Genomic DNA, 72,089 nt, shown 5'->3' with positions numbered 1-72,089 from the left:
TTTCTTTTTGTCGTCTTCTTCTGGGACTCCTGTGATTGAAATGTTGGGGCATTTAACATTGTCCCAGACGTTTCTGAGGTTGTCCTTATTTCTTTTAATTCTTTTCTTCTTTTTTTCTCTGTTTCACTTATTTCTACCATTCTATCTGCCTTCTCACTTATCCTATCTTCTGCCTCAGTTATTCTACTGTTGGTTCCCTCTAGAGTGCTTTTGATCTCAGTTATAGCATTATTCATTTTTTATTGACTCTTTTTTATTTCTTCTATGTCCTTGTTAAACATTTCTTGCATCTTCTCAATCCTTGTCTCTAGTCTATTTATCTGTAACTCCATTTTGTTTTCAAGATTTTGGATCATCTTTACTATCATTATTCTGAATTCTTTTTCAGGTAGACTTCCTATCTCTTTCTCTTTTGTTTGGTTTGGTGGGCATTTATCATGTTCCTTTACCAGCTGAATATTTCTCTGCCTTTTAATTTTGTTTAGATTGCTGTGTTTGGGGTGGGCTTTCTGTAGGCTGGAAGTTTGTGGTTCCTCTTTATTGTGGAGGTTGTGTCCCTATGGGTGGGGTTGGACTAGTAGCTTGTCAAAGTTTTCTGGTTAGAGAAGCTGTGTCTGTGTTCTGGTGAGTGGAGCTGGATCTCTTCTCTCTTGAGTGCAGTGAAGTGTCCAGTAGTGAGTTTTGGGGTACTATGGGTTTGGTGTGAATTTGTGCAGCCTGTATTTTAAGGCTCAGGGCTGTATTCCTGAATTGCTGGAAAATTAGCATGGTATGTCTTGCTCTGGAACTTGTTGGCTCTTGAGTAGAGCTTGGTTTTAGTGTAGGTATGGAGGCTTTTGGATGAGCCCTTGTTGATTAATATTCCCTGGAGTCAGGAGTTTTCTGGTGTTCTCAAGTTTTGGATTTAAGCCTCCTGCCTCTGGATTTCAGTCTTATTCTTACAGTAGCCTCAAGACTTTTCCATCCATACAGCACAGATGATAAAACATCTAGGTTAATGGTGAAAAGATTCTCCATAGTGAGGGACACCCAGAGAGGTTCAGAGAGTTACATAGAGAAGAGAAGGAGGGAAATAAAAGTGACCAGGAGGATAAGTTCAGTTCAGTTCACTTCAGTTACTCAGTCATGTCCGACTCTTTGCGACCCCATGAATTGCAGCACGCCAGGCCTTCCTGTCCATCACCAACTCCTGGAGTCCACTCAAACTCATGTCCATCGAGTCGGTGATGCCATCCAGCCATCTCCTCCTCTGTCATCCCCTTCTCCTCCTGCCCCCAACCCCTCCCAGCATCAGGGTCTTTTCCAATGAGTCAACTCTTCACATGAGGTGGCCGAAGTATTGGAGTTTCAGCTTCAGCATCAGTCCTTCCAGAGAACACCCAGGACTGATCTCCTTTAGGATGAACTGGTTGGATCTCCTTGCAGTCCAAGGGATTCTCAAGAGTCTTCTCCAACACCACAGTTCAAAAGCATCAATTTTTCAGTGCTCAGCATTCTTCACAGTCCAACTCTTACATCCATACATGACCACTGGGAAAAGGAGGAGAAGAGGGCAAGTCAAAAGGGAAGAGACCAATCTAGCCAGTAATCAGTTCCCTAAGTGTTCTCCACAGCTGAGAACACCCAGAGGGATTCATAGATTTAAGTAGAGAAGAGAAGGGGGAGGGAGGAGATAGAGGTGACCTGGGGCGAGAAAAGGGAGAGTCAAAAGGGGAGAGAGCAATCAAGCCAGTAATCACACCCCTAAGTAAAAATGGGTACTGAAGATTAGATTCTTAAAGGTACAAAATTGATAACAAATACCAAAAAGCAAAGATTAAAAATCTAGAGTAGAGTTTAGACTCTCAAAAATACAATAGTAAAAATACAAAACAAAATCAATTACAAATATTATAAAGTGTATATAGATGAAATTTGCTTTAAAAATAGTGGGTTTTTTTGCAAGGTGATAGTAGGTTATAAAAATGAAAATTAATGGTATAATAAAGAAAGTAATAAAGTAAAATTAAAAAATGATAGTAGGAAAAATCTATATGTAAAAAATATATACAGTAACTTAAAAATGTATACAGTCAGCAAAAACAAGACCAGGAGCTGACTGTGGCTCAGATCATGAACTCCTTTTTGCCAAATTCAGATTTAACTTGAAGAAAGTAGAGAAAACTACTAGACCATTCAGGTATGACCTAAATCAAATCCTTTACAATTATACAGTGGAAGTGTGAAATAGATTTAAGGGACTAGATCTGATAGACAGCTCCTGATGAATTATGGACAGAGATTCATGACATTGTACAGGAGACAGGGATCAAGACCATGCCCAAGAAAGAGAAATGCAAAAAGGCAAAATGGTTGTCTGAGGAGGTCTTACAAATAGCTGTGAAAAGAAGAGAAGTGAAAAGCAAAGGAGAAAAGGAAAGATATACCCTTTTGAATGTAGAGTTCCAAAGAATAGCAAGGAGAGATTAAAAAAAGCCTTCCTCAATGATCAGTGCAAAAAAATAGAGGAAAACAATAGAATGGGAAAGACTAGAGATCTCTTCAGGAAATTAGAGATACCAAGGGAACATCTCATGCAAAAATGGGAACAATAAAGGACAGAAATGGTAGGACCTAACAGAAGCAGAAGATATTAAGAAGAGGTGGCAAGAATACACAGAAAAACTGTACAAAAAAGATCTTCATCACCCAGATAATCTAGATTGTGTGAGCAGTCACCTAGATCCAGACATCCTGAAATGTGAAGTCAAGTGGGCCTTAGGAAGCATCGCTATGAACAAAGCTAGTGGAGGTGATGGAATTCCAGTTGAGCTATTTCAAATCCTAAAAGATGATGCTGTGAAAGTGCTTCACTCAATATGCCAGCAAATTTGGAAAACTCAGCAGTGGCCACAGGACTGGAAAAGGCCAGTTTTCATTCCAATCCCAAAGAAAGCCAATGCCAAAGAATGCTCAAACTACTGCACAATTGCACTCATCTCACACACTAACAAAACAATTTTCAAAATCCTCTAAGCCAAGCTTCAACAGTACGTGATCTGTGGGTTTCCAGATGTTCAAGCTGGATTTAGAAAAGGCAGAGGAACTAAAGGTCCAGTTGCCAACATTCATTGAATCATCAAAAAAGCAAGAGAGTTCCAGAAAATCATCCATATATTTCTGCTTTATTGACTATACCAAAGCCTTTTACTGTGTGGATCACAGTAAACTGTGGAAAATTCTGAAGGAGATGGGAATACCAGACCACCTGACCTGCCTCTTGAGAAATCTGTATGCAGGTCAGGCAGCAACAGTTAGAACTGGATATGGAACAGACTGGTCCCAAATCGGAAAAGGAGAACATCAAGGCTGTATATTGTCAACTTGCTTATTTAACTTATATGCAGAGTACAACATGAGAAATGCTGGGCTGGTTGAAGCACAAGCTGGAATTAAGATTCCTGGGAGAAATATCAATAACCTCAGATATGCAGATGGCACCACACTTATGGCAGAAAGTGAAGAACTAAAGAGCCTCTTGATGAAAGTGAAACAGGAGAATGAAAAAGTTGGCTTAAACTCAACATTCAGAAAACTAAGATCATGGCATCTGGTCCCATCACTTCATGGCAAATAGATGGGGAGACAGGGGAAACAGTGACAGACTTTATTTTGGGGGGCTCCAAAATAACTGCAGATGGTGACTGGAGCCATGAAATTAAAAGATGCTTACTCTTTGGATGGAAAGTTATGACCAATGTAGACAGCATATTAAAAAGCAGAGACATTACTTTGCCAACAAAGATCCATCTAGTCAAGGCTATGGTTTTCCCCGTAGTCATGTATGGATGTGAGAGTTGGACTATAAAGAAAACTGAGCACTGAAGATTTGATGCTTTTGAACTGTGGTGTTGGAGAAGGCTCTTGAGAGTCCCTTGGACTGCAAGGAGATCCAACCAGTCCATCCTAAAGGAAATCAGTCCTGAATATTAACGGTCAGGACCGGTGCTGAAGCTGAAACTTCAACACTTTTGCCACCTGATTAAAAAAACTGACTCATTTGAAAAGACCCTGATGTTGAGAAAGACAGAGTAGGTAGGGAAGGGGATGACAGAGGATGAGATGGTTGGATGGCATTAGTGACTCAATGGACATGAGTTTGGGCAAGCTCTGGGAGCTTGGAGGATGGTGATGGACAGAGAGGCCTGGTGTGCTGCAGTCCATGAGGTCACAAAGAGTGAGACATGACTGAGTGACTGAAGTGAACTGAACTGAAAATTATATCTAGGAATTTCTTGGAGTTGTTGGAGGGCAGTTCAAATAGTTCCTTGTTCCAGCTTGTACTTTTTCTCCAGGTCTATAGGTCCCTTCCAATGCTTAGTTATTGTTAACTAAAGGGTTTTAATCTGTTGTCCCTGTCACTTCCAGAGCGGTTCCCTCGTCTTTGTTTATTTTGGCTTACTCTGCAAGTCTCTTCAGTGTCTAATTTCTACCCTAACACGGGGCGAAGATGGTCAGTTTTTAAGGCTCACTTGTTCTGTTATGTTGTGTGGAGGGAGAAACACTGCAAACAAATATCCCTGGCATGTGTGGAGAGTGCGTGCAGTTTATGGGCCACACTGGGTGTGCCCCAGCTCACTGCGGGTGTGTTCTTTCCTGGTCTGCACTGCTCAGGCTCCAGGTTGCTCTGCAGGGGAACTCTCCAAAGCAGGCCCTGCATTTCGTGCACTTCCCAGGTCTAAGCTGATCAGGTTCAGGTTCTCGGGTGGCTCCCCAAAGGCACAGACTCAGCTCGGTGTGCGTTTTATCCCCTTCCCAGGTCCGAGCGGCTCAGGTGTCCAGGTGCTTGGCAAGGCACTGTCCCAGGTGGGCCGTGTGTCTTAATCACCTCCCTGGTCCCGGCCGCTCGGTTTCCCGTGTGCGCCCCAAGAGCGCTGTCTCAGACATTCTCTGTGTCTCCTCTGGGGAGCTGATCTCAGGCTGTGACCCTCCTGGCAGATGTCAACCATCCAGGATCCCAGGAAGACTTGGTTAGCAACTGGGAGCCTACTCACAGTTTGGTGAAGGATGCCATCTCTGGGACTGAGATGGCCCATTGCCTTCCCGCTCTGGCTGTTGCCTGCCTGTCTCTCTGCCTCCGCTGGGGGAGCGGCCGTTCCGCAGCTTGCTAGCTCTCCTTTGGTGTTTGCTCAATCCTTTGTTCTGTGAATGGGCCAGGCTGCACCTTAGGTTAGAGGTTTTCATGGAAAAGTTCTCTTTCTCTTTTTCTTTTTTCCTCTCTGGTCATTCCACAGTTTGGGTTGCTATCTCATGTGAACTCACTCAGATTGTTCTCAGGGCATTCAGGCCTGGTCCTTACCCTAAGCATGCAACTCATGCCTCCCTGTCCAGCCCCTGCTTGCTGGTGGTGGATGTGAGCGTCTGGGCTACTTCTCCACTGGGAGTTGTGGTTAGGCACGTATTCTGTGGGATTTTTTTTTTTCCTCCTGGTTATGTTGCCCTCTGAGATTCCAAAACTCCCCACAGAGTTTCCTGATGTGAGAGGGTTTCCTGCTGTTTGGAAGCTTCTCCTTCACGACTCCCTCCCCAGAATGGTTCTCCATCCCTAACTCTTCTGTCTCTCTTTTTGTCTTTTATTTTGTCTTACCTCCTTTCAAAGAGAACGGGCTGCCTTTCTGGGTGCCTGGTGTCCTCTGCCAGCGTTCAGAAGTTGTTTTGTGGAAGTTTCTCAGCATTCAAATGATCTTTTGATGAATTTGTGGGGGAGAAAGTGGTCTCCCTGTCCTAATCCTCTGCCATCTTAGGACCGCCCACCTCCACTACCTTTATTAACAGCAGTGCTTCCAAAGGCCCATTTGGTTTCAGACTCCAGAATGTCTGGCTGTGGGTGGCTGACTGCACTTTCTCAGTAGTCTAGTTCATTAAGATCTTTTTTATACAGTTCTTCCATGTATTGTTTCCATCCCTTCTTGATCTCTTCAGTGTTTACTAGGTCTCTAGCATTTCTGTCCTTTATTGTGCCCATCTTTGGGTGAAATGTTCATTTGATATTTCCAATTTTCCTGAAAAATCTATAGTCTTTCCCCTTCTGTTGCTTCTTCTTCTAGCTTTATGCACTGTTCATTGAAAGAGGCCTTCTTTTCTCTCCTTGTTCATTGGAACTCTGTGTTTAGTTGGTTTTGCAATTCTCTTTCTCCTTTGCTTTTCACTTTTCTTCTTTCCTCAGCTATTTGTAAAGCCTCCTCAGATAACCACTTTGCCTTCTTGCTTTTCTTTTTCTTTGGGGTGTTTTGTTCACTGCCTCCTGTGCAATATTACGAACCTCCGTCCATAGTTCTTCAGGTACCCTGTTTACTAAGTCTAATCCCTTGAATATATTCTTGGCTAAATGGTCACAACCTAGATATGTGCAAATGTGAAGTGTTCTTATTCAAAGCTCTCCCCAAACTTTACTTAACCTTGAAACACCTAAGCTTCCTTAAGAAGACAGTTCACATTTCAATTTAAATGTCAGCCCAATCTTGTGATTTTTTTTCTTTTTGATAGCCAAATTTTAGCCACTTCCTAATTTATGAGGTCAATCTCAGTTTCAGCAGTGTCAATGGATGTAAGGGTGAGTTTCTGGAAGGTGTAACTTGGCAAGGTTCAAGCTTACTTTCCCACACTCTCCTTTCCTCCTGGGCCTGCTCTCCCATCCTTGCCCTGGACTGAGGATGTGTGATAGATGACTGGCCTGTGACTGCTCACTGTTGGGGTGGTGACTGGATATATCTGCACACATGTGGACACACATCGGTAGGAGGAGAGTTTACTCTCCAGCCCCTCTTGGTCCCTGCTGCACTTGTATGAAACTGGCTATTGATTCTCTGAGTGACCAGAGTCTGTGCTCTGATTCTGCAGTGTAGGTATTGATCCCCTGGGGTCTCTGCTCAGCTCTGTGTTCACATCTTCAGTTGTCTGACTACCAAATACTAGAAAGATGAGTCCTTTGGCTTCTAGGGTCCTCATGCACGGTTGAGCACCCACACTACTTCCTCTCGATTGAAGAGACTCTCATCAGTCTTAGCCATGCCTGCTCTCAGCTTTGCTTGCTTTCACTTGTGTGGTTCCCCACTCCTGGCTGCTTTAGTGACTTAGCAAATCAGGAAGAGTGCCACCATTTCCTTCATAGTGGATAGTAGGGAACCATGCAAGGGCCTCCACTCTGCCTCTTACTGAGGGAGTGAATCGAATGACTCCCTCCTCCTCCATAACAGTAGACAATGCTTTAAACTCTGCTACACCAAAATGCAGTGTCTTTTATGCCATCTAGATGCTCTCTATAAAAATATATACAGCATATATACACACATATATAAAAGTGTATACACCATACTATATAAAAGCATCATGGTGCATAGACTGATCTTTAGAATTTTATGGAACACAATTTTTTTTTTTTTTCTTTTTAGCAAGACAAGACAGTTTGCTACATAGTGGGCTTTTGATGGCTTCCCTCCCCACCATTTTTTTCAATTGAAACTCTTCTGTAGCAATCCTAGTGCATTCCATTTAACTCTGGATCTGAACTGAGAGGCCTGTGTTTATAGTTCTAGGTCCTGGCTGGACCTGAGTCTCATCTGGAAGCATTTAGAAACTGTAACTCATCCGTGTCCACCCCAAACTAATATGCCAGTATTTTGGGGTATAGGTATTTTCCCAGCATAGCATTTTTAAACCAGTGGGCTAGAGGAAAGCCTAGTGAAGATGAATGAAAATGATAAGTGTAAGAGTTAGTTTCTCAGTCGTATCCAACTCTTTATGCCCACATGTACTGAAGCCTACCAGGCTCCTCTGTCCATGGAATTCTCCAGGTAAGAATACTGGAGTGGGTTGCAATTTCCTTCTCTAGGGAATCTTCCCAACCCAGGGATCAAACCCACATTGCAGGCAAATTCTTTACCATCTGAGCCAAGTGAAGATGGATGAATATTCTATTAGCTCATTCAGTTCAGTTCAGTTGCTCAGTCATGTCCAGCTCTTTGCGACTCCATGAATCACAGCACGCCAGGCCTCCCTGTCCATCACCAACTCCTGGAGTTTACTCAAACTCATGTCCATTGAGTCGGTGATGCCATCCAGCCATCTCATCCTGTCATCCCCTTCTCCTCCTGTCCCCAATCCATCATTATGATCTCACAATCTCAGAATAAAATAATATACTAGAAAACCTAAACTGAAGAAGGTAAGATGGTTGAATTAAGGATCTTGAGTTTTTAGCTTTCAGGCAGTCAAGCAAAAAGGGAAATAGATTGTACAACACAGCTTTCAGTATCTAATAAAGGACACATTAATAGTTCAGGGTTAAAACTTCTCCGTATAGAAGGCATTGATTGTATCAGTCTTAATCTAAGAGACATTCAAAGACATAATGGTTCATATCATTGATAACACCTTTATGATATAAAAATGTTTACATATATTGTTATTGCTTTTATTTATTGTGAAAAAGAAACATTACTCTCTGTTCATGGGCTTTTCAATCTACCAGCCCTACTACAAACATCACAATATTGTAACTTCATAAATATTGTTCCTTTATAGCACAATTCATGCTTCTGCACATTATGCAGACTGTACCCTTTATGTATTATACTGCTGAGACAGCAAATATGTGGTTAAACATCCCATAGTTCCACAAAACTAATACAAATTCTGCTCACGTATTGGCTGGGTTTTGTGTTCCAGGGATTCAGAAACTGCGGGGTAGGGTGCCTTGTTTCTTTAAAAAAATAGCAGAAGTATAACAAATGTGGGTATTTGTTTCTGTAAAAATGTCTATATAAACCTAGCTCAACTAGGCCCACAGCTGTCAATCAGCAGTGCAGGAATCAGCCTTAGTCTGTCTCTTTAAGAGTACACATTTCTATCACCGTCAATTTCTCTTAGTAAAAATGGAAAAACCAGCCCGCATTTCTTCTCAGGAACTGGCAAATTAGTGGGAAGGAGTTCTATGTCTGGTGAAGCATCGTATTAAATATAAAAAATTTAGCAAGTCATGTGAAGGCGAGAAGTGTCTTTAAAATCTGTACATTGAAATAGCTTATAGCTAAACACTCTTATTATGAGACTATATATGTTTTATAACTTCAACCAACATGTGATACCTAGTTATGGGGATAAATCCAATTACCTAGGAAAAGATAAACTTCCAAAGGAAATATCAGTTTCAAGTCTTGGTTTCTAAAACATCACTGTATATAAAGTCATTTATAATTGTCACTGGTGAAGTCATCATAATTTGTTTTCCTGGTACCTGTGGGCTGGCTAAACCCCTTCTGTTTTTCGATTTTATATTCACCTTTTCCTGTTTTTTTTTCTGGAGAGTAAGCAAAAGGAACTTGTAAAAGACATAATATGAGTCATCCTTCAACAAAAGATTTCTCTTGAGATGGTGCTTCTGAGAGTAAATTGCCTTCTTTCTCTTCTGCACAAAATAAGGACTGAGGGTTGTTCATTCTCTCTATTTCTTTGGCTATTGTGCCTATAATCTCTCTTAGTTTAGTGGATGGCAATTATGTGCTGTTTTTCTAGGTGCCAATTGTAACTGCTGTGTGATATCACAATGGTGGGAGGCAATTTTGTATCTCTTTCTTTTGAGAAGCATGTATATAATCAGTGATTCTATCCATTATGATGGCAAGTGGGTGGTGTCTAGAGCACTCTCATTTTTCAAAATAAAATGATATTTGTGCTGGATGTCCAGCTGTTAATTGAACTATGAAAGTTCGACTCTTTGTGAACCCATGAACTATACAGTCTATGGAATTCTCCAGGCCAGAATACTGGAGTGGGTTGACATTCCCTTCTCCAGGGGATCTTTCCAACCCAGGAATCAAACCCAGGTCTCCCACATTGCGCCTGAGCCACCAGGGAAACCCAAGTTTCTGGTTAATTGAACTAGAAACTTATAAAAAGAAAGTTAGAAAATAAAATGATATATTCCTTACTTCAAGTTTCTTTTTGTTGTTGACCATAAAGAGCAATTCATGGAATTTATGATGAGACTATTTAGAAAGATGGATACACATTGAAAGTATGATGAAAAAATTACAAGGATTTCTCTTTAGGCAAACCTAGTATTTATTCTTATCACTTCCTAGTAATGACTTTCCCCACCTAATTTGTATTCCCTTTTAAAATGTGTTGACTTGGTTTAGGTGTCTGTAATTTTGAGAGCAAAGTACTACACTAGGAGTGTTTCAGACTTGTTCTATGCTTGATGACTACAAAGAAGCAATCTAAAGTAGGAAATCAAAGATATTTCAGCTGATGTGCTGAGAAAATCACTTAACCTCTCAGAGTCTGTTTTCTAATTTTTAGAATGGGAAATGAATACTTGCTTCATAGGGCTATTGGGATAATTAAATGAGACCTAGTACATAAAGAACTTATCAAAACATGCCATCTTTCCTATATCTGTGATGATGATAACGGTGATGAAATGTGAGAAGTGAAAAGGACTGCGAGGATCATCTGTCCCAATTCCTTTATTTTATTGGAAGATCAGAGATGGGATGGCCAGGGTCACACACCTTTATGGCTGAACATTGCTAACTCTTTTAGATCACTCCTTATGATGTTTTGCTATCTTATTCTGCAGAATTTCTGCAGGCAATTCAGAATCCCATGGTTTGTCATCATAGACAGTGTTGGTATTTCATGATTACCTTATGAATGGCAATAGCCACGGCTACAACATTTTTCATCATAACCAGCAAGAACAAGTGAGAATTTCAAAAAGCAACTCTCTTTGCTTCTCCATTTTTTCAGTGAATCTCTGGAATTTAATCCCTGTTGGTCTGAAAGTTCTCCTCTCCAACAATCAATAGCAACTTTAGGGACTGGGGAATGAGTCCAGAATCCTCAGCCTGACTCTGATATGGGGCTAGTGAAACATGTTTTACTCTTTACTTGTTATCTGTAAATTTGTATGCACAATATTAACAAAGAAACATCTGTCTTCATTTTAAAAAGAAAATAATTTTATTGGCTCTAGAAATCATTAATTTATTACAACCTTGCATCATTATTTGTCTCTATAGTCACAAAATTTGAAAGATTTCAGTATAGTAATATTAGTATTTTGAAGACAAGTTTATACCTCTGTCTTATGATTTTGGTTTATCTGTATTGTTTCATGATAACTGCTAAGCTAATTTAGTTATAGAGATCTTATAATTCCATAGTGCTCAGGTCATTCTATTAAATAAATACTGAGCAATTTGATGTATAAACCACTCTGTCCAAATTATGTCCTACAAGATTTGACAATAAAGAATTGTACTTAGCATGGATTATTTGGTTGGAAAACTTTGTGCTATGTGTAACAGAAAAGCCCCAACCCTCAAAAGTCTGCACATAAGAAATTTATTTTGTCATGTACAATGGGTCTGCTCCAAGGCTGATTAATTAGGAGATATAATGAAGTCATCAAGGCCTCAGGTTCTTTCTATCTTGTCTCTCTGCTATTTTTGTTATTGTGGCTTCTTTTCCACATGACTCCAAGACTGTTGCTACAGTCCCAAGAATCACATGGAGACACAATGACATCCAGCAGAACTGTGACCATGTTTCCTTGTCTCTTTTTATGACAATAGAAACTTCTCACAGAAGCCTTCTAGTAGATTTGCTCTTCTATTTCACTGGACAAAGTCACAACACAGGTTGTTATGGGGACTCAAACTATGCTGATTGGCTAGATTAATAAGGTTCCACTTCTGGGCTGGGACTGGGACTAATGTTCATGAGGAAGGAAGAAAGAGGCCATTGCCATCGGATAAGAAACCAAGAGTGTCTTATGTATACACAAGGAGTTTGATGGTAAATGATGGTAAAACTAGGCACAAAGGGAAAATAAGAAATTACTCTGAAATAAACTCATAAATAGCATTAATGTTTATCTTCTTGATTTATCTGGAGGAAAAGGAGAAGAAATATAACTTAATTGTGCCATTTAAATGGTTTCTCTTTCTGGTAAATTGTCCTCCTGCTGTTGATGAAGATAATTATTCCATTTGTGTATTAGAGTCCTACTAGCTTAATAGATCCCTAATGAAATTAGCAGAAAGTATGTGTCTCATTATGTAACTTTACGGACCAAAAAATTATATATTATTAGAGACACCTGTAAGTATTTTTATGCCATGTATTTATGTGGTTTTATTCATTTATGTTATCAAAAGCCATTTGGCTAAAATCCTTATATGAATCCTTCATTTAAAGAGTAACAATATGAATTGTATCCTGTGGGCTTTTTTTTTTTTAAAGCATTTTCTGATATTAATTTTGCATTCATTTCTAGCAATTTTTATTTTCTTTTTGGTGGGGTCATCAAATTTGAAGCCAGACTATTAGTGCTTTCAAGGCATAGTAATTTGGACTGTCTTTGAAAGTGAAAGCGTTAGTTGCTCAGTTCTGTCTGACTCTTTGTGACCCCATGACCTGTAGCTCACCAGGTTCTGTCCAAGGAATCCTCAGGCAAGAATACTGGGGTGAGTTGCCACGCACTTTTCAGGGGATCATCGCCACCCAGGGATCAAACCCAGGTCACCTGCCTTGCAGGCAGATTCTTTACTGCTGAGCCACCAGGGACGCCCCTTTAGGTACATCTCCAAAGGCATAATCCATGAAAGGAATAATTGAAAATCTGGACTTTGTTAAAATTAAAAACTATGAGAAGACAATATCAAGAGAAGGAGGGAACAAGCCACAGACTGTATGAAAATACTTGCAAAAGACAAAACTGATAAAGGACCATTACCCGAAATACACAAAGAACTCTTAAAACTTAACAGTAAGAAAGCAGCCCAATTAAAAATGGGTATAACTTAACAGACACTTCACCAAAGAAGATACATGTCATCAGGGAAATGCAAATGAAAATAACAATGAAATATACCTACACACCTATTAAAATGGCCAAATCTAGAATGCTGACAACACTAAATGCTAGCAAAGGTGCAGAACATCATTTGTTACTGGTGGGACTGCAAGATGGTATAGGTAATTTGGAAGACAGTTTGGTAGCTTCTTACGAAAACTGAACATATTCTCATACCATTCAGCAGTCATGCACCTTCATATTTACCCAAAGGGGTTGAAAACTTAATTACACACACAAAAAAATCCACACATAGATGTTTATAGCAGCTTTATTCATAATTGCCAAAACATGGAAGCAGCAGGATGTCCTTCATTAGATGAATGGATAAACACACCGTGGTACATCCAGACAATGGAAAATTAATAGTGGTAAAAGAAATGAGTTAGCAAGCCATGAAAAGACATGGAAGAACCTTAGATGTTTATTACCAAGCAAAAGAAGCAATCTGAAAAGACTTCATAATGTATGATTCCAACTAAATGATATTCTGAGAAGGTAACACTATAAAGGTAGTAAAAATGTCAGTGGCTTCCAGGAAGGTCAGGGGAGATGAATAGCCGGAACACAGAGGAGTTTTAGGGAAATGAAATGCTGTATGATAGTGCAGTAGTGCATACATGTCATTACACATCTAGTTCAAACCTGTAGAATGTGTAATACAAGTGTGAATGGTAAAAGTTGGTAATGGGGAGGCTGTGCATGTGTAGTGGTGGGAATGTGTAGGAAATCTCTGTTCCTTTCTTAATTTTTCTGTGGACCTAAAACTGCTCCCCTGCAAATATTCTCAATGAAGAAATAGCATGCAGAAGAGAATTCAGTTTCTTTCATCTGAGGCCATTCTGGATTAGTCCTAGCTGGTCAAACCCAAAACAGAACTGTTTGTGCTACATTTACAATTCTTGATAAATCTACAGTATTATTTTGGCCTTGTAGATCATTGCACCTAGAATTTGTCTTCCTTGACAAAATGTTCCTGTATGACCAATTTTGGAGGTGTGTTTCCTTCTAATTATCTTTGTAATCCTGCCTCATTCATGTGGTGGTTTACTGGATTTGATCATCAGCAATCTAGTTTAGTCTACATGTACCTTTTTCCTGAGGATAATGTTGCTACCTTCATGATTTGAATTAGGTTCAGCAGGCAGATAACTCTGGAATTTATAGGTATACATTTATAACCACTCTTATCTGCATATACAATGTCTGCTCAACAACTACTATCTTGCATATCCTCTAAGTAAATCAAATTCAACATGGAGAACACTTCCTATCTTATTTCTTGTTTAGGTAATCCTGTCATTGAAGCTAATTATCCTACAATTATTTTTCACTTTATGTTCTCTTTTCACTGAGACAGCTTCTATCTTAACCTTAAGTTTTGTCCCTTTATTTGCAACAAGTCTTAATAAAAAACTTTTATGTACTTACATTGTAGTCTTTCTGAAGACAATTTTTGCATTTTTATACTCATTTTTGTTTCTCACACCTCTAATAGATTCTGTGTATCACTGCAGTGATTTTACTAAATATCAGGGAGAAGAGAGAAAACCAAGGATTTAATATTCGTTGCAGTCCCAATTCTGGAGGAAACTCTGGGCTATGTGTTTTATTCAGTCTTTCATTCAGAATTTTTTTTTTTTTTGGTAATTACCAGAGGCAGTCATTATTCCAGGTACTAAAGTCACTAGGATGTGTTGTGTGTAACATTCATAATTTCTGCCTTCACAGAGCTAATAATTTAGTAGATGAGAGACAGTGTGCAAGTAAACAAAAAAGCCCTTCCCCCCAACAAGGCCAGTTATGAGATTGATGTGAGTGTATGCTTAAAACTTTTTCTTATAGTAACAATATTCTTGAAAAGTTAATTAATACAAAGCTATTCTCCAAAATGAGAAAGTGGATTTTCCTTGCACTGAATATGTGAAGTAGCCCATGTGGAATAAGGCAGGCAGGTGACTTCAACAGTAATCTAAGGAAAACACCTCAGAAATCTTCTCCATGAAGAGCCAAGCCTGCCAAGCTCCGTGGTGAGATACTGATGTTTAGAACATACTCAGGAAAATTGTGTTGTAGAAAATGAGTTCACAATCCCAAATCATCAAATAAATGTATAAGACTGATGCCAAAAAGTATATTACAGAATCTAAAAATAGAAAATCCTGGGCCTAAGAAAACAAAAGAAAGTTTAGAATCTATTTTTGAAATTCAATTAAAAAAGTGAACAAGGGCTAGGCATACAGAAGAAAGGAAATTCCATAGAGCTAACAAATGTGGAAAGAGGTGCTCAAACACACATGTTAATTGGAAAAATGCAAATTAAAAAACACAATGAAATATCACTTTACACTTATCAGCCCCCCAAATAGAAAATAGGACAAGTACCAAAATAGATGGGACATGAGACTATAAGAACCCTGATGGGAATGCAGATTGGAGCAGGCATTCTGGAGGGCAATTTTGCAACACTTAGTCAAATTAAATACTGACATTTCCTATAGCCTGTAAATGCCAGGATTTTTTCCTCCCAGAGCAACAGTTCCATAAAGAATGTGTGCAAAGATATTTGTTGTAGGCTTGTTACTGGTAGTGGGGAGCTTAAGGCAACAAACAGATAAATACAGTGGAAAAGTATGTAGTGCTTGGGAACTACGGCTAAACAAACATAGAACAACATACATTTCTAAAATATGTAGCTGAGTAAAAACAGCAAGAAATAGAATGAAATTTACAAATCAATAGTATTTATGTAAATTACATACCCATGCCCAGGAAATTAGCATGACATATTTTAAATGGCATATACAATGAAAGAGATAATTACCAAAAACTTTAGAATGGTTGGTGGTGGAGCAGTGAATGGAGATGAACTTTGAAAGGAGGAAAGGGAGTTTAAAAAATGAGAAAGCTTCACACAGACTAAAAAATAAAATATAAATTGTGAGCTTCCTTTGAGAGATAAAAGGAAATAATCACTTCCAAGAAAAAAAGAATAAAGCGATTAGGAAAATGAACTGGTTAAAGGTTCTGAATGTAAGGAAGCATTTGGAACTACAAAGTGCTATGAAGGAAACCTGGAGAAGGGAATGGCAACCCACTCCAGCATTCTTGCCTAGAGAATCCCATGGAGTAAGAAGCCAGGTGGGCTACAGTTTATGGGGTCACAAGAGTTGGACATAACTTAGTGACTAATCCACTCTCACCATGAAGGAAACCAGTCATATACTATCATAGAAAATAATGGTAATGTGAGAAAAGAATCCTACTCAGAGAGCTAGTGTAGTTTAAGCCAAAACCAGTAGGATTGAAAGCAGCCAGCCTGTAAATACTCTTGAGAAGAGCCCCTGAAACAGAAGTTGGCCTGTTTGAGGAATTGAAAGAAGGCCAGTGCAGCTGGTGTGTGGTGAACAGGGGGAGAGAGGTCTAAGAGAAGGTATAATCAGAGGCTAAGCCATGTAAATCCTTTGGATTTCATTCCAATTAAAATGAGAAATTCTGCAGGGTATTAAGCAGATGTTAACAAGATTTGGTTTACATTTTTAATTTTTAGGAATTTATTCTGCTGCTCTGGGTAGAATGAATTAGAAGACAGAAAGAGGAGGAGGAGAAGACTAAGGCATTCTATGAGAAAGCGCTCTCTTGGACTAGTGTGGTGATCTTGGAATTGGAGAAAAAGAGACAACATGTAATTTTCAGAAAGAATCAATAGGAATTGAATGGATTGGTTTGGGAGGTGAAGGAGAAGGAAATATAAGGACATTCCCTCAAGTTCCTAGCTTACCTTTTGCTGAGAAAAGACTTGTTAAAGAATATATTTTGAGGTAAAATCAAGAATTCAGTATCAGACAAGCTAACTTTGGCCTCTTGTGAGACATCCAAGTAAAGACGTCAAATCAAATGCTGAATAGAAAAGACTGGAATACAAAGGATAGGTGTAAGCTGGAGATGTTCATGGAAGAGACAGTTTCATATGGACTGTATTTAAGGCATGGGAAAGATGAAATTAGCCAGACAGAATGTGTAGAGGGAGAAAATAAGGATGTTATGGAGCATCCAGAGGATGTCTGGTAAGGGCAGAGTTAGAAAGGAAGACTGCATAGGGGTGACCAAAGAGCAGTGTTTCATGAGAGAAGGAGCTGCAGGAATTGCCAGGAAGTGCACTGTGGACAGGAAGATGGGATCATTCAAATGGCAACATGGAAGCCATCAGTGACCTTAGTAAAAATAATTCCATGTCTGTGAGGGACAAAGGCCAGAGTGGAACAGATTGAGGAGTGAACATAAGAAGGTAAGGTTGAGATTGTATTAAGTGTTGAGTATTGTCAACACTCTTGACAATACTTTGGAGGTCTGTTTCTGAGTAGTTGGGATAATAGGTAGTCAGTTACTTAATAACCTTCACAAACTGACTCTAAACTCTGAGTACTTGCTTTATTCCAGCTATATTCCATTCACTCATTCTCCCAGGTCAGGTCGAATGGACGTGTTTAATTTTTTTAATATAAGCTGATTACTGAACCTCCCAGGGCTCAGTTGTGTCCTACTCTTTGCAACCACATGGACTGTAGCCTACAGGCTACTCTCTCCATGGAATTTTCCAGGCAAGGATACTGGAGTGGGGTTGCTATGCCCTCCTCCAGAGGATCTTCTGACCCAGGGATCAAACCCATGTCTCTTGCATTGACAGGCAAATTTTTCTTACCATTAGCCCCACCTGGGAAGCTCACTGAACCTCCCAATACAGACTAGTAATTTAGCAACCCATGAAACCAATATTCTTGAAGTATTTGTTAAACTTTATTGGGAGTGGCACCTGTAACAACAAAGATTTTTGTTTATTTTAGCTTCGTTTCAGTTATTTTCTTCTTCCATGGGAGTAGAATTGGTCTATATGTTGTAAAAGAGATGGGAATATCAGACCACCCGACCTAACGCCTGAGAAATCTATAGGCAGGTCAAAAAGGAACAGTTAGAACTGGACATGGAACAACAGACTGGTTCCAAATTGGTAAAGGGGTACCTCAAGGCTGTATATTGTCACCTTGCTTATTTAACTTATATGCAGAGTACATCATGCAAAATGCTGGGCTGGATGAAGCAGAAGCTGGAATCAAGATTGCTGGGAGAAAAATAAATAACTTCAGATACACAGATGACACCACCCTTATGGCAGAAAGTGAAGAAAAACCAAAGAGCCTCTTGATGAAAGTGGAAGAGGAGAGTAAAAAAGTTGGCTTAAAACTCAACATTCAGAAAACTAAGATCATGGCATTCAGTCCCATCACTTCATGGCAAATAGATGGGGAAACAATGGAAACAGTGACAGACTTTATTTTTCTGGCTCCAAAATTGCTGCAGATGGTGACTGCAGCCATGAAATTAAAAGATGCTTGCTCCTTGGAAGAAAAGCTATGATTAACCTAGACAGCATGTTAAAAAGCAGAGACATTACTTTGCCAACAAAGGTTTGTCTAGTCAAAGCTATGGTTTTCCCAGTAGTCATGTATGGATGTGAGAGCTGGACTAAAAAGAAAGCTGAGTGCCGATGCTTTTCAACTGTGGTGTTGGAGAAGACTCTTGAGAGTCCCTTGGACTGCAAGGAGATCCAACCAGTCCATCCTAAAGGAAACCAGTCCTGAATATTCATTGGAAGGACTGATGTTGAAGCTGAAGCTCCGATACTTTGGCCACCTGAGCGAAGAAGTGACTCATTGGAAAAGACCCTGATGCTGGGAAAGATTGAAGGCAGGAGGAGAACGGGATGACAGAGGGTGAGATGATTGGATGGCGTCACCGACTTGATAGACATGAGTTTGAGTAAGCTCTGGGAGTTGGTGATGGAGAGGGAGGCCTGGCATGTTGCAGTCCATGGCGTTTCAATGAGTCAGACATGACTGAGTGACTGAACTGACCTGATTCATAAAGTTGTGAACTAAGCTATTGGCATGTTATTTATGTTCTAGTCTGTTGATAATACTGCCTTTTGTAGACAGACACCAGGACAGTTTCCTAGCTGGCTTATCATTTTAATATAGCTTTCCTATTCTAGTTCCTTTGCTTGTGGTAATATTCTCATCTTTAAGTGCTCAACTTACATGTTCTAACATGTCCTTTTACTTACATAATTTTTTTCTAGGTCTAAATTTCCTTCTCTGACCCTGTTGTTTCTACCCCTTTCCTTTGGACCTCTGCTTTACTCTATTTTATCTATAATATTTATTTAGCAATTAAGTTTGTTCTTTACTTGCAATTTTAATGTTATTTTTATTTAATTAATGAGTACTCGTTTGTAATACCCAATAATGATTTTGAGTGGCTCCCGAAGACCTTGTAGGCTTGGAAGCTTGGTTTACATTTTGGCTCTCTCTGTGACATCTATCTTACACATGTATTTTCTCAGGAAGTATAAATGGTATGTGACATCAGACATTCGACTAGAAAGGAGTTTTTGTATATTGTCTCTTTCCTTATGTCCTTGATAAACATTAAAAAACTTTAAAGTCAATTTACCTATGTTCTCACATCCAAAATGTATCACATTAGTAAAAAACAACAACAAAATTTGATAAATGTTTGAAAATCTGAAGTCATGCAAACCAGATTTAGAACCAACTTCTGTCTTTTACAATTGAGACCATGTTTCTTCTTCTCTCTAATCCCTGCTTCCTTCTATCAGATGGAAACAAAACCTACTTGTGATATTTTAATCAGGTAATTGTGAAAAGCGCATAATAGAATGATAACCATTGAGCTGTTAATTACTATAAAATAGTAGAAGTAAACAATTTTGGCTGCCCAAGTTGAAATCAGGCCCCTAGACTCTTCAGCTTTATGTCTTTGATATGATCTGGATGATATATATCAAAGGATTTATTTGACCTATTTTTCAACCTGGTAGGAATTTTCTCTCATTTACAAACACAGTGCTTGTTACCACTTGAAGAAATTCAATGTGTTTCTGCTGAGCTGAATTTCAAGTGACCACTTAGCCTGCAAATGTGTGTGTGTGACCCTGATTTTAGCATTTCTATCTCTTATGCCAGCTTTTCAAAAATAGCTTCTCACACAGGTATTCAGGGAAAAAACGTGCTTATATCACATCCAGTTTTAAGTCAGTTCTGTGGTACCTACCTTTCTGTGTTGTGCTTTAATCTGATCCAGGCTAAAAATGGGGATTAGTGCTGGAAAATTCTTAGAATTCATTTTCTTCCATGTTTCCTTTCATAGAGCTGTTACCACATTAGATTAAGATGACTGAAATGTAGGAAAGCCTTTATTCTATGTTATTTTTGCTAATTCTAATTTACCATTTACAAATTCTAGATAGTTATAACAGATTTTACTGGGGCATTGAATTATCTAAAAGAAATTACCATGTGTGAGACATAAAATATATTTTAAATCAAACTGAAATGTCATGTCACTTACAAACCATGGCAAGAAAACAAAAAGATTATGTATATTTCAGATCTTATGGGGGTACCTCAGAGCCTTCCTCTTCTGCTTTTAGGACCACTTCAAAGTGTTTCATTCTTCAACATGTTTGCATGTAAGTCTCCATACCCCTTTAGGAAATCCCACTCCTGTCCTTGCTCCTATTGTGGGACATGAAAACTTCCCAGCAGGCTGTGGGGCTGGGTTCTCCCCACCAAATCTAGTTTTCTTGGAGGAGTTCCTCCAGTGAGGCAAACCTATGCCTCTCCATTATTTTTCAGTGTCCAATGGGTTACACACACACATGCACAAATACAAAGGATAAAAGCAAAATCCAAACAGAAACATTTTCCTCAATATAATTATAATCCTTTTTTGTGATTCCTCACCAAAAAAAAAAAAAAAAGTACATATAGAAACATTTTCCTCCCTGTGGTTATAATCCTGAAGAATCTCCCTTCAACAAATGGAAGAACATGCCTCTGTATGTCTTTATGCTGAGCAGTGTTTGACTTTCCTTTTTTCTCCTACTGTGTTTAGCCTCAGTCTTTCCAGTACATAAATATAAGGAATCATTATAGCATCGAAAATGGTAACACTTCTTTATGATGGTCATCATTTCTTAACTAGACAAAACTTATACTGTAACTTGGAGCTTTTAGGAATTCTTAAAATTTTATGTCAGGTCAGGTCTTGGATTATTGTAGATGAAAGCAGACTGTGAAGAATCATTATCTTTCATCCAAGCAACTTCCAGGAAATGGGAAGGATGTTTTAAAAGGAAATAATCAACTGAAACTTACCTGACAATAACCAGAAGACATATCAACAAAAAAGATCAGAACTGACACCAAAATGTTTCTGTAAGCAAGAAGAAAATATTGGAAGAAAAATGCCACTCATTTAAAAAAAATTATGTTCCTAGACACATAGAAAATAAAAACGAGTCTTACCAAGAAGATATAAAACCACTATCAATATTTTGGTGACCATTTGGGTCTACTAACATACCTATAATTTTCTATTTACTTATCTGAACAAAATTTTGGTCAAGTTACATTAACAGGGGAACTCCCTGGTGGTCTAGTGGTTAGGACTTTGTGCTTTCACTGTGGTGGCCCAGATCAAGCCCTGGATGGGGAACTAAGGTTCTACAAGTTATACAAGGCAGGACCATTGAAAAAAAAAGTTGTATTAATCATTTCATAACTCAATTATTTAAATATATAAGTAACTGATTCTGCCATGTTATTAAATATTTGAGGACTTGACTTTTGGCTGTGTGATATTCTATAATGATATGGTCTATGGCTTACTTTGTGTAATCAGTTATCTACTGTTGCACAATTAGAAAGTTTTCAAAGATGACTTTATAAAAGCACCTTCTGTAATTACTTCTAATAGTAACAGTTGACTTATCTTTGAGTCATTTTCTTGTGAAATAGAAAATTGAGATCTAATAGCTTTTTTAAAAATTTCTTTTGTTAGTAACTAGGCCCCTATATGATTAAAAAATCTACCTTTTATGGCTAAATTCACAGATATATAACAAACTTTTGAAAGCAAGAACAAGTTTAATTCTTGGTAATGTGTCTCTACTGGTAATCTTCCCCTTCAAGGTACTGAAAAAAATGGGACCTACAGTAATTATAAACTCTTTTAAGTAACACTGCTGTGTGTGTGTCTGTGTGTGTTGTGGGTGTGAGGGGTGTCTGAAGTTCCTTTAAAAGTAAATATAGTAAGAAAATGTCAAGATTTTGACCTATTTTTCTGTACGATAGGAATAGTGGAGCAACAACTGTAGTGTCTGTTTGTTAACAAGATCCATTTTTCTTTGTTGGTCATCCTGTTGGCATTTCCAGCAGATGGCATTATTACACTAAAGAATCAAGCAGTACAGTCAAGCATGACTTCAGTAAATGCACTTTTTGGAAAGGAAGGGAAGAAGGAAAGGATATATAACTTATTGGAGTCTATTAGGTGTTGGTTCTTTTATACATGTAACTATGCTTAATACTCACAGTGATTCTTGTAGGTGGGTGTTATTTTAAGAATAAATTGAGGCTTAAAGAATTTAAGAAACTTGGTATTCACAAAACAAGTAAGTGACTGGTTTAGGATTATAATCTAGATTTGGCTGATTCAAAGAGCCTGTGTGACAATTGTGTTCAGAATCTGTGGTATTACAATAAAAATATTCATTCCATAGGAAAAATTTCAAATGAGTGAGATTGATAACTTCCAAAATATTCTCTAGGGGAAAAACATTTAGAGGGTTTTTTTTTTTGTTGTTGTTTGTTTGTTTTTAATATTCTCAACTTAAAAGAATTCAGACAAGCATTTCTGGAATAGTGGAGACAAGGACCTCTGAAAATCTACTCCTCTATAAAAGCAATGAATATACTAGCAAAAAAATAAATAAAAATGTAAAAGTCAATGTTTTTAGAGTTCTAGGAAGAACTCTAAAGATTGCAATGATCTGCGAAGTGTTTGTATCAGAAAAAATTACCAAATGTTGGTAATGACAGTAATATCTGTTGCGTTATAATTTGTTATAGTCGTGTTCCCTTCTCCTGAGCACCATGGTAGTTTTGAAATATAGCAACACTGCAGCCCCAATTGCTGTGAATTTAAGCAGCTAAGAGATCATTGGAGAAGAATGCGTTTGACTATCTCCAGCCCAGGAAAGTCACAAGGAAACAGTAACTATAACTTCAACGACAAAAACAGTCATGAAAGCCAACCCTGGGAAGGGAAATCTCGCCTTGAGTTGCCACTAATTTTTGACAAAAAAACAAGGTCAGCAGAGAAACAGGGAAATATGGTCCATATAAAGGGGGAGAAATCAATCAATGAAATCTGTCTGAGAAAGCTCAGACATTGAACTGTTTAATAGAGTTTGAACTTTAAAAAATCTGTAATAAATAAGTTTAAAGAACTAAAGGAAACAATGTCTTAAAAAGTTAAAGATGGATTTCCCTGGTGGCACAGTGGGTAAGAATCTACCCGCCAATGCAGATGACACGGGTTTGATCCCTGCGTTGGGAAGATCCCACATGTCGTGGGGCAGCTGAGTCCACGTGCCACTACTGAAGCCTATGCACCTAGAGCCTGGGCTTCACAAGAGAAGCCACCGCAATGAGAACCACAATGCATCACAACTGGGGAGTAGCCCCTACTTGCCACAACTAGAGAAAGCCCACACAAAGCAATGAGGAGCCAGTGCCACCAAAAAGGTAAATAATTTAAAAAATTGAAGGGAAGTATGATAGTGATATAATGCAAATAGAGACTATCAATAATGCAATAAATTTGTTAAAATACCCAAATAGAAATTTTAGTGTTAAGAAATAAATTACTTGAGATGAATATTTACTAGAAGTCTTTAACAGCAGGTCTGAATTGACAGAAGAAAGCGTTAATGAATTTAAAGACAGGTCAATTGAAACTATTCAACATGTGCAACTGAAAAAAAAAAAAAAATCAAGAGAAAAAGAACCTCGGTGACCCGTGGAATATTATTAAGAATATCGACAAGTGCATAATGGGAGTTCCAGAAGAAAAGGAAAGAAAGAGAGGGGCATGAAGAATATTTGAAGACATAAATGATGAAAACTTGCCAAATTTGATGAAAAACAAGAGCCTACACATTAAAAGGGGTTTCCCTGATAGCTCAGAGGTAAAGAATCTGCCTGCCAATGCAGGAGACCTGGGTTTGATTCCTGGGTTGGGAAGATCCCCTTGAGAAGGAAATGGCAACCCACTCTAGTATTCTTGCCTAGGAAATGCCTTGGACAGAGGAGCCTGGCAGGCTACAATCCATGGGGTTGCAAAGAGTTGGACATGACTTAGCAACTAAACAACAATAACAACACATTAAAGGAAATCAGAAATGCCAAAAGAAAAAAAATAACAGAAAAATATTCACACCTAGGCAAGTTAATAGTGAAACTGTAGAAAGCTAAAGACAAAGAATAATCTTGAAAGTTGGAAGAAAAAAATGATTCATCATCATCAAACTATCCTCCATAAGATTGACATCTAACAGCTAGGAAATAAGACTTTAATGACAGTAAACTGTCTAGATTGAAGAGTTATATATATGGAAATATATATGTATACACACACATTAAGCCCTAGTAAAAAGAAGGAAATAAGAAAGTAATACAGATTAGAGAAGAAATAAGTGAAACGGTAATTTAAAACAGAAGAACCCAGAAAACTAAGTCTTAAAAAGATCAACAAAATTGGCAGATTGTTAGCTAGAGTGACCAAGAAATAAAAGAGTTAGTTATTGTTCAGTCGCTAAGTCATGCCCTGACTCTTTGTGACCCCATGGACTGCAACAGGCCAGGCCTCCCTGTCCCTTATAGTCTCCTGGAGTTTGGCCAAGTTCATGTCCATTGAATCAGTAATGTTAGACTTGTTACAAAAATCAGGAGTGAGAGAGGGTACATCATCATATCACTACCAACATTACACATATAAAAAATTTTATAAGGAAATTCTATGAACAACTATGGCAACAAAATGCATAAGCTGGGTGAAAGAAACAAGTTTCTAGCCAAGTACAAATTACCCAAACTGCTTCAAGGTGAGACTCACATTCACAGATCAGAAAACTCATTATTGTTAAGATGGTGGTACATCTAAAATGGATCAGCAGAGTAAAATCAAGTACTATCAGAATCCCACCTCTCTTTTTTGGAAACCAACACTGAAAGTCATATGGAAATACAAGGGACCAAGACTCACCAAAACAATCTTGGAAAAGAACAACGCTGAAAGATTTACATTTCTCAATTTCAAAAGCTTTCTTTACAAAACTACAAAATTAAAACTATGTGCTGACACAAGATAAATGGAACAGAATATTCCTGAAATAAAACCTGACTTTTGTCAGTTGACTTATGAAATGGGTGTCAAAACAATTCAATGTGTAAATGATTCTGTTTTCAACAAATGACACTAGGACAAGTGAATATTCATTTATGAAAAGATTAAGTTGAACCCCGTATCACATCATATAAAAACTAAATCAAAATAGATCAAAGTCATAAACGCAGCAGCTAAAACTATTGATATATAGCTGTTAGAATAAAGAGTAATTTTTTCAAGACCTTGGTTTAGGCAATAGTTTGTTAGATATATCATAAGTACAAAAGACAAAAGAAAAAATCAATTCATTAGACTTCATCAAAAGTAAAATTTGTGTTTCAGACACCATCCAGAAAGTAGAAAGACAGTGTACAGAATAGGAGTAAATATTTGCATATCATATATCTGACTTACAAATTTATGTCCAGCAAATAAAATTCACAGCTCAATAATAAAAGAACAAATAACCCAGTTAAAGATTGGCTAGGGATTTGAATAGATATTTCCTCATGGACATAGAGATGACCTATAAGCACATGAAAAAATGCTAGCATCATTGGTTATTAGAATAATACAAATCAGAAAGACAGTGATATATAACACCTGCTGATAGCTAAGATTAAAAAACAAAAACAAAAAATCAGGCAATAACAGGTGCTAGGGGATGGAGAAATTAGTACCTTCATACTTTGCTGCTGGAATTTATGGTACAACAGCTTTTGCAAACTGTTTGACAGTTCTTCCAAACAGTATATATAGAGTTGTTATTAGATTCAGAAGTTTCACTCATTGGTATATAGCAAAATGTCAATCCTTGAGTCACCTAAAGTGGATCCTGCAATTACACTCCTAAATATATAACCAAAAATGAAAATATATGTCAATATAAAACCATGTACACTGATGTTTCAGCAGCATTATTCATAATACCCCAAGTTTCAATAACCTAAACATCCATCAACTAATGAATGGATAATTAAAATGTGGTATATCAATGCAGTGAAATATTAATCAACAATAAAAGGAATTAAGTACTGATACATGGTACAACATGGATGAAATTTGAAAACATCATGCTAAGTGAAAGAAGCCAACAGAAGACAACATAGTGTATAATTCCATTAATATATTATGTCCAGAATAGGCAAATCTATAGATCCAGGAAGATTAATTGATGCCTAGACCTTGTGGGTGGGGACAGAGAAAGAGAGTGACTGCTAATGGGGATGGGATTTCTTTATGGGGTGATGAAAATGTTTTAAAAGTAGATTGCAGTGATGATTCACAATTCTGTGAACATACTGAAACCTACTTTAAAAGAGTGAACCTCATGACATGTAAATTATATCCCAATAAAACATAAAAATATATAACATTAATGTAGTTTGTCTTTTCAAACTGGGGCAAATGTCCTTATCACTTGGAATGTGTAGGCAGGATATGTATCAAATATTGAGTAACTTTTGGGGGTCAAGGACTTTAGAATAAAATTCACATTTAGAATGATCCTCTTTGTCATATTATTATTATCTTTGTTATTTTATAGAAAAGGAAATATTATGTTTGAGGTTAACTTCTTTCCTTAGGGTCATACATTTAGTAAGTGCTAGGACCCAAGTCTGTCTTTCATGCAAAGCCTATGTGCTTTTTATCCTCCACCTACAGTTCAATTTAAAGATGTTTAAGAACATCCCTGGCAATCCAGGGGTTAAGATTTTGCCATCCAATGCCTGGAGTGTGGATTTGACCCCAGGTCAGGGAGCTAAGATCTCACATGCCTTGCAGCCAAAAAATCAAAACATTAAACAAACAAACAAACAAAAAAACCCAGAAACAATATTGTAAGAAATTCAACAAAGATTTCAAAGAAATGGTCAACATCAAAAAAGAATCTTAAAAACAAAGATGCTTCTCTGGAATCATGTTCTAACTTGTTAGGCTGCACCCAGGTTTTTTGCTCTATAAAGGGTGGTATGGAAATACTTACCCACCCCCATTTTAGCATTTACTATTAGTAAAAACAAGATGAGAAAAATGTCAGTTTTCTCTTCTCACACCACTTTATTAATTACTACTTTCAATGCTGATCTATCTGTGACATTCTTATTTGGTCCACTACCTAGAAATGAGCACTGTGTGGACGGATGGTTCTTGTCTGTCTGCAATCTAAAATTTGACTCCAAAATAAAGAAGGTGAACGTTTGGGAGGAGGGGATTTTCCTTGGTATAAAAATGAGTTGGCTCTCATATCGACTGATGACTTCACTGCCGCAAAGCAGTTCTGAAATAGTCTTAGTTTTCAAATATATGCATTGGTTTTGGAGTTGGTATTGTTATGTTAAAGTTGAGTTGGCTTTGAGAAAATTATATACGCATCTGTGTGAGATTTGTTAACACTTTCCAATTATAAAGGAATTATATATGGAATTCTTTGAAGAGGCAAGCAACCTTAATGCACTGATAATGATTCTTTGTACAGAATCTTTGAAAAACAAGGTACTTATCTCCCTGGATCTCATGCAAAATGAAGCGCCGTATTAGCTACTCCCGAAGGTTCTTCAGCCCTTTGATTATATGACGCTCTGAATAGCATGCCAAGGCACACGTGCAATCCTGCTGAGAGTTCCATGGAATCGTTAATGATTATTCATGGCAAGGGAACCAGAGGTAACACTGACTCTGAAAGCCGATCCTTCTCACTGTAGAAGTGCACTCTTGTGTTACAGTGTTTTTGTGTATGAGAAATGCCACCTGCCAATACTTGAAAGTCTTTGAGCACAAGGGACCGACTCAGTGGCCTTTAGGTTAAAGCATCTCCTGCAAGCCCAGCCGTGTCCCTGTGGTGAGGGCAATAGCATGGATGCTCACACTGATGTCTTTCAGAGCTTGTGCTACACGTATCCTGCTTGATCTTTGCTTCTTACTATCAGAGTCATGTCAAATCTAGGATGTCTTCTTATTCTTTTTTTTATTTTTATTTTTTGTTTATGGCTGCTTTGCTTTTAAGCAGAATCTTTGTTGAACTCCACTAAAATGAATGTTCTTCTAGTGCCTTACATATATCTTTAGTGAGGTTCTATAGTAAAATAATAGTAGATTATTTGAATAGAGAAAAATGTTCTAATATTATCTCAATTAGCAAGAAAAATTATAGATGATTCACAGTCACAAAATAGTTTTTGTTCTTGATCCTTTTTTTGCCATTGAGAGCAAATTCATTTTTAGCAATATAAACTAAAAATTATTCATAAGTTCTCTGTGAGCATAATAATTAGCAGTCTAAAATTGGGACAATATTTTAAGTTTAACTTTATTTTTAATTAGCAAGATGAGATTAAGTAGGGATAGATCAGTGCATTATTTCAAAACCAAATTTGCTTTAAACCCAGTTCTTTTTATTTCAACTTCCAGGGTACTTGGAAGGAGTTAAGTTTGCCATAAAGGGAAATGATATACTGAGAAGCATTGAATGGGGTTTCGAAGGGCTAGTCATTTTTTTTTTCTGAAGAACTTGGGCTAGCTGTAGTCTAAATCATTGCTACATATAACTTCAAGAGCTTAAAGAATCTAAAAGCCAATAACAGTAAACAAAAGAAATACCATTTTGAATCTTTAGAACTCTAGAATTCAGCCTTTTCTCTCTATAATCACACCTCACAGTTGAATTTTTTCCCCTAGTATAAAGGATACTCAAAGCTGGTGCACTGGGATAACCCAGAGGGAGGTGGGAGGGGCGTTCAGGATGGGGGACACATGTACACCCGTGGCTGATTGATGTCAATGTATGGCAAAAATCACCACAATATTGTAAAGTAATTAGCCTCCAATTGAAATAAATAAATTAAAAAATTTTGGAAAATACAAAACACAGAGGATATAAAAAAATTATTTCAGCTAATATTTCTGTATATATCATCCTAACTATCACAGTCTTAAGAAATTTGTGTACTATGTGAATCTAGCTAGTATTTGTGAGGAATTTAGCTAAAAAACAAATACGAGATAATTCTGGGGGCCTTGTTATCAAATGGATCTGTATCCTGAGAGAAACATGTTTATAATTGAAGAAATGTATATATTACTTAGTTTTCCTATGCCCTGGGTCTTGTATAGTGAGGGCTTTTGAGTTGCTTACTAGGGAAAATTAGATGCAGGTGATGGTCAGTATTTTATAAGGTAGGAAATACCTTATATTTATTCTATAGAAATATTATATTGTAAAAAATAGAATATTTTATTGCAACAATGAGCAAAGAACAAATATAGGTAAGGATGTCTGGAAGGAAAAAAGGTTGGCTAATCTTGAATTGTCCAATGAGTAACTTAGAAAAAACAAAGAACACGTGTGTGGTTATAGGAATTGTACTTTCCCCAATGGTTTTGAGTGGAAAACACTCTTCAGTTGTTTCTCCCTTATATGGATTCTGTATTTTAAATCCCTGAAGAGCCACATAACTCTTTTGATACAACTCTCTGTGCTGCTCTACCTGTATACTTTGCACGTTATAAAATATAGTCATTTTAAGTTAACGCCTTTAAATTCTGACATATATATTGTATTATTATTGGCCAAGGCCTTTGTAAGAGGCTGTTATGAATGAAAATTTTCTTAGTAAAGAGGCACGTTTGGAGAACTGCATAAATATTGATTGAAATACAAACTGGTACAAGAAAATTACAATTTCCATGGTTTGAGCAAATATTACAGTTCTGCAACAGTGATGATTTTGTCAAATTTAAATTCTCCTAAACAGATATTCTATAATGTTCTTTTGTTTATGTTAGAGATGGGCATCATATTTAATTGTCCAATTATCTTTTAATGCATCTTTACTAAAGGAGGATATTGTTGAGCAAAACTAGATAGAGGTGATAAGCAAAACTTTACAAAATAGTCTCTTTATTTTATTTTACTAAAATAAAAGAAATACTGTAACAATCCTCTTTTGGCTAACAGGGTAAATCATTCTATAACCAAATGAACAAATGTACACATGAATAAACATAAATGCATTCATGTGTGTACACACACATGCACACACACACACAAGCCCATAATATTTAGCCATATTGTCAGCTAGTGGAATCAAGCTTGATACAGCTATTACTTTTGCAGTTATTGCATAATATAGTTTAGTTGAGTAATGATGATTATAATGAACGAAATTGGTTTCCTGTAGTTAACCTCTAGCTTAAGTCCCACATTTAACCTGAATACTGATATGGGTATCTGTGTTTGATTAAGGTCATGACAAATATACCATTTTTTGAGGTTAAAAAGAGTAGAAATCTAAAGATGTTAAATGCATAAGCAGGTCACATTTCTGTGCTTTATAATATTATTGTGCTTTATAATATTATTGCAAGTGAATAGATAATAGATAGATAATTTCAGATGTTGCTTGCATTATACTCCTGAGACAGACACTGCAACAGTATAGTTGTCAAGGTATTACAAAACTTTCAGTTAACTTTTTGTTACTATAAGCATTTTCTTTGGATGACAAGACCTTTTCAGAGAGAGTAAAAAACAAAGCTATTTTAAAAACAAAACTGAAGGTCACTGCTCTGCCCTAAGGGAGTGGCATGATTTCTATCTTACAGTAGTACTTGGACGTTTTTTAACAAGACACCTTGAAAGACCTCTTTATGTTGGAAAGCAGGAAGCCTCCAGGGTATGGTTTTGAACGAGAATGATGGCTGGACTGCTCAGCATCAGAAATAAACAGTTACTTGTAGGTGGGAGTGAACTCAGGAGAGAAAAAGAACAGGTCAGAAACATGATAGCAAGTGGGGGACAGTAGAGGAATATCAAGAGTGAGAAATTCCTAGGCGAGAGGGATGATTAAAAGTCTACACTAAGTTTTTGCTGTTTCTTATCAGGAGCTATAATCATCCGTGTCTTGCTCCATCATACACATCTTCAGTAGTGTCTGTTATATACACAATTTTTTAATGTTATAAATAATTGTATTTTATTTTTTAAATTTAATATTTATTTTATGTTGGAGTATCTTTTTGTTTGTTTGTTTTGCCACCCTGGTGGTAAACAATCCATTTACCAGTGCAGGAAATGCAAGGGACATGGGTGCAATCCCTGGGTCAGGAAGACCCCCTGGAAAAGGAAATGGCAACCAACCCCGGTATACTTGCTTGGAAGATTCCATAGACTGAGGAGCCTTGAAGGGTACGGCCCGTGGGGTCACAAAGAGTCAGACATGACTGAACACGCACACACAGTTAATTTACAATGTTGTGTTAGTTTCAGATACACAGCAAAGTGATTCAGTTATACAAATACATTATCCATTCTTTTCCAAATTCTTTTCCCATATAGATTATTACAGAATACACAAATTTCTTGACTGAATAGTCTTTTGATAAGTCAAAGAAAAAGACTGTTCAAGAGGGAGGGCACATATGTATACCTATGGCTGATTCATGTTGATGTTTGACAGATAACAACAAAATTCTGTAAAGCAACTATCCTTTGATTAAAAAATAAATGAATTAAAAAAAAAAAGAGTATGTCTGAGATGGTGCTGAGCAGAGAAGAGTAGAATATGTTGGGTCAAACAATTAATGGTGAACACTGAGCAGGAGAAGAGACAATTTTTAGAGGTAATAAAATGCAAGCTTTCAACTTGTGGCAAAAACTCTCTCTAAGGGATTGGCTTTTCCCTGGACCTGAGATAGGGGTGAGAGGAAATCATAAAGTGAAGAATGACCTTGGCTGACATCTAGATAATCTTGCCTTGGTTGTTTCTGAATTTCCATGCGCAAGTCACTTCTTTTATATTCAAAAAACTTGAACAGCAATTTTAAATGGTGAGAAATTTGTTCTCTCTTGGTGGAGGCAGTGTGACATTTTTGGGCTCATTGGAGTTTCAGAGTATAATAGGGAATCTTGGAAACATTTCAAAAATTTTAAGCCTAACTAACAAAAATTAAATCGCTTTTCATGAGAAAGTGGCATGAGCTAACTAATCTGTCAAATATCTCCTCTGTAATAGAATTATATCCATTCAGTTGATAATTCTGTAATGTTATCACATGCTGATAAGAAGCTCTGATTAGCAGTTAGATGTCTTTGATGGAAAAAGAATGAGAAAACAACTATTAAAAATGTCAGTTGCTATTTCTGCTCCTTCCTCCTGGACTGATGTGAGCTCTCTCATTTGGAATCATCTCTGTTCCTTGAGCAGACAGGCTGCAGATCAGCAGCAAAGACAGAGACCTTTGACCCCTAAAGGCTACTTCCTCGCAGAAGTCTACTTATTATGAGATGAGTGGAAATGGCTCACCTGTCTTGTAACTATAGGCAGATTCTTAAGGAAATCAGTAGAACTCTCAATAGAGGCATCTATAAATTTATGGTGATGACTGCAGACACAAGAGTCCATAGAGATTTCTTATATCTCCATGGTTTGAAGAGAAGAGCATGTGTCAAATAGGACCTGAAGTGGTCATTGTTCAGTCATCAGCAAAGCAAATTCTCAGCTGAAATTCAAGATTCAATCCTTCAGACCCTAGTGAAGTGAAAGTGAAGTCGCTAAGTCATGTCCGACTCTGCAACCCCATGGACTGTAGCCTACTAGGCTTCTCCATACATGGAATTTTCCAGGCAAGAGTACCGGAGTGGGTTGCCATTTCCTTCTCCAGGGGATCTTCCCAACCCAGGGAACTTCCTGCATTGCAGGCAGATGCTTTACCCTCTGAGCCACCAGAGAAGCCCTCAGAAGAAGCAGATATTTTTAACCAAACCTCCTACTGATTCTCCTCCCCACCCTCAACACCCTCCAGGAGAATCGTGCAATATATATGGTCTTTCTGTTGGCCTGTGGGCCTTTCAATTCATATTCATTATTAGAAAAAGATATAGTCTAGAATCTGATTCCTTGATTTTTTTTTAAAATAAAAATTTCACCCAATATTTTAAATACCAAGAAAGAGCTAGAAGGAGTGTGATGGTCTGGGAACAATATCTAGTCCCACTTTCATCAATAAACTGTTACAGAACACCTTTCACATACAGAAATGCTAGAAGATGCATAATGATACTTTTTGGACTCTTCCCCCTTCTGAAATATTCACCTTGAGAATAAACATCATCAACTTTATGTACTCTTGCTCGACAGAAAAAGTGTTATATGCATATGAAATGAATGAAGAAGTTTCTTTTTTATCTCTAGAGACTTGGGAAACTAGACCTTGAAGGAAGAGGAGGACATGCATGGTGTTGGAAAGAAGGATATGGGGAGAGCCATAGCCCTAGGCTGGGGCCAACAACTGAGACCTTGAATCTGAGGAAATATCTTCTCTTTGTGGGCAGATAGGACTGGAAAAAGATCAGTTTTCATCCCAATCCCAAAGAAAGACAATGCCAAAGAATGCTTAAACTATCGCACAATTGTGGTCATTTCACATGCTGGCAAGGTTATACTCAAAATCCTTCAAGGTTGGCTTCAGCAATATGTGAACTGAGAACTACCAGATGTACAAGCTGGATTTAGAAAAGGCAGAGGAACCAGAGACCAAATCGCCAACATCTGTTGGATCATAGAAAAAACCAGGGAATTCCAGAAAAAATACACTTCTGCTTCACTGACTACATTAAAGCCTTTGTGTGGATCACAACAAGCTGTGGAAAATTCTTAAAGAGATGGGAATACCAGACCACCTTAACTGTTTCCTGAGAAACCTGTAAGGCAGGCCAAGAAGCAGCAGTTAGAACTGAACATAGAAAAATGGACTGGTTCCAAATTGGGAAAGAAGTACGTCAATGCTGTGTATAGCCACCCTGCTTATTTAACTTATATGCAGAGTAAAGTAAAGTTAGTTGCTCAGTCATGTCTGACTCTTTGCGATCCCATGGACTGTAGCCCACCAGGCTCCTCTGTTCATGGAATTTTTCAGGCAAGAATACTGGAGTGAGTTGCCATTTCCTTCTCCAGGGGATCTTCCCGACCCAGGGATTGAACCCAGGTCTCCAGCACTGCAGCAGACTCTTTACCGTCGGAGCCACCAGGGAAGCAGAGTACATCATGTGAAATGCTGGACTGGATGAAGCTCAAGCTGGCATCAACATTGCTAGGAGAAATATCTACAACCTCAGACAAGCAGATGATACCACTCTAATGGCAGAAAGCAAAGAGGAACTAGAGAACTTCTTGATGAGGATAAAAGAGGAGAGTGAAAAAACTGGCTTAAAACTCAACATTCAAAAAACTAAGATCATGGCATCTGGTCCCATCACTTCATGGCAAATAGATAGGAAAAAAGTGGAAACAGTGGCACATTTTGCTTTCTTGGGCTCCAAAATCACTATGGATGGTGACTGCAGCTACAAAATTAAAAGACGCTTGCTCCCTGGAAGGAAAATTATGACAAACCTGGACACTATATTAAAAAATAGAGACATCGCTTTGCCGACCAAGGTCTGTATAGTCAAAGCTATGGTTTTTCCAGTAGTCATATATAGATGTGAGAAAGAACGCTGGGCATCAAAGAACTGATGATTTCGAATCATGGTGCTGGAGAAGACTCTTGAGAGTCCCTTGGACTGCAAGGAGATCAAACCAGTCAATCCTAAACGAAGTCATCCTGAATGTTCTTTGGAAGGACTGATGTTGAAGCTGAAGCCCCAATACTTTGGCCACCTGACACGAAGAACTGACTCCTTAGAGAAGACCTATATGCTGGGAAAGATTGAAGGCAGAAGGAGAAGGGTACAGTAGAAGATGAGATGGTTGGATGGCATCACTGACTTGGACATGAGTTTGAGCAAGCTCCAGGAGTTGGTGATGGACAGGGAAGCTGAATTGGACATGACTGAGTGAACTGAACTGAACTGATTCTTTGGAGTTACTGACGCAGATGAGCTCAGTACTTTGGCCACCTGATGCGAAGAGTCGACTCATTGGAAAAGACCCTTATGCTAGGAAAGACTGAGGGCAAGAGGGACAACAGAGAATGAGATGGTTGGTTGGCATCATCAACTCAATGCACATGAGTTTGAGCAAACTCCAGGAGACAGTGAAGGACAGGCAAGCCTGTGTGCTACAGTCCATGGGGTCACAAAGAGTTGGACCTGACTTAGCGATTGAATAACAACAATTTATCACCTCAGTTTGGACCTTTGCCCCAGTTCTGAGAGCTCTTAACAATGAATCTTGCAAATATATATGTATATGTGTGTGTGTGTGTGTATATATATATTTTTTTTTTTTTTACCAGAATTACAGTGCTAAATGAGTCATATATTATTGTGAGTACCCTAATAAAGAATTATATATATTTTACTTCTAATTTTTAAAAATTTCCATGATAATGACTTTCAAACACATCCATGGAAAAACATCACAGACATTGTTCTCAAAAGTAGCAAATATGACTTCACCACTAATTAATTAGCAATGTCTGCCTTGATATACCACTGGTGTTGTTTTAAGGACCCTAAATGTTCAAAGTTTGTTCTGTACAAAGCTCCATTGTGAACTATGTTCTGTAAGTTCAGATCTTACATGTTATAAAGCAGTAGTTAAGATCCTAGTCCTTGAAGTAAAATTCTGGACTTAATACAAGGCAGAAATAAGACTTAAATGAATCTTTGGGCATGTCATTTAAATTCTTTGAAGCCCAGTTATTTCATCATTTGCCACCTACCAAATACTTAACAGATACTACTTATATAGTGTTATTTTTATTGCATTATGCTTCCATTGATTTTAAGACAAATCTATTCCATAAATTAATAAACATTACCCTGTGCTGTTAGTCCTTCTTGGGCAAATATTTAGGGTAATTTGTCTTAGGAATGCATTATCAAATGATGAATACCCTGATTCATATACTTTAAAATTTTTAAATTGATCTTGTAAAGAAGAGCAGAGAGTCTTCTGTATTGGAAAAAGAGTTTCATTCAATGCTTCAAATTTCTCCAAAATTCTACTGTGGTATATACAATGTTCAAAAAAACATGAATTAATATCTCTTTGGTACATGAATTAATATCTCTTAGAGACCTTAGGAAAGAAAGCATTTAGATTAATAGCCAAGTTATTTGCTATTCCCTCACAGATAAAATATTGAGAACAGGCAAATGAATACAAGCAAAGAAAACCTGGCCTGTACTGGCTGAAATGTACAGATTAACCCTATTTCATGTATTGCCAGTTGTGGCAAGTAATGCCTGTGGTAAAGGCAGGGATCTGTGCGCAGGTTAATATTTCAACTGTCCAGATTTATGACATTGGTGGAGAGCAGGAAAGCAGCTGTGCTTGGAGAAATGTCTTAGATGTGAGGAAGGTTGGAGTCAGGTGTTATTTGACTAAGAGGACGATATTTGAAGACGATTATTTGTGTTGCCCTGAGAAGCTACAGGAATGCGTACTGAGGAATAAAGTCATGGTGGAGAGTTCTGACAAAACGTGGTCTCCTGGAAAAGGGAATGCCAAACCACTTCAGTATTCTTGCCTTGAGAATCCCATGAACAGTATGAAAAGACAATAAGATAGGACACTGAAAGATGAACTCCCCAGGTCAGTAGGTGCCCAATATGCTACTGGGGATCAGTGGAGAAATAACTCCAGAAAGAATGAAGAGATGGAGCCAAAGCAAAAACAACACACAGTTGTGGATGTGACCAGTGATAGAAGCGAGGTCTGATGCTGTAAAGAACAATATTGCATAGGAACCTGGAATGTTAGGTTCATGAATCAAGGCAAATTGGAAGTGGTTAAAGCAAGAGTGAACATTGACATTTTAGGAATCAGCAAACTTAAATGGACTGGAATGGGTGAATTTAAGTCAGATGACCATTATATCTACTACTGTGGGCAAAAATGCCTTAGAAGCAATGGAGTAGCCATCATAGTGAACAAAAGAGTCCAAAATGCAGTATTTGGATGCAATCTCAAAAACAACAGAATGATCTCTGCTCATTTCCAAGGCAAAGCATTCAATATCACGGTAATCTAAGTCTATGCCCTGACCAGTAATGCTGAAGAAACTGAAGTTGAATGGTTCCATGAAGACTGACAAGACCTTCTAGAACTAACACCCAAAAAAGATGTCCATTACATTAAAGGGGCTGCTACTGCTAAGTCACTTCAGTCGTGTCCGACTCTGTGCGATCCCATAGACGGCAGCCCACTAGGCTCCTCTGTCCCTGGGATTCTCCAGGCAAGAATACTGGAGTGGGTTGCCATTTCCTTCTCCAATGCATGAAAGTGAAAAGTGAAAGGGAAGTCTCTCAGTCGTGTCCGACTCTTAGCGACCCCATGGACTGCAGCCTACCAGGCTCCTCCATCCATGGGATTTTCCAGGCAAGAGTACTGGAGTGGGGTGTCATTGCCTTCTCCGTCATTAAAGGGGACTGGAATGCAAAAGGAGGACATCAAGAAATACCTGGTGTAACAGGCAAATTTGGCCTTGGAGTACAAAATGAAGCAGGGCAAAGGCTAATAGAGTTTTGCCAACTCTATTAGCCAAGAGAATGTACTGGTCATAGCAAACATCCTCTTGCAACAACACAAGACACATGGACATCACCAGAGTGCCTAATGTACTATGGACAGATGTTCATGACATTATACAGGAGACAGGGAGCAAGAGCATCCTTAAGAAAAAAAATGCAAAAAGGCAAAATGGTTGTCTGAGGAGGCCTTACAAATAGCTATGAAAGGAAGAGAAGCAAAAGGCAAAGAAGGAAAGGAAAGATATACCCATTTGAATGCAGAGTTCCAAAGAATGTCAAGGAGAGATGAGAAAACCTTCCTCAGTGATCAGTGCAAAGAAATAGGGGAAAACAATAGAATGGGAAAGACTAGAGATCTCTTCAAGAAAATCAGAGATACCAAGGGAATTTTCATGCATACTACACTTGATCTTAGCCAAAAGGCCGAGAAGCGATGGGAATTTGCATGCATAGATGGGCACAAAAAAGGAGAGAAATGGTATGGACCTAACAGAAGCAGAAGATATTAAGAAGAGGTGGCAAGAACACACAGAAGAACTGTACAGGAAAGATGTTCATGACCCAGATAATCATGATGGTGTGATCACTCACCTAGAGCCAGACACCTTGGAATGTGAAGTCAAGTGGGCCTTAGGAAGCATCACTATAACAAAGCTAGTGGAGGTGATGTATTCCTGTTGAGTTATATCAAATCCTAAAAGAAAGTGCTGCACTCAATGTGCCAGGAAATTTGAAAAACTCAGCAGTGGCCACAGGACTGGAAAAGGACAGTTTTCATTCCAATCCCAAAGAAAGGCAATGCCAAAGAATGCTCAAACTACTGCATAATTGCATTCATCTCACATGCTAGCAAAGTAATGCTCAAAATTCTCCAAGCCAGGCTTCAGCAATACGTGAACCGTGAACTTCCAGATGTTCAATCTGGTTTTAGAAAAGGCAGAGGAACCAGAGATCCAATTGCCAACATCAGTTGGATCATTGAAAAAGCAAGAGAGTTCCAGAAAAACATCTCCTTCTGCTTTATTGACTATGCCAAAGCCTTTGACTGTGTGGATCACAACAAACTATGGAAAATTCTTCAAGAGATGGGAATACCAGATCACCTGACCTCCTCTTGAGAAATCTGTATGCAAGTCAAGAAGAAACAGTTAGAAATGGACATGGAACAACAGGCTAGTTCCAAATAGGGAAAGGAGTATGTCAAGTCTATATATTGTCACCCTGCTTATTTAACTTACAGCAGAGTACATCATGAGAAACGCTGGGCTGGATGAAGCACAAGTTGGAATCAAGATTACCAGGAGAAACATCAATAACCTCAGATATGCAGATTACAGCACACTTATGGCAGAAAGCGAAGAAGAATTAAAGAGCCTCTTGATGAGTGTGAAAGAGGAGAGTGGAAAAACTGGCTTAAAACTTGACATTCAGAGAACTAAGATCATGGCATCTGGTTCCATCACTTCATGATAATAGATTGGAAAAGAGTGGAAACAGTGACAGACTTTTTTTGGGGGGGGGCCTCCAAAATTGCTGCAGATGGTGACTGCAGCCATGAAATTAAAAGACGCTTGCTCCTTGGAAGGAATGTTATGACCCACCTAGACAGCATATTAAAATGCAGAGACATTACTTTGCCAACAATGGTCCATCTAGTCAAAGCTGTGGTTTTTCCATTAGTCATATATGGATGTGAGAGTTGGACTATGAAGAAAGTTGAGGGCCGAAGAATTGATGCTTTTGAACTGCAATGTTGGAGAAGACTCTTGAGAGTTCCTTGGACTGCAAGGAGATACAACCAGTCCGTCCTAAGGGAAATCAGTCCTGAATCTTCATTAGAAGGACTAATGCTGAAGCCGAAGCTCCAATACTTTGGGCACCTGATGCAAAGAACTGACTCATTTGAAAAGACCTTGATGCTGGGAAAGATTGAAGTTGGGAGAAGAAGGGGACGGCAGCGGATGAGATGGAATGATAGCATCACTGACTCAGTGAACAGGAGTTGAGTAGTCTCTTGGAGTTGGTGATGGACAGGGAGGCCTGGCATGCTGCAGTCCATCGGGTTGCAAAGAGTCGGACAGGACTGCGCGACTGAGATGAACTGAACTGAAGGTGTAAATACCTTGAGGCTGACTGGCAGGCAAAGAATTTATCATTTTACTTCCCACATTGGTGAATAATGATTTATGCATTACAGGTCTTTATTAACTATTTAGTGAACTGAATTGAAAAACAATAACCCAGTTTGCAACTCAAATTTATGCTAATATTCAGTTACTAATGTCCACTGATTAAAATCACTGAAGTCCTTTGAAATTTTTATGTAATTAAAAATGAGGAAAACAATGAAAAGATACTGAGAGGTTCAGCTTATTCAGTGTGGAGTTTGCCAAATGATCCCCTCTAACTTTATTTGCTGAATGTGATTACAGAGTGCTGGGGAGGAAAGGAGGGAGAGGATGGTGTGGTAGAAATTGCCCCATGAATCACTTTTTTGGAATTTCACTTGACAAAAATATATACTGAAAATTTCCAGGTGATTTCTAATTTTTAAGGTATTTTAGGCTTCTTAATTTTATATAACTAGATGTTTCTTTAAATATTTAATACTTTAAGGCAGTTGCTAAATTTAAAACTGAAAATTTCAGATATAATATATTTTTTCTTATATTCCTTTAGAATAGTTAACTTTCTCTGTCATCTATATGAGCCAAAGAATATACTGATATGGGTTACGGCCTGACTTCTAGGGGCTATTATTGTATTATAGCTGCCCTATTTTATCATTCAAAAATATTATACTTTGACTCCAGCAAATTACTTTTATATGCCATTTCAATGTTAGTAACAGATTAAAAGAGGATAATGTGAAATAAGAGAGTAAATTCTTTTAGAAATATTCTTGGGTTTAGCTTTAGGTTTTATTCATTACTTTGGTCAAAATAGCCTCAGCTTGATCTTTTTATGTGTGTATTATCTATTTTTAATATATTTGAGACTGAAAGAATAAAGCTTAAGTTTCCAGAAGCAGCCAAATAATCGCACTTTGAATTTATAAAATATTTTCTTTTTAAGCTGACAGCTGATGAGACATTTGCATTTGAACCTGGCAACATGTAAATTTGAAAGTTTGAATGAACAAGATTGTGAATTAAATGAAGGAGAAAAATATTACTCTTAAAGTTTTTTGGAAACCATTAAATAGGATTACAAACCAATTTATTTTTTAGGCAAACGTTACTTTATCATCTTTTTCAGAACCTTATAATTTTTCTTCAGATTTTTTCCATAAGCTTATCTAATCTTTAGCTGTGATTTTTAATAAATGTTTCTGCTTAAGAATGTATTACAGGTCTTATATCAAGATCTGGTTATAGATTTGGTTTTACAACTTTTTCCCAGTTTGAATTAAATGATCAAGCCCAATAATTTGGAAGATAGCATAAAGATAAATTACCAATTGAGCTATCAGGGAAGCCCAAATTTTAAATTAGTTACAGATAATGTCAATTTAGCCACCTTTCCAAATGTTTCAATGTTATCCATGGTGGGAGATTAAGCACAATGTCAGATATGAACTAAATTTGGTATTTCTACCGAAACGTGAAGACTTTTCTGAATATTAATTAGTAGTTACATGGTTCAGTGGTAAAAAAGAAGCCACCTGTCAATGCAGGAGACGCGACTTTAATCCCCTGGGTAGAGAAGGAAATGGCCACTCACTCCAGTATTCTTGCCTGGAAGTCTCACAGAGGAGCTTGGTGAGCTACAGTCCATGGCATCACAAAAGAGTTGGGCACGACTCAGAGGCTAAACACCATCACCACCACCACATTACATGGTTGCTAAGTTGTTTAATACTGGTTTTGAGGATACCTTTTATCACACATTACTTTTTTTTTTTTAATGTGACAATACTTTATTCCTTTTTGTTAAAACCAGTTGCAACACTAAGCTTCTGGCCCATCCTTCCGATACAAAGCCACAAATGCTTGCTCAGCAGTTGAAGCCTTTAGTAGCATGTTTGAAAAGTGAATAAAAATCCATATAAAACAAATATTCAAATAGTTTTGTTGGAGGAGTGTGTAATTTCCTCAGTTCTGTCTCACTGCAGCAAAAATTTGAAGCCATGGAAGGACCAGTGTTACAGCTCCAGGTTACAGCTCAGCTCGAGGCGTGAGGGTGGGCCAACCCAAAAGACACAAAAAGAGAACCCCCCAGCTCAATTTTGGCTCCTCTTTTTATATGCTATTTCTCCTCCCCCTGAGCCTACCCTATGTAAATTAGGCTAGCCAGTTGGGCTGTTTGTTTTACCTGAGGTCTTCACTCTGGTCCTTGGACCTTCTTTCTTCTATTTTCACAGGCTTTTCCCTTTGTCTTTTAGCCACGGCCATTCTGGACTCTTTTTCCTATTCTAACTACCTAACAGTTTTCACAGGAACACAAATAAGTGTGACCCCATCTCCCAGTCTTCCACGTCGGTGCATCTGTGCCAACCCTACTCATACACATCTCAAAACTAGCAGTAATTAAGTTAAGTGCTAGTTGCTTAGTCGTGCCCAACTCTTTGCAACCCCATGGACTGCAGCCCACTAGGCTCCTCTGTCCACGAGATTTTCCCCAATTAAGTTAAATGGTCTCCTCAGAACCTTTAAATCAAGCTAAACTCACAGTTAACAGCTACAGGAGTGGTAACTACACGTTAACATGAGTGGGAGTGCAGTCTGCCGAGTGCTGCTTCATGCTGTTCTCCCAGGCACAGGGCAGGGTGCAGGGGGCTGACATCCCACTCCTCCACTCTGGGTGAGGAGTCCTGGTTTTGGATCTGCTTCATCAGTTGCCATGTTGGCCCTGGCATCACACAGTAGATAGTAGGTCTTTGGAATCCACTGAAGGTAGAAGCAACAGCGACAGTGTAAGCACCCAGGTTCTCAAAGAGCATCCAATTGCCCACATGCAGGTTATAGTGCTCAACAATGTGGTCCAGGCCATCACAGATTGGTCCCCAGATGCTGGATGAATAATACTTCTCGTCTGGTTTCGATCTCTTCTGCAGGAGAGTGTGTGTGTGTGATCCTAAAAAAATGCAGTTAAATGACCCATATACTCCATCATTCATGTAATACATAACTGTTTGTTCACTTGACTCCTCCTCTTCATCAGAGGCTGTCTGTTCATTTAATATGAGTTTTTTGGCAATGATATTAACTGTGAGTGTGAAAGCTGATGCAACATAGTATCTGCCCAGCTCAGGTATGATTCTCACTCCAGAATCTGATGGAAAATACTTGTCCAATGCTGGGTTGATTACATTGGTGATCTCCAAATTTAAGCTTTACATCCTCAGATCCAGGAAAGCCACCACCAATATCAAGCAGATACATGTTGAAACCTGTGTCAAAGACACAGCAGGCATCAGAGATCACCTGCACGAAGGTCTCAGGATCAGTACAGCCACTTCCCACATGGAAGTTGACACCAATGACATCAATATTTAGCTCTTTTATCCATTCCAAAAGAAGCCTGCGGTACCAAATTTGACACTGAAGTGACAGACTGCTTTGGAATCATCAGTGGCAATCCGCAAAACCAACTTGGCCTTTGGATGTGCCCTGGCAACTTTCATCAACTTGACTTCACTATCAAAAGTATCTGTACCCTGTTATTGGCAGTGTACTTAATCTGAGACACTTGTTTACATGGATTTGCATAGGTAATCCTCTCTGGAGGCAGCCCGAGACAGCACCAATTGTATTTCATTCTTGCTGGCACAGTCAAATCCTGTCCCAATGGCAGCTGGCATCTTCACTATGGTTCTATTATCATTGCATTTGACTGCAAAAATGGGGGTGACCCAAGGAAGGGCTTTAAAACCATCTCAGATGTTTCTTTAGAATGTCTCCCAGGTCTGCAACATAGAAGTCATGCTTATCATCATCAGAAGAAACTTCATTAATTTTTTGGTCCAGAATGTCTTTGGCAGTAAAGCCTTCATTCAAGAAATGGCAGTCAAACTCTTCATTACTAAAGCTGTTACTGGTTTCTTGATGTCTTTTTGAAACACAACAAACTGCAAATAGGGTCAGTCAGTCAGTCAGTTCAGTTGCTCAGTCGTGTCTGACTCTTTGAGACTCCATGGATGGCTGCCCTGTCCATCACCAACTCCCGGAGTTTACCCAAACTCATGTCTATTGAGTCAGTGATGCCATCCAACCATCATCCTCTGCCCTCCCCTTCTTCTGCCTTCAATCTTTCCCAACATCAGGTTCTTTTCAAATGAGTCAGCTCTTCACATCAGGTAGCCAAAGTATTGGAGTTTTGGCTCCAACACCAGTCCTTCCAATGAACACTCAGGACTGATCTCCTTTAGGATGGACTGGCTGGATCTCCTTGCAGTCCAAGGGACTCTCAAGGTATAAACAAATATGGAAAACTTAGAGGTGGAATTTAAAGGGATTATGTCAACTTGTCACAAAGGCAACTCTCCAGGAATTTCAAGTCCCACTGAAGATGCGTGTGCCCTCTGTGCAGCAGTGGAAACGTTAGGTAAACATACAAACTTCTCTCCACCTCAGAGCGCAGGGGCGCTGTGGGCAGACTCCATCGAGAGGATATCCTGCAGCTTAGCGCGCAGGACCACCCGCCGCCTCGCTCCCTCCCGCGGAGGACCACTGGCCGAGGGGGCCCCGGAGAGCTGGCCGAGGGGCGCAGGCAGCAGAGGCTGAGGAGGCTGACAAAAGCATATATTACATTTTGATGAAAAATAGAAAATAGACACTATTATTAACTTCTTGAATTAAAAGTATAATTAGAAAAGATCCCCCCTAAAACCTGAGGGTTAAATTGTTCAATTTAGCTAAAATATAGAGTGGGGAAATATTTCAGGCACACTAAATAATTTTAAAGTCTGACCACAGCATTTCCTTTTCTTCTTGCCTCCCATTCATTCCAATTTACAGTTCCTTCCATTTCCATAACTTACTAGACTATGAAAATCATTTTGGTATTTTACCACTGGGGGATGGCAGAACTAGTTTGTCAAATTTTATGCTGCTTTAACACTTGACTCTTCCTAATCTTAAAATGAATTTGGAGATATTTGGTTGAATGAGGTTTTGGAACCAAATTAGTTTATGACTTTTTAGAGTGAAGGAAGACAGAAACTACCCATTAGTCAAAAAATACTGAATTTGTTTCTGAAACTTCTGTAGTTTTTATAGGCTCTATATAGTTAAGTAATTGATCAACTTGACCAAGTTAACAACAGCCAGCAAGAGTGAAACCTTCAACCCTATAGTCACAAAATACTGGATTCTGCAAAAATGGATCCTTCATTGGTTTAGCCTGAGATGACACCATTATACCTGTCAACACCTTGATTGCAACTGATGAGACTCTATGCAGAGGACACATGTGAGACATGCCCAGACCTTTTCTCACGGAAACAGAATAAGTGCATGTTCTTTTAAGCTGCCAGTTTTGTTAATCCTAATATGTATGTTTATATTTATATCTATAGAATGCCTATATCATCGTGTGTGTAGAGCTTGAAGGCATCTGTGTTAGAGTTCTCCAGAGAAGCAGTGCCAATATATGTGTGTGTGTGTGTGTGTGTGTGTTTATGTGGACTGGATGTGTATATATTCTTTCTCTCTTCTGTCATAGGTCTACAGGGAGGGATAGAGATGGATTGATTAATTTACCTTAAGGAATTGGCTCATGTGAAGGTGGACATTGCCAAGGTCAAAATCTTAAGGGGTCAGACTGGCATGTTGGAGACTCAGGGAAGAGTGGCAGTTCAAGTCCAAAGGCAGTCTGCTGACAGAATTCATTCTTGCTTAGGAGAGGTCATTTTCTGTCCTACTACAGCATCCAGCTGAGGGCCACTGTCACTACAGAGGGCAATCTATTAATACTTTATTCAAGGTTAATCAATTTAAATGTTCACCTCATCCAAAAACCACCCTCACAGAAACATCCAGAATAATACTTGATCAAATATCTGGGCACCATGGTCAAGCTGACATATAAAATTAAGCATCATGAATTCACCCTTTATCAACTTGACATTCATACACATCTCCTTAAACTGTACTTCATCTCCAAATAAAGACAATAACAGGGTCATACTTCTGTCTAACATACTATAGCTATCCTAAATACAACTGAAAACTCACTGTTTCTCCAGAAGAGGATGCAAAGTCCTTGGGTGATATTTACTTTTGTCCTTGATATTCCATAACTTAAGACATGAAGACGTAAAGTGATGGCACTTGAATAGTACAGTATAAGGTCAATATATTTTTAAGTTACATGATAAGGGGACAAGAGAGGGGAGACACGTAAAGATATTTATGTAATACACAATCATACTGATAACAGAATAAGGCAGACATACTCATGACAGTTATAGTTTTCATTTCTGTAACTGGTCACATGGTCATAGTCTTAGTCTCTCAGTCGTGTCTAACCCTTTGTGACCCCATGGACTGTAGCCCACCAGGCTCCTCTGTCCATGGGGATTCTCCAGGCAAGAACACTGCAGTGGGTTGCCATGCCCTCCTCCAGAGGATCTTCCCGACCCAGAGATGAAACTGTGTCTTTCCTGAATCAGCAGGCAGGTTCTTTACCACTAGTGCCGCCTGGGAAGCCCTCTTTGCCTGGTGGGGTGACTCAAAGCTACACTCCTGAAGGTCCAGTCCACTAGTGGTACTGCTTGGATTGGATTGTTGTTGGTTCTTGCTGAGTTTAATCCCGGTCATTGTTACACTAAGAGATGTCGCAAGGGATCTCCTGTATTTGAGACATACTTTTCCTTACCTCCATTTTAGAGCAGTTGTCCCATTCCTTCTTGGTTGTCAGCCCCAGTCACCCTAGCTGGAACTGTAACTCCCTTTTCTTGCCTGTTGATTCAGAGGCAGAAGGAACCCATCGTGGCCAGGTGACTGTCTTAACTTCTACTTTAGAGGAATCATTGTTGTGTTTCCTGTGGATGCATTCCTCCCTTTAGAAGTGACATCTAGATCAGCAGAATATGAGGTCTAGGAGATAGCAAGTAACAGTTTTGCTAGTGGGTCACTTGGGATAGTAGTGAAGGGTGCCACTCCCATTCTGACCTCTTGATTCCTGGCTTGTGAATCCTGGCTATAGAAGAAACAGTACTATGTGTCAGACACTGATTCAGGACATGTACATCCTCCTGGAGAATCTTGCCCCAGTCCTGAAAGGTATCACCATCTAGGTGACACTCTAACAGAGTCTTCAAAAGGCCATTCTACCAACTCAGTTGCTTCAGGATGGTGGGGAACACGACAAGGCCAGTGAATTACATGAGCGTGGTTCATTTTCAGATATCATTTGCTATGAAGTGAGTTCCTTGATCAGAAGCAATGCTATTTTGGGACTCCTTCTCCCAAACCCCTTTCTCCCACCCTGGTCCTTCCTCATCTTTAGAGAAGCTTTCTCTTCCAGATTATTTTCCTTTTAATTCTATATGCCTTATGGCTGGTGCTATGTGGTGATTTGTTCTTGATTTATCCTGGAAGCCAACATCAGGGACACTTCTTTTGGATCACCAAAATGCAAACAAACTCTGATAATACATTTTTCATTCAATGAAATCTTTTTTTCCCCAGCTTCTTGGATTATAAATTCAGTGGTCAGAATTTGAAAATCAGTGAACGCTGCACTTGAAATAATGCAAACCTCAAAAACTTTCTTATTAAATTTGAATATTAAAAGTAAAAAAAAAAAAAAAACTTTCTTAAATAGAATCTTAAAATTGGTTCTCCTGAAAGCATACTTGTTCTATAATATTTTCCTCTAAAAACCTTTAAGAATTACACATTGCCTATTGCTAAGTTGTGGCATGAACTTTGTAGCCCATGCCTTTCTACTATTATTTTCTGGAATGCTCTTTTTCCATTCTTTCATCTCTACACACACATACCCATACATACATACACTGACCGCCGCACCCCCCCCCCCACACCCTCCCTTCTTGCTCTTGAGGTACCCACTATTCCTTAGGCTCCATTTCATTTCTAATTTTTCCATGAAGCCATTTCCAATTCCCTGAGTAAATGTTACTCTATTTTTCTTTCAACCTTCATAGCGTGGTTTGTTCCTCTTTTATGGTATTTCTCATAATCTTTTCTTAAATTCACTGTTTCTTATCTTCTTTGTTAGATCATAAGCTATTTGAAGGCAGGGATTGGACTGCTCTGATTCTGGCATTATTTAGGATCTAGATCACTGGCTTGAACATAATAGGTTAGTCCATAGATGATTACAGGATTAAAATGAATGAACACCTTTTAGCCATGCTCAAGACTCTGCCAAAAATGAGCTGATGTTATCTCAAAAGGGATTTTCAGTGCACTTGGTCAGGAAGGAATTTTCACTTGTGTATGGAAAATGAAAACATAAAGGTAAGATAGTGAGTTTTCTACAAAGTTAAATGTAACCAATTTAAAGGAAAGCCTTTTATTTTGGGTTGCTCCCCTTTCTACCTGTTGAAGGTTTATTCTTTCTTTTATGGTGGTTGGAAGTGCTTATTTTTTAGAAGAATAAAACTTTAGAAATGGTAGATTAGACTCTCCATTTTTTTTAATCTCACTTTTATTTTTTAATGGTCTGTGATTTCTAAAGTTTTGGGAACTTCTGCTTCCCAAGATCACCAAACAAAAGAGTGGAAGGATTCTGATAAAACTGGTTATGATGAAAGAAAAATGGACTAAATATAGGGAAAGTAATGGCAGTGGGAGCATTCCTAGTAACTAGTTATGCAACATTTGTCTCAACCCTGTGCAATTAAGATAAACACAGTTAAGATTAAGGGCTTCCCAATTTGTGCTAATGGTAAAGAATCTGCCTTCCAATGCAGGAGAGACAAGAGATGCAGCTTTGATCCCTGGGTCAGGAGGATCCCCTGGAGGAGGAAATGGCAACCCACTCTATTGTTCTTGCCTGGAAAATTCCATGGAAACAGTAGCCTGGTGGGCTATAGTCCATGGGGCCAAAAAGAGTCAGACACAACTGAGCACCCAAATAAGTAATTAAGTTGTGAAATGTTTTTGTTTGTGGTATAGTCTAAAAGGAAGAGATTTTGTATTAGTTACTGGTAGTGCCTCTTTGTATCTTTGGCATTAACAGTTATTTCCTTTAGAGCCCTCTATAACCCAGAGAAAGCTCATGCCTTTCCTAGAATCTGAATTGCACAGTGTTCCTCATCCTTCTGGTGACATTGATTTGATGGTGTATCGTAAACTGTCCAGCAGGATTTTTATTGTCAGTTTAAAATGAAATAATAGCATTGGCAGCGGAATGCCAGTTAGGTATTTGTATGAGTGATTCCAGCTAAAAGGATATGCTGACACTATTTGGTTTTTGTTACACTCTGGTCAGGTGAGAGGGTGAACTTTAAGTCTGAAGCATCCTTATGTGAATATTCTATATGAAGGATTATTTCTGTAATGCGAAATTACTTTTCACTTTGCATGAATCACATCAAATCAAATGAAAGCGATTGCATTAATTCCTCGGGTGATTACACATCTACTCTGTGTGAAGATGTGTTGCCAAAATATTGCATTGCAGAAGGACTTGCAAAATCCTGGAGAAGAGTAGGGTTAGATCTGGAAGAGTAAAATTAGCCACTTTGTTTTTCTCTCCTCTGTCATTTTCATTAAGAAAATGAAAAATTGCACAGGCCACATGCATTTTAGAGTTGATGAAATTTGTCGTCTGTCCCTGCACCCACTCCATGTTCCCTTAGTGTCTGAATGCAAGTTCCTACAAGCAATAGGAATTTCCATTTTACCTCTCAGGCCCAGTGGCATCTGCTAATAAGGTACCACCCCTGGTCTTCTCTCCTAGGAAGTGAGTGTCACAGGATCCTGAATGAACTTTTTCTTCTTTATTTCTGTTCTAGTAAAACCTTACTCTTTAGGATAGTTGATTTGAGTTAGATACTAGCAAAAAAAGCAGTAAAATAAACTTCACACCAAGAAGCCATTACTAATAGCTAAGAATGGGTTAGGTATTGCAAGTTCAATTTGTAAAACCAAAAAATGGACTGGCCAGTGTTGGGCTCACAGGAAATAGATTCTGATAGGGATCCTTCCTAAACTGCCTAAAGTCATCCATCAGAGATAAGCTTGAGAGATAGGCTGTCTTCCTGAATTAAAAATTGAATGGATTCCTGTATAAAACAGAGATATTGCTCTGTATCTAAAGATAATTTTGTCTGTGGAGAATATCCTTAGTGTGGGAGATGAATGGAAATCTAGTGAAAACTCACCTGCTGCTGCCGCTGCTGCTAAATCACTTCAGTCGTGTCCGACTCTGTGCGATCCCATAGCCGGCAGCCCACCAGGCACCCCCGTCCCTGGGAGTCTCCAGGCAAGAACACTGGAGTGGGTTGCCATTTCCTTCTCCAGTGCATGAAAGTGAAAAGTGAAAGTGAAGTCGCTCAGCCGTGTCTGACTCTTAGCGACCCCATGGACTGCAACCTACCAGGCTTCTCTGTCCATCGGATTTTCTAGGTAAGAGTACTGGAGTGGGGTGCCATTGCCTTCTCCAGTAAGGGCCAATTGAGGACCCTCACTGACAGTAGAAACAGTATTTTGAAGTGCGGTCCTTGTCTAGATCCATTTAAAATAAGAAATAGATGATCAGAAGGAACAAAAAAATGGAACAAAGGAGGGAGAATTGATGGTTTTAAATGTATCAAGTCTTTAAATATTATTTACCAAACATGTTAAATACAGGGTAGGACACTAGTGTTTAAAATATGAAAGACATGGTCTAGAACTCAGAAAGTTCATCTCGAGGGAGTAGGTCTGCAACTAGAGAGTTACCTTAAAAATATGTGATAAATGCTACGATAGAAAAAATTGGAAGTATTCTGAGAGCTCAAAGTAGTACCTAGTCTAGATAGGGAGTAGCAAAACAGAGTGCGATATTCTGGAAAGGCTTTATTTTGGTAAAATAATATTAACTGAGTTTTGGAGGCTGAATAAAGATTAAGTAGAAGAGTATAAAAGATCTCTCCTACTGTCTTGCTCTCTATCTTAACTGGAAAGTCATTAACCCTGAATTAGTCTTTGTTGTTGATTTTTAAAGTATTTTCTAAGCTTACATGCATAATACAGGATAAATTAAAGGTTGAAAAAGCAAATGGTGTAAAGGTAAAAAGCTTTAAGATTCCTTTTGCATAGCCAACAGTGTATACATTTTGGTAATTATGAGTTCAATTACACATGTACATTTTCACCAGTCCCATAAATGACAAAGGAGAAGAGAATAGTAAATTCAGCTAGAAACTATTTAAAGTGGTTCAGCACTCATTAACTACAAAAACTAAATGAAAACAAATGAGGTACATTAGGAACTTGAATTCAAGACATAGGAATTGATCTGCAATACAGTCTCTACTTGGGGTTCTCACACCTTATCAGGGCCGTAATTATGGACTTCCCTGGTGGCTCAGATGGGGAAGAATCTGCCTGCGATGCAGGAGACATGAGTTTGATTCCTGGGTTGGGAAGATCCCCTGGAGAAGGGCATGGCTATTCACTGCAGTATTCATGCTGGGAGAATTCCATGGACAGAGGAGCCTGGAGGGCTACAGTCCAAGGGGTCGCAAAGAGTTGGACAAGACTGAGTGACTAACACTTTAACTTCAATAATGTGCCAAGGATTTATAGTCTCCAGGATGAACCTCATATGTCTACATAGAGAATCAATTTTACTGAAAGATTTAGGAAAATATAGTTAGTAGTAAAACAAGAGACACAAAACAGTCCATGATGGATTGAGACAATATATGTATGATATATATATATATATGTATATAACCTCAGATATGCAGATGACATCACCCTTATGGCAGAAAGTGTAGAGAAAAATAAAGAGCCTCTTGATGAATGTGAAAGAGGAGAGTGAAAAACCTTGCTTAAAACTCAACACTCAAAAAATGAAAATCATGGCATCTGGTCCCATCACTTCAAGGCAAATAGATGGGGAAACAATGTAAACAGTGACAGACTTTATTGCCTTGGGCTCCAAAATCACTGCAGATGGTGACTGCAACCATGAAATTAAGACGCCTGCTCCTTGTAAGAAAAGCTATGACAAACCTAGACAGAATATTAAAAAGCAGAGACATTGCTTGGCTGACAAAGGTCTATATAGTTCAAGCTTTGGTATTTCCAGCAGTCAAGTATGAATATGAGAGTTGGACCATAAAGAAGGCTGAAAGGTGAAGAATTGATGCTTTGAGATGTGGTGTTGGAGAAGAGTCTTGAGAGTCCTTTGGACTGCAAAGAGGTCAAACCAATCAATCCTAAAGGAAGTCAATCCTGAATATTCATTAGAAGGACTGATGCTGAAGCTGAAGCTCTAATACTTTGGCTACCTGATGTGAAGAGTCAGCTCATTAGAGAAGACCTTGATGCTGGGAAATATTGAAGGCAGGTGGAGAAGGGGACGAAAGAGGATGAGATGGTTGTGTGGCATCACTGACTCAATGGACATGAGGTTGAGCAAGCTCCTGTGATGGTGAAGGACAGGAAAGCCTAGAGCACTGCAGTCCATGGGGTCATGAAGACTCAGAAATGACTGAGTGACTGATATATATATATATATATATATACACTCATGTGAAAATGTAAGTGAAGTGAGATTGGCTCAGTCATGTCCGACTTTTTGTCATCCCATGGACTGTAGCCCACCAGGCTCCTTCATCCTTAGAACTCTCCAGGCAAGATTACTGTTGTGGTTAGCCATTCCCCTTTCAGGGGATCTTCCTGACCCAGGGATCGAACCTGTGTCTCCTGCATTGCAGGCAGATTCTTTACCATCTGAGCCACCAGGGAAGCCTATATGCATGTTTATATACATATATCTCCTTTACTTATTTGGTTTATTTAGGAAAGTTCTAAAAGACGAAAAGAGAAAAACAGAAAAACTATCACATATTTGATGGTCTTTATTGAATCTCCCTTTTCTTCATTGTTTATAAATATGTTCAAAATGCTATTCGATTCAGAGCACAAATCCTGACTCATAACTCATTTCTCAGTACTTGTAATTGCTGTGCTTTTAAGGTCTTTGAGAACAATTCATTACTCCACTCAACTCTCAACTTGACATTTGCTTTCATTTCCTCTCTCATCATTTTCAGTCATTACAAAGGCTTGTGAAAAAGGTACAAAAAAATAAATATAAAGGAAGCTCATTCAGTTGGTATCACTCAAATGACTAATTAGTGGTGTAACTGTTTTCATTTTTGGGGTAGATTATGGCATGTAGAACTTTGACATGACCCTGAAGAATATGGAGAATTTTAAGGAATAGAATAACAAAATAATCTTGTCATATACTGTCCCTTAAATTTTAACTGGTCCTAAAGTTCATATTAAAATGCAAGAGGCTCAGAATAGTCAGATAATCCTGACAAAAAGAACAGTTGGAGTAAAAATGTTGGATGATCCAGACTTCCAAATTTTAAAACTTACTACAATAGCCTATAATTCTTAGAAGAAAATGTAAGTAAATTTTCATGACTTTTAGTTAGACTATGGTTTTTAGATAAAAACATGAGCAATGAAATAGGTAAATTTTGGTTTATCAAAATCATATATATTTTATAAGATTTTGTATTTATACTTCTAATAATGCCACCAAATAAATTGAAAATACACATAGAATGGAAGATAATATCTGGAAATCATTTTTAGAGGTCTAGTATCCAGAACGTATAAAAGAACATTTTACAACTCAGCAGTTAAAAAAAAAAAAAGTGCAAAGAACTTGGAGAGCTACAACTTCAAAGAAAATATACAAATGGGTCACAAACATTTGAAAAGATGCTAAATGTCATTAGTTATTAGGCAAAAGCAAATTGCCTACAATGAAATACTATTTCAAACCTACTAGGATTACTATAATAGACTGGTAATGATAAATATTGACAAGAATGTGGAGAAACTAAAATCCTCATACATTGCAGCTAGGACTGTAAAATGGCTACTGCAACTTTGGAAAAGAATTTAGATGTTCCTGAATATGTTAAACCTGTATTTATCATATAATACAGAAACTCTACTCTTAGGTATATTCTCAAGAGAAATAAAGTGTATCTCTACTCAAAAACTGGAATAAATGTTCATAGCAGCATTGTTCTTAATAACCAAAACACAGAAACAAGCTAAATGGCCACCAACTGATAAATCAGTTCAGTTCACTTGCTGAGTTGTGTCTGATTCTTTGCAACCCCATGGACTACAGCACACCAGGCATCCCTGTCCATCTCCAGCTGATAAATAGAATCTAGTATATCCATACAATGGAACGTTATGAGGTAATAAAAAATCACATACTGATGTATGCCACAACATGGATGAAGCTTGAAAATATTATACTACATGAAAGAAGACAGTCATGAAAGGACACGTATTGTATGATTCTGTTGATATGACATGTCTAGAGTAGGTAATTCCTAGAAACTAAGGGTAGATTAGTGTTGTCAGGGGCTGAGGGTGGTGAGAATAAAAGTGACTGTTAATACGTAAATGGGTTGTTCTGCAGGTGATGAAAATATTCTAAAATTTCTTGTAATGGTTGCAAAACCATGTGAATCTGCTAAAAACCCTTGATTTATACACATTAAATGTGTGGCTTTTGTGTAACACGAATTATATCAAATCTGTTATACAACAAATTATATAACAAAAAGTAAATATTATCAAACAAAACAATAAAATTACATTTTATCCTTTTTTTGTAAGAGCCTACACAATGCATTTATATTCCTTTTCATTTTGATGTTGATTCTCCTAGTGGACCTGAGTTTGGATAGCATGTGTTGCAATGCTCACACACACACACACACACACACACACACAATGGTTTACTTGTCACAAAACAAAATTCACTTATTCCTGTAGGCAAAACCATGTTTTTTAAATCTCTAGGCTCCATTTATAACACATTATTTCATATTTCATCATTCTGCTCTTTTTGTTATTCTGTCATAGATTTAAATATACATTCTGTCTAATTCTAAAAGAGTACAATGAAGCTTAGTCGTCACTTAATTCAAGAAGCTCCCAAGAGTTAAACTCCCAACATATGAGCTAAACTCCAATGAATCTGAATCTAGACACTGGAGATTTGCTCAAGTCCAGTGAAACAGATCCAAATTTGAATTTCAGAACTGTCAGTTTTTAGCTGCCCCATTTGTAACACTGACCTAGACACATATGAAAGTGTGTTTGTTCAAACAAAATGAAGTGCAGCTATAGGTTGCCATTGTTGTTAAACAAGGAACTTCTAAATCTTTTAAAGGATAAATGTAACATTAAATTGCCAAAATGATGTACACTACTCATCCTACTGTTACAACATAGATAGCAGTTTCTCCTAATTTGTTTGAGTATTAGTACTATCACTTTTTATCTGAATAATCTTTTTAAGCAATGACAGTTTGTCATTTCAAACCCTAGTGTACTAGCTTTTCATTTTACAGTTTTCTTTGAAGTGTGGTTATGAGGTCATGTTAGAAATGACCCAAGTCAAAACACATGTTTCTACCCATAATGGGCAGATTTATCTTAAATTTACATACCATTGCACAACATAGACCCAACAAACACAAAGTAAATTCATAGATCCTTACAGTGGAAAGGGGAATTTATTGGCCCAAAGTCTCATTGACACATTAACACACAATTCCATCAGTGTGTGCATTTCAGGCTTTATTAGGTTAGGAAGAAAACGTGAACATTCACATGACCATGCCACAGATATGGAAGGAAGCAAGCAGATTGGTTTTCTCTGAAAAATAAGTCAGCACAAATTTTGTTTGAAGTCTTGACATGGATTTTGCTAAGAGAGCTACTTTGTGATGAAGATATACCTATGACCAAAAAGGAACACCTCAGAGGGTAAGAATCCACGTGCAATGCAGGAGACACAGGAGATGCAGATTCAATCCCTGGGTTGGAAAGATCCTCTGGAGAAGGAAATGGCTACCCACTCCAGTGTTCCTGCCTGGAGAATCCCCATGGACAGAGGAGCCGGGAAGGCTACAGCCCACAGGGTCACAAAGAGTCAGACACAACTGAGTGACTAACACTTTATCCATAATTTATATACTCAAATTCAGTGTCTTTCAGAAGCATGTGAAAGAAGACAGGAAGTACACAGTGATTGGAAGTGATGAGGTTCTATAATATTGCTGTGATGATGCAGGAGGTATGAAGTCTAATCATTTTATTCTGTAGACTTCTCCTTGGAGGGGTAGGCTTGTTGATGCTGTGGCATTTTCAAGTGGTGTGAGCATGTGTGTGTGTATCCTCAGATGTTCAATAACAACAAAAATTGTGTGCATATATATATACATATACATTTCATTGAACATGAAACATATTAATTAGGTACAGATCTTCCTCAGCTTATGATGGGGTTATTTCTCAATAAACCCATTATAAGTTGAAAATATCCTAGGCAGAAAATGCATTTAATACATCTCACCTATTGAATGTCATAACTTAGCCTAGCCTGCCTCACACATGCTTAGAATATTTATATTGGTCTACAGCTGGGCAAAGTCATCTAACACAAACCTATTTTATAATAAGGTATTGAATATCTCATGTAGTTTATTGAAGGCTGTACTAAAAGTGAACAAATAAATGGTTCTAAGTGTATCAGTTGCTTACCTTGTGATCACGTGGCTAACTGGAAGCTGAGGTTCAAGGCTGTTGTCCAGTATCAGTATCCCACTATTGCTAGCCCAAGACAAGTTCAAAATTCAATGTTTGAAGTAGGGTTTCTATTGAATGACTATTGCTTTCAAACATATAAAGTTGAAAAGTCTTTTTAAATTAATTTATTTATAGTCGGTTGTGCCGGGTCTCCATTGCCACGTGTAGGCTTTCTCTAGTTGCAGTGGGCAGGAGCTGCTCTTCATTGTGGTGCATGAACTTCTCATTGTGGTGACTTCTCTTGTGGGAGCACAGGTTTTAGATGTCCAGGTTAGTATTTCAGAGCCTTGATAATTTTCATAAAGAATGATGATGGTAGATGCTTACTGAGTATACCAAAGAGGTTAGACATCAAACGCTTTCAGTGTAAGATTGCGGCCAACTGTTTTGACTAATTTAAAAATTGATTTTTTTTGGAATTGATCTCATTGGTCAAGTTTCTTTATAATAGTGTTGCTGTAAATAAATATCGATATGCTCAAATATACAGATTTGTTTTCTTTCTCAAATTGTCTCCTTATTTTTCTTTAGTTTCAGTTCTTTGTTTCTGTTGCTCTATTTTGCTTTCCTGTCTCATCCCTCTTTATATTGTCATTCTGGTGTTGTTTACAATGGCATTCCCTTTTGAAATACTTCACTAACCAGGTTCCCTAGGGCATATTTATTTCTTCTAGTTTCCTCTTTTTTTTTTCCCCAAACATCATCCTGCTTATGTTCAATCAAATCAATATGGTTAGCCAATTCTTATAATACTCTTCATTGTCATGGAACTAATACTTCATTCTAGAGATTTTTAACTTACACCTCTGCTTTGCTTTCCTCTCACACGCACAGAGACTATACAGGCCCTTCAAAGCTGCATGTTGAACGAGTGTATATAGAAAGAGGGGTTTCCTTGGAAACACTGAATATGGAAAGCCTTTATATCTGCCTGCTCATCAACTAGTGAATTGACAGCTGTTTTTCTGTAAAGTTTGTCAGCTTATTTCAGAATACTATGCACATTGTTAATAGGGAAATGCATGAAACATCAGAGTTGCTTCACTGGATACAGTAATGAGGAAGAGAAATCTTCCTATGCTTCACAGATAGCATAAAACACTTGTTTTAAAGCCTAAAGAATTTTTCATGGAAGTTTGGCCTCTTGGTCTCTTCATAAGGGAATTTCATTCATGTAGATGGATTTGATGAAATAAAATAAAAATTACTTTTCATTTGTTTTTATCTCAACATCATTTTTAATTAAATATAAAATAATGTGATTTTTGCTGATGCTTTTTAAAATTGAGTTTTTTACTAGAATGAAGTACAATAATAATTCACGCTTATGCAAATATATATTATGCTTCTTGAATACTTATGAATTTGTTGATTAGGTTAAAAATCATGAGAAATTATTTTATCTCTTGCTTGTTGCATAGAAGAAATACATATAGGTGACTTTTTGGCAAACTAGATAGATTTGCTTGTGTTTGTAAAGCTTTCTTATAGAATTCAAGTTAATTGTTTAGATTTATTTGATTCTGGCTTTCCCCACCAACAGTACACGTTTCCCTTTCCTCCACATGCTCACCAACATTTGTTACTTCTTATCTTTTTGATAATGGCCATACAGCAGGTGTGAGCTGCTATCTCAGTGTGGCTTTGGTTTGCATTTCCCTGATGGATACTGATGTTGAGCCTCTTTTCATGTGCCTGTTGGCCACGCGTATGTCTTCTTTGGAAAATTTTCTATTCAGATTCTCTACCTGTTTTTAAATCAGATTTTTTTTTTTTTTTTGGTTACTGAGTTGTATGACTTCTTTATTTTGCATGTTAACCCCTTATTAGGTGTGATTTGCAAATATTTTCTCCTATTTGTTGTTTTTTTTTGGTTGATTATTTCCCATGCTTGCAGAAGCTTTTTAGTTTGAGAAAGTCCTACTTGCTTATTTTTGCTTTCATTGTTTTGCTTTGCTGTCAAATGAAAACAATCATTGTTAAGACCCATATCAAGGAGCAAGGGAGTGGGAGAACACGCACGTAGCAGCTGCCCTCTGAGGTCTCTGGAGAGGGTTACAATCAGCCCTTAGATGTGCGTTTAGTTAGAAGCCTGTCCCTCAGGCTGCGGCTGTGAACACAATAGGTCTCTTCCATAGTGACTGGGCGTTTCAGTCTCCTGCTTCTTCACTTTGCTCAGGGAGGTGGCTTTCAGAAATCTTTGTGTTTTTACAGCTCAGTGGGACCTGAGAATCCAACCCCACTGGCTATCAGAGCCAGGTGATCAAGGGGTGTCCCCTGGGTGGCACCTGCAAACACTGGGGCACCCCAAGTTTTCTGGAAGATAGGCTCCTGTCTGGAAGATACTGGGGACTTGGAATGAGACTGAGGGAGAATACAAAGATGGGACCCCCCACCCCCCAGCCTCCATCTTTGGAGAGCATTTCAGTAGGGCCCTAGATTTGTGTTAAATTAGATGCATCTGCCCCTCAAGTCCAAGTTTTAAGATAAGCAACCAGGCCTCTTTCATAGAAAACCATACATTTCAGGTGGTTACATCTGTGCAGGCTCTGGGAGGAGGGGTTAGCCAGATGAATCCATAAGAGCTGGGTAAGAAGTATTTCTTAGATCACTGTAGTCTTATAGACTTTTTTTTCCCCCAAGTTGTCTTTTAGGGCTAGATGTTTTGGGAGTTGATTTCTCAGGTTCAGGTCTTCAAAGCTGGGGTATCAGATGTGGGGTTCAAACCTTTTGCTCTTCAGGGAGAGGGTCAGGGTCTCCAGGTTGTGAGTTTCTTTCCCATTTTTGTTGGCTGTGCTGAGGGTGGGGCTTATGGCCAGATTGTGTCTCAGCCTCTCCTAACCATTTTGATGTGGGTTTTTTTCCTTGTTTGCCTGATGTACAGGAGTTGCTTAACTATGCTGGAGGTTTGTTTCAGAGGAAATGGTCCTTTATGTACTCTAGTTTCAGTGGGTTGATGAAAAGGTGAATTCAGGATCTTCCTACATTGCCGTCTTGAACAGGAACCCGCATTAGTTTGAACTACCTATTAGGTCCAACAGGAGTGAGATATTACTTGGAACCATGGCCCAAGGGTAATCCTGGAAGGTAGATTGCTGCTGCTGCTGGAAACCTTCACCCAGAGCCCACTAAGAAGAGAAGCCAGAAAGTAAAAAGGATGTAGCCAAAAGCCTGGACTTCTGGGCTCCAAGTCCACAGGCATTTGTGGAAATCTCACCACAGCTGAAAAACTCTATGAGAAAGACCCAGCTTCAGACCCTGAATCCAGGCTCTGGTTCCAAGCCTTCATAACTAGCTTGCTTAGGTTTGGGTGTTTCACAATTACCCATTCCTAAATTTTCTTCAAGATGCCCACAACTTAGCAGCATTGAAATGATGGGCAATGGCTTAAGGAAGGAACTTGGCAGAGCTAATAAATTTTCCATCCTTAAATAACTCATATCTTTCCAGAAACTTCGTCTTAGGCTCCACAGATCAAGTGACCCTACCCTAGGGGTAATAAGGTATCCAGGTAGCCTGGTGAACTCATCCTTATTTCAGTCCTTTCTTGTCTGTACTTACCAATCGTGTTGACTCTTTCAAGAGCAGGGCCGTGTTAAATCACCTATTTCATGTTTGAGAAATGGTGATGATAATATACAGGGTTTAGTTTATGTCACTGTTTGGTTTACTCTTGTACCTGGAAACAGGCAATGGGGAAAATACTCATGTAGTATATTTCAAGAGTGTAAGTTCTCAATATTTCTCCTTGCTTTTCTTGAAGTCTGTACACCCAGAGTTTGTTGGTCTCTGAAGCTTATGAAAAGTGGCATCTGTCACAGTTGCATTTGCTGCCTTTTACTGCATTTTAGATCAGGGTGGAGTATGTACCACATGCTTCCACCTGTTATTATCTAAGAGAATTCAAGGGTATTGATCCATGCTGCATTCCTCACTAGTTATCTGGCTTACCCAAGGTTTAATTCAGCAGGTCTGACTGTGGCTTGTCACACATGTCTATCTTGAACCCATCTCTGGCAGGTGGGAATCAATGGAATTGCTTTGAGATAAATTAAGGCTATCTCTCAAACTGGGTAGGTCAGCTTTTCTAAGATATCATACCTGTGCTATGCTGGAGATAAATGGATTCTTGATAAAATCAGGAAAGAAAGGATGCTGGAAGGCAACCAGGTGAGCCCTGAGGAGCCCTGAGTGAGGATCAGAGATATTGATGCATATTTTCAGGCTCAAGATTTTCACCCAGCTGCTGGGTAGTATGTTCAGGTGCTACTTCAAGTTCTACCCATATCTCTGCTGCTTTCTTGTCCACGAGAGGTAGAACAGTGCCTACTCCTCTTAGTTCTATTATTTTGTTGTTGTTGTTTTTCAGTTGCTAAGTTGTGTCCAACTTTTTGCGACCCCATGGACTGCAGCACTCCAGGCTTCCCTGTCTCTCACTGTCTCCTGGAGTTTGCTCAGATTCATGTCCACTGATTTGGTGATGCTATCCAAACATTTCATCCTCTGTCACCTGCTTCTCCTCCTGCCCTCAACCTTCCCAGCATCAGGGTCTTTTCCAATGAGTTGGTTCTTTGCTTCAGGTGGCCTATAATTTTATTTATTATTTTAGTAGTTCCTAATGATGTTAGTGTCACAGAGAAGGGAAACAGCTATTCTAATATTATAAATTTAGAAGTCTGAATCAGAATGGGTTCTGTAGTTAGCATCACTTAAATTTTGCCAGCTTGGTTATATTTATAAAATATCTAGTACATTAGTAATGCCATAAAACTTATATTTGCTACATTACATGCCCACATTTAATATGTATTGTTATTTTCAACTGTATGCAAATACATGTTTTCTTTCAATGAGGTATTTAAGGTTATTTTACATCAACTTATGCTTTGAAGAATAAATTAAAATATACAGATATGCACATATACACATGTAACTACACATGCATGCAAGGAGTACCAAGACATAATAAGAATTAAGAAGGCAGAGCAATCCTAAAAGCATTTACTGTAATTTGAAATGTATTTACTGTCTTAGAGTCTTGGGTTAATGGGATTTTACATTTATGAAAAAAGTGTTATATATTCATGTGTTTTTGTATTCTTAACAAATGGTGGTCACTGGAAGGTGGGAATGACTAGACAGAAGTGAGCAAAACTTAGTAAAAGAGGGAACAGAAAATACAGGCTTTCTTGGAGCTGAGATGGTAGAGAGTACAGGTGAGAAGTATGTTGAAATAGCTTTTGCTCTTTTGTTATTGGCCATCTATCTACTTCTCAGCTCTATGTATTTCTGACTTTATATTTTTTCCAATTGGTTGCTGGGGTAAAGTTTCCTATTATTGTAGTGTGGCATTAAAATGGATTATCAAATCCTTTTATTATAGGTATCTTTATGGAAACAAATGGAAATAAAATAATTTATTCTTTTGGGTATTCTTTTGATATTTGTAGAAACCAAGTATCTGAAATTACTAATAAGTTTGACTATGTGCAGATGTGAACTAAAGCTGGAATCATCTCTCACCCTTTCTGAGGCACAACGATTCCTGTTTTGTACATGAAATGTTTTGCATTCTGCTTTTATGATTATTATTAAAAATCCTTAATTTCTGAATTGGTCCTCTTCCTGTGGTTTTGTAGTAACACCTCATTTTCTCAGGTGCAGTGATGCTTTGTGAGCCAGTGCACAGAAGCTAATACTGGAGCTATGAAGAGAACATAGAATGGATTGATTGCTATCAACATCTAAAACTCACTCAGATTTCTCTGACATTCAACAATATGTAATAGTTTCCTGCAGAATAGTTGGAGATCAGTAGTATATGTTTGAAGAATATGACTTGATCAACATTAGTTTTGAATGACTGAATCAATTTAAAATTCTATGTTTCTATGACTGGGGTCATTTTATATCTAAAAATAATGCTATGTTAAAATTTTTGCCTGGTTCAATGTACTGCTAATCAATTTCTCTTTCCGTCTGTCTCTCGTCTCTCTGTCTCTTTGGTCTCATGTTTACCACTCTCATGTCCGGTTTTTCTCCCTTACTGGCATTCCTATCTCTCCTTTCCTATGAGGTTAATGAGTATAGATCTACCTGCTCTCAACTCTAAATCTAACATATCAAGTAGACATAAAATGTGTTCTGTGAGTTGGGGTTAGGGCAGTGGAAAAGCCGGCACTGGTGATCACTGGCTGTCTACAGCCAGCCCAAAGGTGTTAGGACAACTAGTATAGTTCTCTGAAAGAAGAGAGGCTGAGCAAGATGGTAAAACCTGAGCTGGATTTGGAAATAGGAAAGCAATAGTTCAGGGCACTATCTCAGAGGGAAGCTGAAATACCACTAAAATAAGACAGAGCTGTTTAAGCCTAGTTTCTACACATAACTCCTTATATAACCGGAAAAATGTAAATTGGCCACACTCCTGCCAGAGTAGACAGTGCCCTTCAATGAAAAGAAAAAGAATAAAATAAAACATTCGCACAGTGCTGATACATAGGCTAAATGTTTTTTTTGCCATCTACTTCCAGTTGCAGTCCATCACAATCAGATGCTATAGTCTGTTTAAAATCTGAGCTGGAAAAACTCCTGGGTCTACTGTGGTTTACTTGAAATTAGAGTGATTTTCATAAAACTTAATTCATTCTAAATTTAATTCTTCTAATATGCTTCCCAGGAAGCAGTCTAGTTCATACCCTTGCGAAGGAAAACTGAAAAGACAACAAGAGCTACAGAAATGTAAGAAACGCTTTTAGCAGTTTTTTCCATAACACGGATTCTACTTAATTAGCAGATAAGATCTAAGAAGAAATTTTTTTTTATGTACAGTTTTTGTCAATGCAAAAGTATGTCTTCTTCCACTGTCTAAAAATTTGAAGCATATTTAAGGTATATAATTTAAAATCAATGATATACTGTTAGCTTTTCAAGGTTCCTGCCTATATTTATGAAACTGTGGGTGAAAAACTCAAGTATCAGTGAAAGCGTTGTCATCAAGGTAGGCATTGGCATCCTTGAGATCCAGGCATTCTTTCACATAGGCAGGGAATGAACAAATGCAGGTGCACAATAAGAAAGGGATTATTTTTCCTTTTTTTTTTCTATTTCTATAACTTCCAGATGTTGGAAGTGATGAGTGAACTAGAAGCAAAGGGTGGGGACAGTGTGGTGGTGATTGGAACAAGACAAAGAAATTGTACTTAGAGAAGGAGAGTGGCAAGACCTATGTCTTTATTCAACTGCCAAACAAACAAACAAATAAATGAGAAAGAGTGACCAAAACAGCATACACATTTTTAAGCATGATAGTACATAAAACAAGCTTATTATAAATTTACCAACTTGTTGGTCCATGATGGCAGGTTTGGAGGGTGTTGAAACAAAGCACGATCTATAAGACTTCTGTGAGAAGATAAAACATAAAAAGGGAAATGAACAAAATGTTTGGAATTGAGCTTGCTTGTGAAAATAAAGATCTGGAGAAGTACATTTAAAGGCCACAGTTTTGAGATGTGGTTTCCACGATAGTTTGTTATACTTTTCAGAATGACAGATTTTCTTCCCCGTTTTTTTCAGTCAAAAACTATTTAATGAGTATTTGCTAGGTGCCAGGCACTGTTTCAAGTTGTGAATAATTCAGACTTCCCACACGCAGGAGGTTATTTTGGCCTAGATTTTCTGGTGTTGATAAGTGACATATAAAATAAAATAGGACAGACAAGGGGAGGGAAGAACTTTAGCTAGCGTAATGAAGAAAAGTATCTCTGAGTGTTGACTTGAGTAATGTGGAGTCAGTTGTGCAAAAATTCTGAAAAGAAGCATCCAAAACAGAAGAAATAGGAAGATCAAAGGCTTCTGTGATGGGAAGGATCTTTGCTTCTTAAAGAGACAGAAATAAGGACAGTGTTGGTAAAGTCTAGTGAATGTGAAGAGAGATTAGATCAGAGAGGTAGGCAAGGGTCAGATTATACAGGATCTTAGAAGTTGGCAGCTTCCCATGTGGCACTAGTTGTAAAGAACCCACCGGCCGATACAGGAGACATGAGAGTCATGGGTTTGACCCCTGGGTCAGGAAGATCCCATGGAGGAGGACACAGCAACCCACTCTAGTATTCTTGCCTGGAGAATCCCATGGACAGAGGAACCTGGTGGGCTACAAAGAGTCACAAACAGTTGGACATGACTGCGTGACTAACACTTAGAAATTGTGGTAAAGCTTTATTCTGGTTCCCATGGGATGCCATTGGTGAGTTTCTAGAAAGGGAGACAGCACTGATATAAAGCCTCCCAAAACACTGTGAAGGATAAATCTTTGTGGATTAAGAATGAGAGATAGGAAGTTAGGATAGTCTCTTAGGAAGTTAATGTGTTATTCCAGGTGAGAGATAATGATGGTTTGGACTAGGTTGTAGTAATAAAGAAAGCTGAGAGCCAAAGAATTGATGCTTTTGAACTGGGGTGTTGGAGAAGACTCTCGAGAGTCCCTTGGACTGCAAGGAGATCCAACCAGTCTGTTTTAAAGGAAATCAGTCCTGGCTATTCATTGGAAGGACTGATGCTGAAGCTGAAACTCCAATACTTTGGCCACCTGATGTGAAGAACTGACCCCTTGGAAAAAACCCTGATGCTGGGAAAGATTGAGGGCAGGAGGAGAAGGAGACGACAGAGGATGAGATGGCTGGATGGCATCACCAAGTCAATGGACATGAGTTTGAATAAACTCCAGGAGTTGGTGATGGACAGGGAGACCTGGCATGCTGCAGTCCATGGGCTTGCAAAGAGTCAGACACGACTGAGCAACTGAACTGAACTGTAGTAATAAACAAGGTGAGAAATGACCCATCTGGGGAGATAGGTTTGAAGCAGTGACAGGAAGAGTTAGTGATTGGTTAGTTGATGTGTGAGAAAAAAATAAGAGTATTCAAGGATTAAGCCAAGCTTTTACATTTGAGATACCAGAGGAATGTGTGTGCCATTTACTGAGATATGGAAGGTCTGAAGCTAAGTGCATTTCTCAGGGTAGAATTTGTGTTCTACTTGGACTTTATTAGGCTGCAATGGTGATAACAATAAGTCGTTGGTTTATGAATTTGAATCATAGGTGAATTGACCAGTCTGGAGATGTAACTTAGAGGGTCATCAGCATAAATGTTATTTATAGCCATTTGATAAAAGTCATCTAAAGAGAGAACACCAAGTAAAGGGTCAATGAGAGTCTTCAGAAGAAGTCCAACATTTAAAAGTTTGACAGGGGAGAAGGAGGAGACAATAAAGGCAACTGGGAAGGTGTAAGCAGGGAATTGGTAGGAAAATATGTTGTGTAATTACCTAGTTGTATGTAAAGATTTTCAATAAAGAAAAAAGAACCCACAGGTCAAACTGTTGAGAAGCGGAAGATAAAGATGGAGAACTAAACAGGAGTAAACTACCTCTTTCTAATGTAATATTAATATATTCTTCCCAACTTGGGCCACTCAGCTTCTGTTGGTGGAGCCCTGACTCAGGGTCAAGGAAGCAATCCTACTTCTATGTCAGTAATTCATATTCTCAGGGTCTTGCTGTTGTTCAGTCTCTAAATCATATCTGACTCTTTGTGATCCCATGGACTTCAGCACGCCAGGCTTCCCTGTCTTTCATTTTCTCTCGGAATTTGTTCAAACTCATGTCCATTGAGTCGGTGATGCCATCCAACCATCTCATCCTCTGTGGCCCCCTTCTTCCTCCTGCCCTCAATCTTTCCCAGCATCAGGGTCTTTTCCAATGAGTTGGTTGTTTGCATCAGGTGACCAAAGTATTGGAGCTTCAGCATCAGTCCTTCCAGTGAATATTCAGGCTTGATATCCTTTAAGATTGACTGGTTTGATCACCTTGCTGTCCAAGGGGCTCTCAAGAGTCTTCTACAGCACCACAATTCAAAGGCATCAATTCTTGGCACTCAGCCTTCTTTATAGTCCAACTCTCGCATCCATACATGACTGCTGGAAAAACCGTAGCTTTGATGAGACAGATCTTTGTTGACAAAGTGATGTCTTTGCTTTTCAATATGCTGTCTAGGTTTGTCATAGCTTTTTTTCCCCAAGGAGCAAGCATCTTTTAATTTCATGGCAGCATTTACCATCAGTGATTTTGGAGCCCAAGAAAATAAAGTCTGCCACTGTTTTTATTTACCTTTTTTAACCTAATTTCTGATTGCTGGTTTGCTCCTCAATGACTAGGGTGACCACATGGCCCAGTTTGCTCAAGAAAGTCTAAGATGAGGCTTTTTAGGGCTCCATTTTATGACCCAAAGTGTATACTAAATTATATGGTCATCCTATCATCAGTCCAATGAGTCTGAAACAACAGGGGCAAGGACTCAGTTATAAGGAAACTATATTCTGTTTATGTAAAGTCAAAACAATATTTGTTGCATTTGACTTGCAAAGCAGTTGAGCCATGGGAAGGCTTTAGAAATTTGGTGAAATTCCACATGTGAGCTGATAGTGACAGGTCTGGCCAGGTGAGATGGCCTGTTCCAAACTGCATTTCAGTGTGGATGGCATTGAGGGTCAAGAAAGGAAATAATCTTATATTCATATTGCTCTCTGCAGGTTCAAGAGAGACCTTGCTAGGTGTTCTTAATTTGGCTCTGGATTGATTTCAGAGCTTTCCAGCATTTTACATGCATTGTACATATTGAACATGATAATATATTTGCTGTGCAGTAGAGTAAATGTACTCCAAGGCTTTGACTTGCCTGGAGGACACAAGTGCTCAGCATGTGAGTAACCCATTCGTGACACAGGGAAAGATGTGTGAAGACACTCCTTAGAAAGCAGGTGAGGGAGTCTTGAATGGTTTTACAGGAGGCAGGGGGAATAGACTCTGTGATACAGAATTGAAAATGCCTGCCCAGTGAGAGTGGACACTATGCTTTCAAGTGGAGGCTCCCAAGTGGAGCATCACTACCAGAGGGTAATGTACTGCTTGAGAAAAAAAGAAGGCACTTCAAATTAGAATTAGTGAGTGCTATGCATCACCATTATGAATTTTCTATAGATTGAGGAAAGACAGTACATTTTCCAATGCTATTCTCTAGGAGAATAAATTATTGGTGCTGGTGGATCTCTACCTCTTCTGTTGACTGGTACAATCAAAATCTTAATGGGCTAAGTCTTCCACTTGAGTTTATGTTCATAATAACTCTTGGATTCTAAAAAGCAAAACCAGTTGCAGACTGACTTTAACTGTAGTCCCACTTATCTTTGAGCTTCTGAGCATTAGGCTCTATGAACTGTTACCTATGGTAATGGTTCCATGGTCTGGGAATTGGCTCAGTTTCTAAACCTGGAGGGTATAGGTCCAGAGCTGAGAAAATCTTGTCTTACTAAAGCTTTGAATTCTTCAAAGTAAGGCTCAAGAGAAACTTATTACTGAATAGTTCAACAAGTTAATTCCTAAAAGACTATACTGATTCCAGTGAAAGAGCCAAAACTTCAGCTGCTAAAAGAACCCTAACTATAACAGCTGAGACTGAGCAGAATTAGAAGGGTAGGAGGGAGATATTTATTGAATGTTAATTAATTCACAAACACAAGATATTTTGAGTTTGGCCTTTGTTGAGACTTTAAATTTGGATCTTAAGTCGCAGAGAGATTTCATTTTTAGATTTGGTTTCTCACAGGAAATTTTACAATGGAAGGAGTTTTATATTCAAATGTGAGGTCTCTCTTATAATGGTGATATTTCATTATTGGAATCTCTTAATAATGTCAAGGGATCTTTCTGAAGAACCCCTACTAGGTTCTATGAGACATGTGGTTGGATGTAAAATTCAGGATGGGAAATATCAGAGACAGTGAAATTTTAGAACTTTAATGTAAAGTGGATATGCCACAGAGGATTTCTGATTAACCTTTGCTCTAACAAAATTCCTTCAGTGAAATAATAACAGTGTTCTGCAATGCCCGCCTGCCTGCAGTCTTCAAACTGCCTATACTTGGACTCCTGCCAGTTGACTTCTCCGGTGCTATTTTAAGATACATTCTAATTTTGGATTCAGTATGAAATTATTGTTAATGGTCTTTCCACCTTATATGCAATTCTTGGCATTCAACTTTCCTTAATATGGTTATTTCCCAGTACTTAATCTGTATTAATTATTCTGTGCTAAACTATTCCTTTTCTTTCTTGATGTGTCCCATTGCCATCCCAAACTATTGATCACAGAGTTGTTATCCCGTAACCTAAGCTTTTCAAGGTGACCCAAGCCATAGCTTAATATGATCTGTTTATATCCAATCTGGGCTAGAACAAGGTAGCTTGACCTTATTTATAAAAAAGAATATTTGTTACAAGAGTACATGGGAATAAAAAGTTGAAAACAAAAAACTACCCAGTAGTAGGTAGTGAGAAAAAAACTGAAATTTGATATTTTGAGATCAACTCATTTCATTGCTTTGTGGAAGTAATAATAGTCAAAGTCAACAGTTTCTTTCCTCCCATTCCTTCCCTTTTTCTTTCTGCAGAGCTGGAATGTAGACTCTGTAGACTTAGCTCCAGAGCCAGGGGTCCAAATCTCTGTGATTCACTACTGCTCTGTTGTTGTTCAGTCATTAAGTCTTGTCTGACTCTTTGTGACCGCATGGACTGTAGCACACCAGGCTTCCCTGTCCTTCACTATCTCCCAGGGTTTGCTCAGATACATGTCCATTGAGTTGGTGATGCTATCTAACCATCTCATCCTCTGTTGCCCTCTTCTCCTTTTGCCTTCAATCTTTCCCAGCATCCGGGTCTTTTCCAATGAGTTGACTGTTTGCATCAGGTGGCCAAAATATTCAGCATCCCTGTTCATTATGCTTTAGTCCATATGATCTGCCTCCTCCATGACTTTTATTAATTCCTTCCCAAGGCTGGGAGGCTGGTTTCTTTGAATAAGGTGAGAATGATAAATACTGTCCAAACAGCAAATGCCAGGTATTACGGAACTCAGAGCTTAACTGTGGAGCAAGAAAAACTCTAGTTATTTAAAATATTGTATTTTTTTTTCTTGGATCCCATATTAGTTGGCCACAGACTTGAGTCAGCAAGAGCTGATCTAGGTTTCCTTCCCAGATCTGCCTGTCACTGTGTGACCTGTGGAAAGCTACTTCAACTCTTAGAGCTTCAGCTTTTCATCTGTAAAATAAGGAGGTAGGTATACTTTCCATTGAACTTTTGTGAGGATAGCAGTGATGCTTAAGCACAAAGCTAGGCCCTGGCAGGAGATCAATAAGTGGGAAGTATTTATAGGAGTGACCTCGCTCCATGTTCTACGAAGACTCTTGGCAAAAAGTCCATTTTTAAAGAACCTCCTTCCTTCCTTCATCCTGGGGTGTTTTAATTTGTATGGAAAACCCACCTCAGGTGGAAAATTTGTTTACTTAGGGGGAGAAGTTCATGCTGGTGCAGATATTTAACTTCTTGCTAAGTTTTCTTACCTGCTGGGTTTTGTCAAGAGATTAGCACTGTAAAAAAAGAGGCAAAAAAGTCTTCCCTCAGGGATAAGACTCAAACTAAAGGTTTGTAATTTATTTGAGATAGTGGGTACTCATTTCATGCATTATAATTTTCTTCCTTCCTTCCTTCTTTCCTTCCTTCCTTTTATTGTGAGGTTTACTATATATACAGAAATATCTTAATTCAGTAATCTATTTCATTTTCTACTGACTGTGAGGATTCCTTTAGGGGAATAGGACTATGATTTTTATGAAAAGAAAGGATTTGGCATAGTAATACTATGCTAATGGGAGTACACAAATATGAGAGTCACTGGGAAAATGAAGTTCTGGAAGGGAGTATTCAGGGATCAGAGAGGGTCACTTACCAGGTTCCGTCTAAAACAGTGTCATGAATGCAAGTCAAAACCTTAAGGTAAAAACAAAATGTCAAACATATCCAACTACCAAAATGGAGCCATGAAGAAAGGGTCTTTGGAGAACTCTACGCATTAGTACAGACCAAGCGTTTGGTGGTGAACGAGGAGCCAACTTTGATTGGCAAAGTGGAAACAGAAGCTGGACATGAATGGAGGACAGTGAGGGCAAGCTGAGCCATACTGGGCTCTTCTCTCTCTATATATACATATATTTTTTTTTTTTAATTTTTTTTTTTTTGTCTATCTACCTGACTGTAACAATCTTGAGAATGATGGGAAGCTTCTTTGTTTCCTCCTTCCAAATGTCAAAGAAGTCCTACTTTTAGTGAGCTCTTTTTACATGAAACTATGCCAAGACGGGAATTCTAGAAAACATAGTTTCCATTTTAACTAAACTACCACAATAAAAGTGGGTTATTTCCAGTTGTGTTAAGCAGAATAATGGTCCCTCAAAGATGTCCCAGAACATGTGAATGTGTTGCCTTATGTGGCAAAGTAGACGAGGATTTTACAGATGTGATTGAGGTTAAGGACCGTGAGATGAGGTTGTCTGAATGGACCTAATCTAATCTTACTTAGAAGGGAGAACTTTTCCAGGCTATGGTTAGAGGGAGTGTGACTGTGGAAGAATGATCACAGATATGCAGTATTGCTAGTTTGGAATTAGTGGAAGGAAGATAGCCACAGAAAATGGATGGCTTCTAGAAGCTGGAAAAAAACGAGAGAACAGATTCTCCCTAGAGCCTTCAGCAAGGAATGCAGCCCGGATGACAGACAATGAAGCTAGAAAACATGCATGTCTGATTTCAGTCCTTGGAAATTTCTTGAGATGTGTTTGGTGGACAAGTATATAGTCAAATTTGTATATATAAATAGTCATGTACATACAAAATTTCATATATATATATATATACATATATATATATATATATATATCTCCAAAGAGTTGAAGAATACACATTAAAATTTTTTTTCTCTCCCTCTCAGAAATGTGAATTCAAGGGTTGATTTCTAGAGTTTTACCGCAGCATTTGTGATTAGTAGTACCTGCTAAGAGTCTCTCCAATAAACTCTTAAGAGTAATATTATAGTGGTACCATTCCTAGGAAGCCATATTTTCAGGCTGTGGGTCATTCATAGTTTCCTGTGGTTTATACTTCTGAAAAGTCCCTTGGACTAACTGATGGTAATCTTGAGTATACACATTAAAACTTTCTGCTATTACGCTAAATTAGATCATGAAAGGGCAGAGTCAAAGACAGGGTGAGATCCATAGGTGCAGGAGACATCTGGTAACCAGCTTACTACAGCCAATTCCAGTAAAAAAAAAAAAAAAAAATACGGCATCTAAGATTTATGTGATTGCTATGTATACTCAGAGTCCCATCTTCATTTTAATAATGGCATTGCTTCCAAAGCATTTAAAAGTTATGAACCTTGAAAACATATCTGTACAATCTTTATACACATTTGTTCTATCAGTTCCATTGACTGGAAGGTCCAAGCAAGGGCTGCAGTTTCAACTATTTTTGCAGAGTTGATGTCTGGCAGGGGGTTAGACTTGAGTAGGACTGAGGAGGAGAAAAATGGTGGGTGTTTTTAAGCGATGAGTAAGGTGTGAATAGCCTGAAGAATCATGAGATAAAATAGATATTCTAAAACGAAGTCAGCAGGGCCCCAGTTTACTTTGCTGCCGCCACCACTGCACACAAACCAGGATTAACTTTTGCT

General features: G+C 38.3%; 2 pseudogenes; both read right to left on the bottom strand.

Moving 5' to 3' along the window:
- Positions 1-38,040: 38,040 nt before the first annotated feature.
- Positions 38,041-38,126, bottom strand: LOC139038876 (U2 spliceosomal RNA; annotated as a pseudogene).
- A 4,260-nt stretch (positions 38,127-42,386) lies between these two features.
- Positions 42,387-70,537, bottom strand: LOC110152794 (ornithine decarboxylase-like; annotated as a pseudogene).
- Positions 70,538-72,089: the final 1,552 nt, after the last annotated feature.

Source organism: Odocoileus virginianus, chromosome 16, assembly GCF_023699985.2.
Source record: "Odocoileus virginianus isolate 20LAN1187 ecotype Illinois chromosome 16, Ovbor_1.2, whole genome shotgun sequence".
Classification (NCBI taxonomy): domain Eukaryota; kingdom Metazoa; phylum Chordata; class Mammalia; order Artiodactyla; family Cervidae; genus Odocoileus; species Odocoileus virginianus.
This window is presented reverse-complemented; position numbering and strand designations above follow the sequence as displayed.